The sequence below is a fragment of the Balaenoptera acutorostrata genome, chromosome 18, assembly GCF_949987535.1.
Source record: "Balaenoptera acutorostrata chromosome 18, mBalAcu1.1, whole genome shotgun sequence".
Lineage (NCBI taxonomy): Eukaryota > Metazoa > Chordata > Mammalia > Artiodactyla > Balaenopteridae > Balaenoptera > Balaenoptera acutorostrata.
Window position 1 is genome coordinate 34358520 of NC_080081.1, and position 72089 is coordinate 34430608.

The window sequence follows — 72089 nt, forward strand, 5'->3', positions numbered from 1 at the left end:
TACTTGCAAAAGGCAGCCCTGTTGTTTGGATTTAAGCAATTCCAGAAGGCTCCTCCCACCCCACCCCCCTCCACACACACATTATAGCCCCTGCTTTCCACTTTGGTTCACCAGATCCTTCCAGAAGCTGGCTCTGGTTTCCATTAGGTTCAGCCCAAAGATTGTGGCATGCGAAAGTTGATGAAATAATAACATGTCGTAGAGAAGAAATATTCCCCCTTCTTCTTTATGATCCCAAATTTTTCTGGGAGAAACTCCTATTCAAATAATGAAGCCATTATTATCTATTTGTTACCCTTGCAAAAGAGAGCTCATTTAGAGATCTATAATCTGCAATATGAACAGATATACAGGGTCTGTTTGCTTTTTTGTGGAGAGAAGGGCAAGCCAATTACAGGGAGCAACACAGAGACAAGGGCAGGAGCACAGCCTGTGGAAATCCACCTTTGAGTCATTTCTTAGCACGTTAGCGCTCCAAACAATGAAGTTACCATTTTTTCTCTCCTCAGAGCAAATCAGCAAGGAGAGATGTGGGCTCAAAAATAAAACAATGAGATATCTTTTACTTCTCCATGGTTTTATGAATCACTCTATGGCAATTTCCCTCCCAATGTTTCCTAACTGGGAAATGTGGAAACATCTACCTTTCTAGATTGCTTCTTTTACAGTTGGATAAATAAGGACTCAACATAACGTAAATGTTGGCTTCCTTAATTCAAATAGCGAAGTAACGTGGCCTGATGCAAGACCACAGTATTTGCTTTTAGAAGAGTGTGGTTATGTTTTCTGGTTCCTTTAAATACTAGATAAATAATAGAAACATCATCGAATGTCTCTAAGATTCTATTTCCCATTTATAAATTGAACACATTAGTAATACCTGAATCACAAGGTAAAATGTTATGGATATCCTTATAATAAAATTGATCATGGAGGATAAAATTAAACCATTTATATGATAGTGCTAATTACAGATATTTTTTATTATTTTTTATTTCTCTGTTTTTCAGGTTTTGTTATGTCACAGTAAACTGAGGTATATACAGACATAGAGCTAACACGAAATGAGCATCTTTTTTAAAGGGCACTGCTTACTTGGTTTGGCCAGCGAAAGCACCACAATTTTGATTACAGTTTTCAGGTAGAATGACTTTTCTAGATATCCTTTCAACCATTTTTTCTCCACCTACCCTGGGAACTCCAATAGAGAAAAAACCATGCCTGTACTGTTCTCTTTCATATCTTCAGCCTCTAGAACAGAACTTTCTAAAAATACACACATTCCTAGTATTCTGTTCTAGATACATTCCTCATCACACTAACTAATTTTATCCACTCTCAAGATTTCAAACCATTTTTATGCTGAAGAATCTCAAGTATGTATCTCCTGATCTCTTGATGTCCTGATATATATACATACACCCTTTCCCACACTCAACCGTCTGTGTACATAACCTATTGAATTTTCTGCAGATATATTTTTTTAATTTTTTATTTTTATACAATTTTTAAGGGTACTTTCCATTTACAGTTACTGTAAAATATTGGCTATCGCCCCCGTGTTGTACAATACATCCTTGAACCTATCTTACACTCAATAGTTTGTGCTTCCCATTTCCCCCACTATATTGCCCCCCCAACTGGTAACCACTAGTTTGTTCTCTATATGCATCTGCTTCTTTTTTGTTATATTTACTAGTTTGTTGTATATTTTTATTATTTTTAAAATAAATTTATTTTATTTATTTATTTATTTTTGGCTGCGTTGGGTCTTCGTTGCTGTATGCGGGCTTTCTCTAGTTGTGGCGAGCCGGGGCTACTCTTCATTTTGGTGTGTGGGCTTCTCATTGCAGTGGCTTCTCTTGTTGCAGGGCATGGGCTCTAGGCGTGCAAGCTCAGTAGTTGTGGTGTGCAGGCTCAGTAGTTGTGGCGCACGGGCTTAGTTGCTCTGCAGCATGTGGGATCTTCCCAGCCCAGGGCTCGAACCTGTGTCCCCTGCATTGGCAGGCAGATTCTTAACCACTGCACCACCAGGGAAGTCTTGTTGTATTTTTTAGATTCTGCTTATGTGATATCATACAGTATTTGTCTTTCTCTGTCTGACTTATTTCACTTAGCATAATGCCCTTCAAGTCCATCCATGTTCTGCAGATATTCTTAAACTCAACATCCAACAGGGATCTCTAGACCTTCTCCCAAATTCTTACTTTTTCTCCTTTTCTTTCACCAAATGATGACACCATTCTTCGTCTAAGACAGGAGTCAGCAAACTACAGCCAGAGGGTTAAATTTGGCCCACTGTGAATTTGGCCTGCTGGAAAATAAAGTTGTATTGGGGCACTGCCATCCCATACATTCACACACTGTTTCTGGCTGCTTTTGCACTTACAACCACAGAGTTGAGTAGTTGCAACAGAGATCTTATGACCTACAACCTTAAAATATTATCTGGTCCTACACAGAAAGAGTTTGCCAATCCCTGATCTAGGGCAACCAAGGAAGAAATCCAGGACAGATCATTGATGTCACCCCAAGCCCTGTCCCTCATTCCCTCATCCAATTAATTTCCATATCCATTCATTTTTACCTCCTAACTAGTTCCTCAGTTCTCTCTCTGTCTCTGTTTTTACTATCATTGAGGCCTAGTTCGGGCCCTGACCAATTTTATCCAGACTATTACAGTATCCTAACTGCCCTTCCTGCCATTATTCTTGATCATCCTATAGCCATCCTCCACACTTTAGTCAGAATCACTAATTAAAAAATAAATTTGATTCTATCCTCCATTCCAGAAATTCCCTTTTGGCTCTCTAACAACCAAAGGATTAACTGTCATTGCCATGACATAGGCTACACGAATCTGGCACTTTTAAATATCTGCGGCTTCATTATCCACCACTCCTTGCTCTATTTCAGTCTTTAGCGTCATGAAACTACTTACCGTTCTCCTGCAGGCAATTTGCTATTCCTCACTTGAGTTTATGTCTTTGTTCATGCTGCCCTTTCTTCCTGGAATGCCCTCTCATTCCCCACCTCACCACACCTGACCAATATGCACACATTTTTTCATTCTCACCTGTTATAGCCAAGGATGGATCCCACCTGAGAAAACAGTCCTCAACTCCTCCATCTTAGTGACATGGATTTATTTAATCCAGAATCCCTTTGTTTAAGCTAGTTTGGGTCTGTGATTGTGTTTTGCTTTTTCACTTATAACCAAAAGAATTATACTACTAAATATCCTCAATAGCCTAAGAGTACCTTGAAGAGAGGAACTGTGCTTTACACATCTTTGTTTCTTCAGTGTTTCATGGAGTGCCTAACACATAAGAGAATCTGAAAAAATATTTCCTTAATTAATAAATATATTTGTAGCAAAGCCTTGAAATTATTCTATGATGTAAAGCCTATCTAAATCAATAAATTTACTCTAATTTAAAATGACTGAACTTACACTAGGGATTGACTAGGAATTGAAAGCCATATAAATTCACCAATATATAACCAGTTTACACAGCCAACGATAAATAATATTCAGTAGGATTTTGACAGCCACTTCTAATCTAGTCTCACTAGGAAATTATCATAATCTTGTACCTATGGAAAATGTCCCTCCCTGTTTTTATCCAGTTGTTTAATTTGTTTTCACTGGGTCTGTGCCATCTTCTCATCTCCTGCATCTTACATTGTTCTAGATTTTATTGAGATTTCTAGACAATACTGGTTTTCAGCATGTTTAGCTTAAAACATTTGAAATATTTTTATTCTCCCCAAAATTCCATTTTAAGTCAGACTATTCATTCAGTGTATTTACTGAATTACTAATGCAATACTTCACAAGTCTGGGTAACCCTATTAATTCCAATGCTTACTTTGAACAATGTCTCCTGCCTGTTACCCCAAGAAGAAATTCTCTTTTGGTAAACCTGTACGGGAAGAACGTCATTCTATTGCACTGCGGCTTTCTTTCTTTTTCTCATGGAAATGAGAAAAATTTTACAGTCACTTCCAATTTTCTTTTTTTTTCCCATCAAAGTCACCATATGCGTTTCTACCAATTTATGGCTCTGGCAGCTTCTGCTCCAGATCAGCAGATCTTAGTTGCTGTATCTTTCTGGACACACCTGTCTCTCTGTTTGCTCTGAAACCTCAGCTCCCTGAAGAGTCAATGAACAGTCCTTGATTTTCTGTTTGTCCAGTTTCTTCTTGCAAGGATAGAAGTGATGACTTCCAAGCTCTTTACATGTTGAGTCACAAGTCAGACCATGCTTTTTAAAGGGTAAGAGAATTGTATCTGGGATTGAAGATAAACTTTCCCAATTCATATAAACTGATAATCCAATTATATTTCAGATGTCACTAAACATATATGTCAGCTTTCAGAAATCGTGATTTTAACACTTAAGTTTCATGCCCACTTTAAGAGATCTAAATCACAATAGTATTCAAAAAAAAAAAAAAAAAAAACTGGTCTTCCAGTAGTTTTACCACTCATGTGCTAGTCATGATATCTGCCCGATCAAAACTTGATCTAAGGGAAATGGCTCTGACCATATGGTCACCTATTATGGATGACAGTACCCAGAAAGAAATGGAGATTCTGACTTAAGAGATAGGAATTTGGAAAGACAAAGGAAATTAATCACTAGTGGTGGGAGAAGTAGCTAAAAGAATATACCACCAGAAACCATTATGCAGAGAAGAAACAAAGAGGGGTGAAGGTCACAAGTGAGTCAAATATATAAGGAAGCAGGATATGAGTAGACAGATGCTTTGAGGGAAGAGCAGAAGGTGTGGTGGTGAGAAAAAGCAGCACAAACCCAGAAGAGAGCGGACTGAAGGGAGTGCCAAATCCCACCAGCAGTACGTACTTAGGGGGAAGGGGGTGTGAGGGGGAGGAGGTGTGGTCATGCTCTCCTACTGTCAGAATTCCAGAGAAGCCTGTGGGGTTTTGAAAGGTACCGTACACCACAAGCAGCACCAATTCTTACAGCAGTGAAGATCAACCCTATTGTGGTTCTAGCTGCCATTGAGTTCTGCTTGGTTACTTTTCCTGGGATTTTTTTGTTTGTTTTTCGTTTTGGGGGTGTGTCTGTTTTTGTTTGTTTGCTTGTTTGTCTTCGGTAAAATCTACTTGGCTAAAGGTCTGAATTCTTTATTCCGAAATGTATCCAGATAATAAACATTTCTATCGCTTAAAATAACTTGATCAACTCTGTTCCATAACCTTAGGGTTTATCCAGGGGAGGAAAATTCAGACCCAATGTCAAATTTTAAGTGAATGAAAAAATTTCCATAGTGTTTATCTTGACACCTTTTCAACATCTTTTTCTATTCATGTGCTTCTTCATAGACACTTTACCATCCTCCAGCTTCCATGATGTTAATTAATAAGAAAGAACAAAATGTTCATGCATACGTGGATGTTAATGGTGGGTTAATGTGTCAGCTTTTCCTAGGTAACATATTTGCTTTTGAAAGTTTTTCCACAGTAGAGATGGAGGCTGGAATCAGATAAAAAATTTTATTATGGTTATGATTAATGTCATTCCATTTTTACCCAGGTGCTGCTTTGGAGCTCATGCTGGTAGCCTTGGAAAAGAAGTTATATTTGTCCCACATTGTTATACAACTGGATGCTCCAGCTGTCAGAATTAAGTAATGTTGATTGAATACATTTCAATCAAATCAATATTTTGATATGAGTCCCTCTATTTTGTGCATTTGTTTCACAATGCTTTTTTTTTTTTTTTTGCTATACAATAGGTTCTTGTTGGTTACCTGTTTTAAATATAGCAGTGTGTACATGTCAATCCCAAACTCCCACAATGTAAATTTATGAGGCCCTTAATATTCTCTTTCACATGACTCTTTCTAGATTTCTTGTATAGGGCACCTTAAACCCATTTACTTTTTGTAAGATTCTACCATTGCATTTTCTACATATCCACAAATCACAATTCATTCTTACACAACATAATAAAACACTTCAAAATTTCTCCTCCCTATTCTCCCCCTCCCTTTTTTCTATTCCCTTGAGATTATCCAATTTCAAAGATTTAAGCTAATCCAAAGAATAAGAGAAAATTCAGGAATTTTTTCAAGATTCATAAATACGATTCAACTTAGAATTTAGAATACTCAACTTTCACTTAATTTTTGGAAGCTACACTAAATTTTTAAAAAAGGATTTCCTTCCATCCTTTTGCAGCAGTGGATTTTTTTTTTTTAAACTATGCTTGGAAAACCACTAGATAATCTGCAGAAAACCTCAAGTGCCTTCTCATGTAATAGGGTGAAGACCAGTAGACAGTGCCAAGACAGAAATCTCTTGAAGAATCTTGCTACTAACAACAAAAAGTCTAAAATAGAATTTAATACAGTAGATACCCATATACTTCCCCTCCTAAGTATATCACACAATCAGTGAACAACTACTACTATTAGAAAATCAATAGAGCTGAATAAATAGTAGTATGATCTTATAATTCAAAAACTAAAAATAAATGCCACTATTTTTTGTTTAACCAGTTTTAATGCTCTACGACCTAATGATGTAGAACACTTATTTTCCAAAGGAATTTAGGATCATTGTTATGCGGCAAGTAATTTCATGAGAAGGTTCGACCTCCACTCAGAGAGCTGATCAAACTTCCATAGTGCCAGACTATTAAGTCATTTTTGTTTCCTCCCTCAGTACCTGCCCTCCAAAGTGCATACTCTGCAGGTTAATCCACAGGACATAGTGAAAATGCCCAAATGTTCTCTGGAGTAATCCAACCCTGCATACTTATCAATCAGAGAATACATTGTCTTGCATACTGATCAGCCTTGAAAAATAATGTTCACTAGCAGTAAAATGGAGAATGAAAGCAATCATCCACTTAAAGTTGGATGTAAACATGATTTACCTCAAATACCCAGACAACTGCATAAAAGTAAGAGTTGTTAATTTTGGTTTTGTTTTAATTTTAATTTTCTGGGTAATTGCTTTGGATCTTTTCCTATTGCTCACGTAGACCTTGGGAAGGTCATATTAGTCTTATAAACCTGTAAAGGAGTAATTTGAAATACCATAAATAACAGAATATATGGGCACATATTTATTTGGGTTCTTTAAAATAAAAATATAAATTATTCACATATTTATATGCTCTCAGGCTATAGGTGATTATCACTGTGCAAAATATTGTACCATGGATTCAATTTCTATTACATTTATTCTAGCACACTATGATTTACATCCTGTGAAGACTCATGTATTGCAAAAACCTTTAGAGAAGTATGTAATGTGTGCCAAATGGAAGAAAAATCTGCTTTTTTAAGGAATATATAAATGCATCCTAAGTGCATGCCATTTGATTCATATACATCAGCTTTCAAATGCTGCATGCAGTTCACAAGCTATTGGTAAGCATGCCTATTTGGAAAGTAGGGATAAATGTGTGATGGAATATGGGAACATTTGATAAAGCATAATAGGTATCAGAAGTCAATAGTTATAAAAATTATTTATTGCTTACTTAGCCAAGCTTCTATAACTCCATTTTTGCTAACATTTAAAGAGACAAAATAAGAGCTAAGACTAATTTTAAATTTCTTTTATGTTTTCTATTATATTTCTAACTTGTATTCTAATTAGGAACTCCCAAAGATCAAGAATCTCCAGCTTCCTTGAGCAGCTGGGCTCCCAGCTGGGCATGTTGTATGTGTAACAGCTTCAGTAATTTCCTTTCTTTTCATGTGTCTTTTCTCTAGGTTAGCTGCATTGTTTAGAATGAGATTTCCTTTGCAGTCAGTACTGTGTCTATTGTTTTGTTAACCAACCAGCTTTATAAACTCACATTTTACTTATTTGAATCATTACTAAAAATTATTTGGATCAAACTCTTCTTGCAAAAGCCCTTTATTCTTACATAACAGAATCCTGTTTCATAACAGAATACAGAAGACATATTGAGTAATGATAATTAAAGAATATTCATTTTAGAGCTTAGAGACCCTCCCATTTAAAGAAAATCATAGATGATTGAAGGGTTAAAATATAATCTGAATGAACAGAATTGGGATTTTTACTCTGGAGTAGAAGTGGTTAAAGTTTGACTTTATAACAGTGGAAAATAAGTCAATCACCCAGTGCACTGATACAAAATTTCAGTCTAAGCTTAAACAAGAAGATGCCACTTCAAATTTGTCTCCTCTCACTGCCCTTCCCTGGAGTTTTTCCTCCTTGGTATAGGCCATTCTAACCTAGGTATACAGATACAGCTGCATGATCACAAGAGGAATTCATAGAGAATACTGACTAACACAGCCATGCCGTGTTCCATATTTGTATGACACAATCATATATAGTACCTAACTCTGAACAATAAATGCTATGTATCAGTCCCTCACGATATTCAAAGAACTTAGAATCATAGGCAAAAAGGCCTGAGTTTTAGGATTTTTTTTCTGCCTTAGAATAACATCTGTTGTTCAAAGTCTCATAACCCATTAAACATATCTCAGTCACTTAAAGAAAAATTTCCTAATTCATTCCCTAAATCAAATTGTTTGAGAACCTAGAAGAGTGAAAGAGGGGACGATGTTTTATAAGATAAGAGCTGATTTCATATCTTTTCATATCTAGAATTAAATAGTTCATATAAGGAGGGATCATAGAGATCATTAGATTCAGAACATTCTTTTCACCTGCTAATTTGCTAATTGGCTTTGGATAACTAAAAGATATGGCTTATGGCAGTGCCTTAAAAAAAAAAAAACTCAAAAAAATTACATCCCTCCCTCCAACCCCTGGAAACTGGTGATCTTTTATTGTCTTCACAGATTTGCCTTTTCTAGAATATCATATACTTGGAATGATGCAGTATGTAGCCTTTTCAGATTGGCTTCTTTCATGCAATAATATGCATTTATGGCTCCTCCTTGTTATTTCTTTTTATCATTGAATCATATTCCATTGTCTGGATGTACCACAGTTTATTTATCCATTCACCTACTGAAGGACATCTTTGTTGCTTCCAGATTTTGGCAATTATGAATAAATCTGCTATAAACATCTGTGTGCAGGTTTTTTTGTGGAGATAAGTTTTCAACTCTTTTGGGTGAATACCAAAGAGTATGATTATTGCATCATACAGTAAGAGTATGTTGAGTTTTGTAAGAAATCACCAAACTGTCTTCCCAAGTGGCTGTACTATTTTGCATTCCCAACAGCAATGAATGAGAGTTCCTGTTGCTACACATCTTCACCACACTTGGTGTTTTCCCGACATTAGCCATTCTAGCAGATATGTAATGGTATCTCATTGTTTTAATTTGCATTTCCTTAAACGACGTATGATGCGGAGCATCTTTTCATATGCTTATTTTCCATCTATATATCTTCTTTGACAAGTTGTTTATTAAGGTCACTAGCCCATTTTAAAATCTGGTTGTTTGTTTTCTCATTGTTGAATTGTAAGTGTTTTTTGTATATTTTTGGATAACAGTTCTTTATTAGGTGTGTCCTTTGGAATATTTCATTCTTTTTATGGCTTCTTTTCTCATTCTCTTGACATTGTCTTTTGTGGAGCAGAAGTTTTTAATTTTAATGAAGTCCATCTTATCAATTATATTTTTCAGGCACTATGTCTTTGGTGTTGTACTTAAAAAGTCATTGCCATACCCAAGGCCATCTAGGTATTTTCCTATGTTATCTTCTAGGAATTTTATAGGATTTTTTTTTTGCACTTTACATTTAAGACTATAACTCATTTTGAGTTAAGTCTGAGAATGGTAGAAGGTCTGTTCTAGATTCATTTTTTTACATTGGATGTCCAATTGTTCCAGCACCGTTTGTTGAAAGACAATCTTTGCTTCATTGTATTGGCTTTGCTTCTTTGTCAAAGGTCAGTTGATTATAATTATATGGATCTATTTCTGTAATCTCTATTCTCTTCCATGGATCTATTTGTCTATTCTTTCACCAATACCACACTGTCTTAATTACTGTAGCTTTATAGTAAGTCTTGAAGTTGGGTAATGTGAGCCCTCTAACTTTGTTCTCTTTCAGTATTATGTCAGTTATTCTGTGTCTTTTGCCTCTCTATATACACTTTAGAATCAGTTTGTTGATATCCATAAAATAACTTATTAAGATTTTGACTGAGACTGCACAGAATCTATAGATCAAATTGGGAAGAACTGACATCTTGACCATACTGGGTCTTCCCTTCCATAAACATGAAATTTCTCTTCATTTATTTGGTTCTTCTTTGATTTTGTTCATCAGAGTTTTAGAGTTTTCTTCATATAGATCTTGTAAGTATTTTGTTAGATTTATACTTAAGTATTCAATTTTTTGGATGCTAATGTAGACGGTATTGTGTTTATAATTTCGAATTCCACTTTGTTGTTGGTATAGGAAAGCAATTGATTTTTGATATAAACCTTGTTATAATTGCTCATTAGTTCCAGTTTTTCTATTGATCCTTTCTAATTTTCTTCATAGATGTGGTTTTTTTTAACTTGTTTTAATAATTTTATTAAGAGAGAGACTTCTTGTATGCTACAAAAATGTAATAAAAATTGAGAAATGAAAATTTTAATATAATTCTCAGACAGTTAAAATTTTCTAATTTTAGGGAGTTTGTAGAGTTCTTCCCATATAGTAGAAATTCTCTCTTTCACTCAGGAGCCATATTTAGTAATATAATAGTAAAAAAAAAAAAAAAAAAAAAAGTAGGGGTATTAGGGCAAAGAGTTAAGTTAATGCAAAAACAACAAAAAGTCCAACTGAAGTTGCTTAAAGGGTTGTTTTCTTTTTTCATGTGGCGAGGCTTCCTTGCTTCATATGATTATTCAGAAACCTTTGCTTCCTCCATTTTCTGCTATTCTCTAGGATGTATTTCTAATTTCTGTGAAAGCTGTGTCTCATCTGCGTTCTTACACTTGTGAGGGGTATAAGTATGAAGAAGCAAGAACAGACACAAGTTGTGACACAGCTTTGACCCTGCAATGTTTTAAGAACTAGGTCTGGAACTGGCAGCCACCATTTATGGTCACATGCCATTGCCAAGAATGTAGTCACATGGTCACAACTAACTGCATGCCGTGGGGTGAATAGGAAATGTACTCCTAGAGAGACATGCCAGCTACCACTCTATTACTATGCAAGAAGGTGACAATTTATTTGGCTAGACAATTAGCAATCTTTGCCAGAGTAAGTTAAAGCAGAGAATGATGATGATGATGATGATGATAAACATACCAATCTTGACCATTTTATTTTAACTTAAAACCAAGTCTATATTTATTTATAAATATTCCAATATAGGGCAAATACTTTTCCTTTGAAAATGGACCTATCCCAATAAAACCCAACATAATCTTTCTTCCATAAATTATATTCATAATGCATTTCTATGATATTATGTATTGATTTTCTTACAGTGAATTAAACTCAAGAAGCAATATGATTACAAAAAAAAAACTTTTAGATTTATATTTTCTGCATGTTTTTGCAGCTCTCTTGTCCCCACCTGAATTGACACCATTTTAATGACATTTTTAAATTTTATGTTTTACTTATATGAAAAATCTTTATGCAATATACTATTAAATTATATTATTACAATAATAAGAACAATTGCCAAAACAGATTCAAGAACAAGCAACTGACCCTGCATAAGTACTCAGCTCACCTGGCAGGAGCAGAAAGGGGCTGCAAGTTCTAGAAATTCACCAACGGTTGTGAGCATCCCCTGTGCCAGTAGCAGTTCCTGCATTGTATCAAGGGAATACTCAATGTCAGTTAATCTAAGGAGTTGTTTATAATACATGTTTTTTTTTTAAAGGGAACTTTATTATTTTGATTTATAAAATCAAAATTTTATATTTTTGCTGCATTGGGTCTTCGTTGCTGCACGTTGGCTTTCTCTAGTTGTGGCGAGCGGGGGTTACTCTTTGTTGCAGTGCGCGGGCTTCTCATTGTGGTGGCTTCTCTTGTTGCAGAGTATGGGCTCTAGGCACGCAGGCTTCAGTAGTTGTGGCACATGGGCTCAGTAGTTGCGGCTCGCAGGCTCAGTTGCTGTGGCACACGGGCTTAGTTGCTCCATGGCATGTGGAATCTTCCCGGATCAGGGCTCGAACCCGTGTCTCCTGCATTGGCGGGCAGATTCTTAACCACTGCGTTATCAGGGAAGCTCCTAAGGAGTTGTTTAAATGGAGATAAATTCACAGAGGTTTTTTTTGTTTTTTGTTTTTTGTGTATTTTTTACTGCAATTAGAGATGTTTGTCTATGGTGGCATATGGTCCTACAAATAATTGGAGAATAAAGTATTTTCTTGTTGACTGTTGATAAGAGTGTACAAATCTAAGGCTGAACTAAAAATATGCTTACATTCATACACTTGCATGATTTATCTAATTTGCATGTAAGAACTGCTGTATTATGTCTATTTCAATTTCGTGTAACTATAGGCTTGCCATGTAGAAGTATAAATATCCTGAGAATTTTTGCACGTGGTAGGTTATATCTAGTGATTGTATTCTCCTTTAAATGTGATATATAGCTTCAAGAACAGGAAAACATTCACATTACAGTAACATGACTGTTCTTATTAACAGCCACAGATAAAGGAGTTCCCCATCTGATAAGGGTGAAAATATTGTCATATATACCAAACCTATTCAAAATACTATTGTATATACCAAACCCATTCTTTAATTCAGTAGTTCTCAAACTGTGTGTCTTCAACAGCAACATTAGCAATACCAGAGAACTTGCTAGAAAGGAAGATTCTTACATGCACTCCAGGCTCACAGAATTAGCAACCCTCAGATAAGGGGCCGTAATCAATTACACCAAATCCTCAAAGACCTCTCAGAGGAGAGTTGAGTCTGTTCCCCACAGCACTCTGCACCTACGTCTGCATCTACAGCACCCATGAGTGTGTGCTTCTGCGTCTGTCTATGCAGATTTGCTTCTGCAGTCTTCCCCCCCTCACTTCTGTTTTTCGAATTTACCAACACATTGACAGCAACACCAAAGTCTAGCCCAAAGTGATTCTAGTAGAGCAGTATGGCTTCTGTATCGGTTGCCTGTCTGGGTTCTAGAAACTCATCACTTTAGTAACAAGTCCCTTTATTTTCTATTATTTGTTCCAGCAAAATTAACATTAGGAAAATTATTTTTTGACAAAGGAAGAAAACACGTATTCCTAAAGAACAATAAAAGGTTTGTCTGTTATTTGCATTTTAGTATTCAATTTATAAAGTGTTTACTGAACATTCAACATGCATCTGGCACGGTGACATACGTTAGGGGTAACAGAACATTTCCAACGTGTATTCAATATTTTTTATCTTACACTTGTGATGGACACAAAGGTTATACAATTCTGCCAATCTTACACAAAGCAGCACTTACTAAGGCAGTTCCAAGATTTTGTAATAATGTAGGTTCTTCTATAAAATTTACCCAGTGTGATGCTATTACTTTTAGCTGACAAATTTTGAATGGGTTTCAAAGATTGGTAACATTTTCATATTTATTATCAAATCATTAATTTCTAGAATTATCTTTTAATAATATATTATTATATTAATTAACATTTAGATTAAAGATATCTAATTATATGTCTCATCTTAATTTTTTCTTCAATATGGACCAGCAGTATTATTAGAGTTGTTCTTTATATAATAATTTTCTGACATTCCCAAAGGTATTGTTGGACCAACCAAACTTATTATCATTTATACTAGTCTATGCTCCAGATTTTTCTCCATTAGCTTAAAAATGTTTGCCAGCGTCCCATAAAGCTACTAAATCTGGATATATGTTTTTTAAATGATATTATTTTCCAGGTGGGTTTTCCTGGTTATTGTCAAATCAAGTAATCATGACTCAGTTACTTTAAAAATTGAAACAAAACAGTTTATAATTCATTATTTCACAAAGGTATGCCTATTTCATGACAACTACACCTTTATTATTGGCATAACAGAAAAAAGGCTCTTGTGGTGAAAAATGAGAAGAAATTAAGTTGGCAGTTTAGAATGGGGAATGACACTTAAAGTGAGCTCTGTGATTCATGTCGAATAATCTATCCTTCTAACATATTCAGCAGCTAATTATAATGCTCCTCTAAATCAATCTGTTTTATAACCATATTTTTTAAAAGACTACTCTTCAAAAGCTAAATATAGCCCCAGACTCCTCAAAATTAGAGTGTTTCCAGGAAAATGGTAACTTTAAAAGAAATGTTCTAAATGTCAAATTTGGACAGTTGAAACCCTAGAAGTGATAGCGCTCAATGAGTCAAGAATTTATTCTACAATAAATTTACATTTAAGGTTCTGAGCAAAATCGCAACTACTTGTCCTAATTTTGGAGATCTCATTGCCTTTTTCTGCAGTGCTGGCTTACTGGTTGTGCTAATCGTTATGCATTTTAACTATAGTTCATCTCTGTGATGAAATGGCACCCATATGTTTCTCTTAAAAATACCTTTTCACCTAGATAATTGAGAGCTGCACTCTAAATTTCTATAAAAAAGCAGTTTACCTCATTGACCCTTTACCTGTTAAGGTAAAACAAAGTAGAATAACTAGGACTAAGTATTTTCAATATACTGGCCTGAATTGCCTCTAAAATCTAGGGTTTTCTGAAGGTTGGAACTATATAGTAATAAATATAGAAATAATAATCCTACATAATATATCCTCAAACCAAACTTATTACCTTACTGAAGTCTTTTTTTAAATGAAGTATAGTTGATTTACAATGTTGTGTTAGCTTCAGGTGTACAGCAAAGTGATTCAGTAATACATGTACATATATCCATTCTTTTCCAGATTCTTTTCCCATATAGGTTATTATAGAGTATTGAATAGAGTTCACTGTGCAATCCAGTAGGTCCTTGTTGATCATCTATTTTATCTATAGTAGTGTGTATATGCTAACCCCAAACTCCTAATTTATCTCTCACCTCCCACTTCCCCTTTGGTAACCATAAGTTTGTTTTCTATGTCTCTAACTATCACTTCCATCTTAAAAACATATTAATTGTATTTGTTTTTTTAAACTGGCAATGGGAAGGTGACAAGAACCCAAAGAAAAATATTGTAAGTATTCAAGAACCTACCAAATTAACATAACTTAACATTCTACCAACTATTATAAATTGAGAATACTAAATTCTCTGAAATATCTCTAAACTCCAACTTTAGGTTTGGATATGTAGGATACAGCATCATTCACTATTCGGTGTTAAAACATGCATTGAGTTGTTTCCATTTATACCGCATCAAAGCAGTTGAAATCCAATTGAAAAGTTTCTTTAGACAGTCATTGTGTGGGAACATGATGTCAATATTAATAAAGGCTGAATTTCCCCTTGGCTCACTTCTTACAGATAAGCTTTTCAATAATACACTGCTTGCACCAAAGGCCTGATGGGACTGGGAATAGTAAAAAACACTAATAAAAGAATGTTGAATGTTTTTATATTAAATTTCCCCACAGGCAAACTGAAAAGCCTACTTAGAGAACACCAATCAACATGGCACTTATTAAATGTAACAAGAGTCCTGTTACAACAGATCTTTAAAGTCCTAAAAATGAATTGGGAAATAGAGACAAAAGACAAACGCGCATTCATTTTTAAGTGCAAGCCCTGGACATCTCACTTGATGTGCACTAAATTGGCCCTGGCTTATTTGATCTTCAAAAACTACCCATTTATGAGAGCTCACAACTTTTAAAATTCTTTTACTTAAACGAAGTAGTAGACTCTTTTACCTAAAATGAATTCTAGATATTTGTCTTACTAACCTATCCAGCAGAAATAAAAGATTTATACAGAAATTGTCATATTCTACTTATTTTAAAAGAAATAAAACACCAAGACAGTGACTAAAGTAATAACTGGATAAGCTGGAGATAAAGAAGCAGTTGTTTAAATTATTCAATGTGAACCCAGCAGATGTAGTGCAACTTAGAGCAAAAATAAACACTTGGGGTTCTTGAATATTGTTTCAAAATAACAACTCAGGGTTTGTCGACTATTCACGGACTCACCAACCATCACTTTAATCTAAAGTTAAGCAATATTAAGGTGGTGACAAATATATTAAATCTGCCCATCTCTGAGAACTAGAACCCCAGGCTGAGGCTAACTTGGGTTCAGCAGTGGAAAAAAAAAAAAAAAAAAAAAAAACCCTCAGTTGCTAAACATTAGTTATTTTTCAAAGATAGAAGAGAAAATGGGAGACTTCAGGATAAAAAGTAATGGCTTAGGACCATTTTTTTTTTTTTATTATGGATTCTAGAATTCTGTTAAATATCATGATGTTCTTATTTCCTTGGAAAACAAAGAACTTTCCACAAAGGAACTTCCCATAAAATCAAATTAAATTTCCCAATATCCAGGAAAATAAGATTTTTAAAAACTTTTTAAGTGGGCATTATTATGATAAATTCCAGAATGGCATAAATGACATACATCTCCTACCATTCTTCAACAAAAATGTATTGATTGTATACAATGTATTTGACACTATATGTTTGTATATGTATATATGTATACAAAGCATTTATACTTTTAAAAAAATTGAATAAGTCTTTCAAATACAGTCTTTCAACTTACTTGGATTTCTCTATAAAAATTAAGTAAAATTTTAGTTAAAACTTATAGAAGATGATAGAATCTTTGAATTTCAATTTATGGCTTCAGAGATAAAGCTACTTGCCTTTATGGAATACCTGAATAATTTATCAGCATGACTTTCACTGAATTTTATATTACAAGTGAAGTTTGCCAAGATGCAAAAAATTGGTCAGGATATATAATATTTTTATTTAGAGTATTATGTATTTCTTTTCAAATTCAATTTGAATCCTCAGTGTGGAGAGAATTTTAAGAGAGAGCTCAACTTTTGGACACTTTCATAGCCATGGCAAGTTCTGGATTTTTATTGATGCTTCGATCAGAATACAATTTATCCATTTTGAAATACAGTAAGGTTATTTTTTCACAAACATCATACACTCACTCTATTTTTTTTACTGGCACTGTTTTATGTCAATTCATACAGTTTTGTAACTTTATGTTGATCACTAATAAGAATCTGTTGTGAATATAGAGCTTTTTCTCTGATCTACCGTTTGGATTTATTTTTGCTTTGGGTTGTGGAATTTATTACAACTAACGTGTAATTCTGTTATTTGTAAGCTCCTATAAGAAAAGATTCATATCTGAGCCCTCTTGGTATCTTACCTGGTGCCTACCATCAGACCTTACAGTTTGTAGATACTGAATTAAAATATTTTCTTAGTAATAATAACAATGTGATCTTTTCCTAAGGAAGATACTGAAACATAGTCTAAAAGTATCATGAACTGAATTTGTTTAAAGTCTATACTTTTAAAATCATTTACATAATATTACAACCGTAATGTTCCAGTTTTGAATTCTGTCATTTTTGGTACAATTAAAATTACAATTAAGATAGGTTAAGTCTAGTTCAATAAGCCTTTCTCTTTTTGTAAACACCAAAATTTCATTCAACTACACATAAATACATTTTATTCTTTACTTGAAAACAATGGTGACAAAGTGGCACCTCATTCTTACTCCTTTTTTTTTTTTAAGGAATTCCTTTGTTTTTATTATCATTTTTTATCTATTTATTTTATTTTTTATTTTTGGCTGTGTTGGGTCTTCGTTTCTGTGCGAGGGCTTTCTCTAGTTGTGGCAAGCGGGGGCCACTCTTCATCGCGGTGCGCAGGCCTCTCACTGTCGCGGCCTCTCTTGTTGCGGAGCACAGGCTCCAGACGCGCAGGCTCAGTAGTTGTGGCTCACGGGCCCAGTTGCTCCGTGGCATGTGGGATCTTCCCAGACCAGGGCTCGAACCCGTGTCCCCTGCATTGGCAGGCAGATTCTCAATCACTGCGCCACCAGGGAAGCCCCTATTTCCTCTTAAGTATGAAAGATGAAACTAAATATTTAAAAGTAAATAGCTTAAATTTTTCTATTGTTTTTCTACTGGATTATCTTTTTTTTTTTTTTAATTCCTCAGTTTCCACAGATTCTAACAACTAAAATTTTGGAAATCTAAGTCCAGACCTGATCTTGTACAGCTATAATATTGCTTTGTGTCCCTTGTATATAATACAACTTCCACTCCAGTTATATATATTTATATTTTACAAATCCTGCCATTGGTAACTTCTGATGCAATGTTGCAATAATATTTGGATTATGCGCCAAAGTGTGAACGCTAACTTTTAAGAATATTCAAAATTTTAAAAAGGGAAAACATAACATTATTGTTGATGTTGAAAATATACTGTTCTTTTATTTAAACTCGGTTCAGTACATGGACAGAAATGTATGGAGACAAAAGTTTTATGTAAATACTTAATATGAGGTAAAGATTTTAAAAATCTAAGCATTGCAGTTAATTGTTTGTGATGGTTTCATGTAGTTCTTTATAAATAAGAAGTAATATTTAAAAATGAATACCAGAACATGTCAAAGTGATCTATATATAATCAAATAAAAATCAGACAATTTGAAGGCAAATTATTCTAAAGTGCTTCTAAGTTTCACCCACTCATGTCTCTGACATTTCTTTTCCTGTTACTAAATTTGACAAAAAGATCCTTGGAAAAGGGAAGAAAAAAGATTTTTTTTTTTGACATTAAACTTCTGAGCCTCAGTATCTTCTGTCTGTAATTTGAGAAGAGATATCCATCTTACCTGGTTATCATAGAAAATCAGATGATTAAAAACTAAGTAAAAACTGTGAAGACATAAATATGATGTTATAGGGCTTCCCTGGTGGCGCAGTGGTTGAGAGTCTGCCTGCTAATGCAGGGGACACGGGTTCGAGCCCTGGTCTGGGAAGATCCCACATGCCGCGGAGCAACCAGGCCCGTGAGCCACAACTACTGAGCCTGCGCGTCTGGAGCCTGTGCTCCGCAACAAGAGAGGCCGCGATAGAGAAAGGCCCGCGCACCGCGATGAAGAGTGGCCCCCGCTTGCCACAACTGGAGAAAGCCCTCGCACGAACCGAAGACCCAACACAGCCAAAAATAATAAATAAATTAATTAATTAATTAAAAAAAATTAAGGTATGTATCAGAAACATTCCTTAATAAAAAAAAAAATATGATGTTATATTGGAAGGAGAAATTTATTTGATCTTATATAAAACTAGTTATCAGTAAAAACATAACAGGGCTAACCTAGAAAACAATGTTCAATGCATTTACCTAGCCCGACAATGAGGTTTAATTGGGGTATTTTACATATATGCTCAAATCTTCATTTGTATGGTAACATGGTCTAGTGATTAGTACACTGATTACAAGTGAAAAATTCAAGTCCGTTTTCAGTACCAATATTCACCATTTATACTCCGTGGGGGACTTTTTAAAACTGCATGTCCATATTTTTCTAACTACAAAATACTTGTCACAAAATTAAAGGATGTCTGAGAGTGAATAATGTTTGCTCTTACCTCTGTGGAGAGAAGCACCATAGAAATATAGTTCAAAATTTAAAACATCACCAATGTGATGTTCAAGTTGAAAGTTTCACGAAGTAAAGAGACAAAGATGACATGCATTTCAGCTTTTTCTCTTTCCTTGAATTTCTGATTTATATGACTCAAAAGGTTAATCTTAGTAAAGCACAGGGAAAAGATAGTTATCCAAGTGATATTTTTAGCCATTTCTACAGGTATGATATATTAAAGGGTGCATTTAGGAGGCCAAGAAATTTAGGAAAATACCACACATCACAGTTTTAACATTGCTGACTTCTTGTCCTAGATACAAAAATAATCAACTTGGAAAGCCATCATTATAGTCAGAATTTGACTAGAAGAGACAATAAGAAGACCATAATTTCAATTCAGTTCTTTTTAACCCAAAGTTATTGGGCACCCATTCTGTAACTGGTAACCATTTTCCAAATCATAAGTAAGTACACAGGGCTGGAAGAAATCCAGTGAGCTGAGGAGGAAAAAAAGTTGATTAAGATGTCTTCAAGGAGCCTAAAGTCTTGTGAGGCAGACATATTTAAGCATGTAAATAGTGCAAGGCAGAATAAAGTAATTGCCATTTAGAGGTTCAAAGTGCTTTGAGAGCCCATAGGAAGAAGTAATTAATTCTGACTTGTACTGTGGGGAAAGCTCCACGGAAAAGAGCTTTTGAAAAGGGCCTTGAAAGAGATGTAGTAATTTGGTGGGTCGAGAAGGAGAGGACATTCCATGCTGAGTCAGGAACATCAGCAAAGAGGTACAAGGTCTCTCTCAGGCCTCTACGAGCCAGACAGAAAAGCTTATATATTTTAATTGGAAATTTCTCTAACAGTAAAGCAGCAATGCAAAGACTGATTTTTCTATTTTCTTTTTCTTTATATATTCTTATCAAACAATTTATCTAGGATTTTTGGCATTCTGACAAAACTCTTTACAACACTTAGTGCAAAATAGTTTCCCTTGCACTTTAACGCTTGTGCGTTTCAAATTTAAACAGTATTTATAGCAAGTTAATTTCTAATCAATAATTATATGTATTTGAAGAATATGCATAACTTCATTTCCTATAAACAGATATTTTCTAGTTTAATTTATTAGATGAAACACATTTATGTAAAGCAGGCCTTGTTTTCCTATGAAATTTGAGATGCATTTTACCAGATTGTTTGAATTGAAATATTTGGTAAGGAAGCAGTAAAATAAATATAAACATCATTGCATGCTGGATATTTAAATGAGCTATAAAATTAAACTTGAAGCCAAACTTCCAGCATCTTGCAACATTGTTCCTAACCACATGAAGTCCAGAACTTTAACCCTTTTACTTACCTTGCAGTAGGAGAAAGAGAAAGTTTTTTTCTTTTTTAATCTTTAGAATCATTTTAAAGAATGTTTATACCAAATAAAAATTGGAATCATTATTTTAAATATTACATGAATGTTTGGGAAACAAGGAGACAATGCTTCACTAATTTACTTTATTAATAGTTATTTTAAATGGAAAACATTGTGTTAAAACATAGTTGGTAACAATAATAGATTTGTCTAAGGGAATGAAGGACCTCATTATTTAAAAATGTTTCTTCTTATAGCTACCACTAAAGCTACTTCTGCCTACATTTTACTGGTCATTATTTTTAAAGAGAAATCCTAAAGTAAATTCATCTCTTTTTATTTTTCTTGTTTTACCTACAAATTTTCAGTGTATATTCCTAATATGACAATAAGCAAGGTTAATGTGATTACCAAGAACCATGAAAACATACCTATTATCCTTTATGCCTGCACAGTCCAAAGCACATCTCTGGACCCAGGTTGGAGTTGTAACAATGGATTGTTACATGTGCTGGCAATGGATTGGATCCTGTGGTTGATGAGCTGACCGAAAACCGAGAAAACAGCTTTCTGGGCCAGTTGGGACTGAAAGACAAACAGACAGGAAGCTAAAGGCTCTGCTGTGATGCATCATCGTATCCGGCAGCCCAGGATGGAAACTGGGAACTCCCAAACAAGAGCAAAGAGTTGATGGCCATCAGGAGACAGCTGTTCCCTAACTGTAACCCAAGAAGCACACGTATTCGATTAAGAAAGTATTCTTTAACCAAATATGTGTGGAAAATTCTGCATAATGTGACCCTTTCCAGAGTAGTTGTGAAGTACATTATCAAACAAAACACATAAATAAATACTTCAGTAAAGCAATCTGATTAATTTTCTTGAACCTGTGTTTCCTCACACTTAAGCATGGAACAATTTCTTGGAACACACTTCTTGTTATTCAGACCACCAACTGGAAAATGTTGCCTTATGACATTCAATTTGTACAATATTAACTCACTTTTTAAAATAAGATTCAAAAATAGAGTTTAATTTTATAGTAAAAAAAGATTATTTACAGACAAATTTCTTTGATTTATACTTTAGCTCCACCCCTAAGGTTAGGTTAGGAGTATACTATGTAGAAAAACTTCTGACTTTGTTTTTATATTTTTCACAACATACATGGTTGAAGAAATGAAATCTATCAGAGATAGAACCATATGAACTGCTAACGATCAATTGATCTTCAAAAATTGGCAGTTTTTTTTTTTTACTATTCAATGTAAATATGAGAATCCACACTTATTCAATGATATTTCAACTGTTTTACCCAACTTCCTCCCATTCATTTGATTTCCTCATTATATACTATAAAATTCAAGAAGACCCTGAGTATCCATATTAGTTCTGACTAAGAAGTTATCTCTGCATGTACTTTAGAAATGATGCTCCTGAAAGAACATCATTCTAATTTACTGCAATTCTTGATGCAACCAATAGAGCTTCTGCCACTCTACTGTTGATCTACTATGGACAACCTTAAACAGAGTTTTGAAAGTGCACACATTTCCCTTTTATATATCAAAAGGGACTCCATCTAATACAATTTTTAGATGTATTATTTATTTTAATTTATTACATTATATTAGTTTGTTATTATTTAATATTTATTCAATAACTATCCTGAAAAAATTATTGCAGTCAAAAATGCTTTGTAAATAAAGATTGCTTATATTTGCAATGTAATTATGAATGATCTTTCAGGAGGACTTTGACTCATTTTGTTTCTTAGAATTACAGTGAAATTTGAGCCTCATTTTAAATCAGGTTGCCAAATGCTATATAATTAAATCATTTTCTCTGTTCCTTCACAGAATTCTAGTTTACCATTATGTTCTTGTCTCCTGTTAAGGTCAAATAAAGGAAATAAGTCACGTAATGGACATCATTTCAGTTTCTGTAAAGACTTCCATTTTGAGCATTGGATGATATTATATTCAATGGTCTTTATTTTAAAAGATAAAAAGCAAAAACTTGGACATTATACGTTCAGAACCATGGAACAAGAAAAATCTGGTCTCTTCTAATCTACTGATATACTTGTTTCAAGAAAAAAAAAAAGATTTGTATTCTGTGATATTTTCATTTTACTCGGGCTACTTGGAATCAGAGTTACATTTGTTCTTAATTACAATACCTTAGCATGATTTATAAAATACTTTTTTGTCCTCTTGCTTTGACGCTTGATTTTATGCAATGTTAGGATCCTTGGTGTTATTTCTGTAAAAAGCCACTAAGTCCAGTTTATACATTTTTGAGTAGGTTGAATATAAATAAATACAAAAAAAATACCAGATGAAGTTAGTATGCAAAATCATCATTATATTTATAGACAGACTGAGAAAAATAATAAAGCTTATATGGGCAAATGGATTTCAAAATATCATATAACTTTCTAGTAGTTTGGCAGAAAAATAAATGATGGAAATGAAAACATTTTGAGAGGTTGTTCATACTATAAGTTCTCATAAACAACTACTAGAAACCAGTAAGAGTCTACGTAGTTTCTAGTATTCCCAGTTGAGGTTTTTATCAAAAGGTCTGTTTCTAAGATTCAGTAAATAATATGTCACCACAGTGGATAGACAGATTCTACCAAATATTAACCCTGTTAGCATCGTGTCTTCAGGGTTCAGCGCTGACCATCACTTCAGGTTATGCAAAGTGTTCAAATGCCAAATCGCGTAATGCCCATTTTCGCTGATAACCAACCATTGCAAACATCCCAGCCTTTTGTCAACACAGCTGGTTTGGAGCCATCCATCAGTGCTGGGAGTTCTGTCATACGCATTTAACTTCAGCATCAGCCAGCAGCTCAAAGTCTTTTTACTGCACACTGTCATTGCCACTGTGAGGGTGGGGGAAAAGACAAAGCTAAAGTGGTTTTTTTGGTTTTGCTTTGTTTTTTAACTCGTCATTATGAGCTGCTATTACGATGATTTTTTTCTTTGTTGAATCACTGACCCTGGTGTGGAAGGCAGAAAACCTTTATAGGTAATCTGCCATACTGCTTCCTGAAATTTTATAAAGTCTTGATTGGGAAGTAAGGGTCTGAGTTAGTTCATAACAATTGCTGCATTGCTTGTTTTAAATTCCAAAGTGGAACAATGTGCCTTCCCCAGGACAATATTCATACCATATGCTTCTTAATGTTTTGATTCTCTAGGGTACGGTTGAGCAATCTGAACATCAGATAATGTGTTCTATCCTCCCCAGCACCCAGGTCATATTCTGGGAATAAATTAGGCTTAAAGAAGTTCATTGACTCTTTTAGGCCACTGGGGTACTATTTAAGGAATCACATGTCGAGGACAAAGGGTGTTGCTGTCTTTCCAATATCTGGAATAAAGATTTATTTCAAGCCTTGGCAGAGGAATGGACCAGCTAATTGTCCACAGTTTAGTCTTTGGTTACAATATGCATAGACATACTTTTGGAGAAGGTGATCATATATATCCAGTGCATATTGAGATATGGTGAAGGGCAAAGGGGGATGTTTCAAGACATCATGAATCAATAATGAGATCAATTCATATATTAGCATATCATGCACTTGACGTGTTCAAACTTCTTGCTTTTATTATTTGTTTGAAGAGATAAGGTTTTAACAAAGAGGTTATCACTTCAGATGGACTCTAGCATATTCAAGGAGATGAAGTCAACCTAAGTGAAAACACATTTGACAGTTTAGGTCTATTTGAAAGAGAATCTCTTTTATGAGACAGAAAACTGCAAAGACAGAAAGAATGCCTTGAACATATAACTAATAAAAATATCTTTCCTTCAAAGGGCTCAAAGCATTTTAATAAGTTAACTTGCCCTTATAACTTCTTTGTCAGAATTTTGAAACCATAAAACAAACAGAAACTAGACCATCTTTATGTTTATTGTCTGATGAGAGGGGAAAATGTCTTTGCTAAAAGGAAGGATCATCTTTGAAAGATTTGCTGCTATGCAACTTGCCTTTTCAGTCCCTGACTCTGACTTTTCACATATGAAAAAATAAATAAATGTACACATCTCTTTACTGCCTAAGCTCATCTTACAGAACATTTTTTTTTCTCTTCTCTGCCCATTTAGCATGAGTTTCTGAGACCCATTGTGCACAAAGATTACTGTGTCATTGATTAAACCTGTGACTAAGGATGAGAAAATAATTTATCATTTTAGTTCTCTCTTAAAAGTTGATAATTAGGATGATATCTGTTTTTTCCCTTGATGATATCCTAATTATCCTAGAGGTTGTAAAAGTATTTTCCAATTGCTTGCATGGTATGGAGAACCAAACTGGAAAAACAAATGAAGCAACTGTCACAGGAGCAAAGTAACAAACTCAAAATAACATGAAACAAATTGGATATATAATTACTGAAGAAATGAGTGCTGGGAGGGTGAAATATAACAGGCTTCACAGGGAAGGGAAATTGGAAGTCTTACTAGAAGGAAAGGATAGTGAAATGCCAAAAAACACTGAGTATTAACTGAGCTTTCAATGAAAAAAAAAATTGACTGTAAAAAATAATGGGATTTTATTTATTAAAAAGCGGCAAAAAGAATAGAACAAAAGTGCAAAAGCAGAGTCTAATTTAATGTATTGGCATCAATCCATCAAACATAGACCAGTCCGGTTTCCCAATTCTGATCTAAAATCCCATGGATCAGTAAAGAACTCAGACTTCTTTATACCACAACCAATGCTACCTTAGTCTAAACCACCATTATTTCTCCCATGATATTCTTCCATCTGGTCTTTCTGCCCTCACTCTGGACTCCTTTATAACGTATTCTCAACATAGCAGCTAAAGTGCTATTTTTAACTGTTAAGATTCATGTCACTTGCAGTTCCAAAACCTTCAATGCTTTTCTATCCCACTGAGAGTAACAGCCAAATTCCTAACAAGTCCATGTGAACTGCCCTTTTTATGCTCCCATTACCTTTGTTTTGGGTTTTTTGTTTTGTTTTGTTTTGTTTTTTGAATTTAATTTTCATTTTATATTGAAGTATAGTTGATTTACAATGACAAGGTGATTACATGACCTAATCACCTCCCAAAGGCCCCAACCATCCAATAACATGACCTTGGAGTTTAGCTTTTAACACATGAATTTCAGGATGACACAGACATTCAGTCTATAGCACACACCAACCATATTCCCACCTTAGGGCCTTTGCACTGGCTGATCCCTCCACCTGCAACACTCTTCCCCCAGGAAATGAAGACCATCTCTTTTTCACCTCTTTCAAGTGTTTGCTTGAATGCTAATTTCTTGATGGCTCCTATCTTCACCAACCCATTTAAATTTATAATCCACTTACCACACCCACCTTCATCTGTGTATTCTTGATTTCTCCCACCATGGTCCTTATTTTCCATTTCAGAGATCCCTTTCTAGAATTCCAACATATTTTAAAATTTATTTAATTATGTCTATTTTATGCACACCACCCTGCATCATTAGAATGTAAGTTGCAGAAGGGCAGATTTTTTTTTTTTTCTGTTGGTATAGGAGGTTGGTTATGAACACTGATATATTTCAATTACCTTGAAACATTCCAGGCTTTCAGTCTTATATTGCTTGAAGACAGGTAGTATAAGAGAAACAAGTATTATAAGAAAGAAAAAGGTTGTATTCTAGTCATTTTTGTAATCTCTCACTTTAATTCAGCATTTAGTTCATAATATTTATTCAATATAAGTTTGCTGAACTGAACTACATCTCTAAGAATTTTCTAGAGAAAAAAAATTTCTAAGTTGATTTTTTAAGAAAATGTAACTAGTATTCCAGGGATGAATGGCAGTTGAAATTTTTGCCAGACACTGTGGGGAGTTTTATTGCCTTTGGTCTTTTAAACACTGTTATTCTCAGATTTTTCGTTTGCTTGTTTTTTTCTATGATCAAACTAGTACTCAAACTTATAAGCAAATGTTATATTTGATTTATATTTGATTATATTTAATCTATGCTGCAAGCCTAGATTTTTTTAAAGAATGTATGTTTGTTCCATTTGGTTGTTTGTGTTATTTTTTGTCCCTTGTGGAACTGAACTCTTCAGAATTTTATCTGTGATTCTATTTGCCGTTGTTTTGTCCGATCTGGAATTTGGTCACAAATAATTTCTTTTTGAGTCATCTTTTAAATAGTAGAATTCATGTAAGAAAATTCTTCTCTCTGCATTGTACTAAGAGTTACAATAGAATATGTCAATCCTGAAGAAAATATACTACAAGCATCTGTGGAATTGAGAAAAATACTATGGCATACCTGTATTTTATGGAATTAGAATTACCAGTTGATAATAAGAATACAGATCATAATTAGTTTGGGAATCCTTTGGGTTTTGTGGACGTGTGTGTCTGTGTATATGTGTTTGCATGTGTGTGTGTGTGCATGTGTATATATGTGTGTATGGGGGGGCACACACACTTGTTTCTGATGGTGGTAGTGGTGGCAGCCATTGTGATGTCCTTATTTTTGTTTTTCAGAAAGAGACAAAGGGTTGGTAACGTAAAGAAAGTAAAGGCAGTAAGTAATCACAAATTGGACTTCAAGCAGGAGGAGTCCTGAAGTGCTTTAGAAATTGAAAGGAAAGGTTGAAATAAGTTGAATTTATAGAATGCTCCTTTAAATAGCATTTCTTATAAATTATATTAAATGCCAAATTTAAGTCTGGTTTTCTATTTTGTGTTTGAATTCTCATTGCTACACCCTTTTAGAAGAAAAGCAAAACATATTTTTATGAACACATCAATAAGTTGTCTAGTTGCACTCTATTTTCTGGGTGGAAAATTCACTTTCTCTGGCTAGTCTAAGACCCTTCACTGACATTTTCTATTAATTTCATTGGATTTTAAAAACCTTCTGTTCCACGGGGAATAATTTTTGACACATTCAGGGAAGAAACCAACTGAGAAAAATGTTATACTGCATTAGGATCTAGGCATCTTGTGAAACTGAAGTGGTTTTGAGTGTGTAAAAGAATTGTGTACCCTAACGTTCTGTATTTGGGAAACCAGATGTAAAACCGAGAAGAAACCAAATCTAAACTGCTAATAAAAATGTATTATGTAACAAAGAGTAATATGAGTTTCAGATTCTGATCCTAACTTTTGGAATCTTGCTATATCAATTTCCATGGGATTTCAAGTCAGCTGAAATATTACCTAATATGTGTGTGCTATGTGCTTCACACTTTTTAAATCTCATTTAAAGAGATGAAAATTAACCATTTGGAATGTCTACTGAATATATGTGTGAATTTTTAGAAGACAAAACAATAGTTTTGGAAGGTAGCATAATCTGTATCTTTCCCTGATGTTATGTCATAGGTATGAAGAAATAGGTTTTAACCAGCCTCATAAGCAGCAAGTTCAAATCAGAGTAATAGATCATTTTCTCCTCTTAATCATTTGATATTTTGGAATTTAGTAATAGTATCCTACAGTAATGCTTTTGAAGACAGACTGTTGATTTATAGCAATATGTTACAGAAATCATATTCTACAGTTTACAAAAAGAAATTTTCCGTTAATATATAATGGATATTAAATTATTAAGCAGAAATAATTTTCTTATTTACTAATCTACTTGAACGTCCATATCCATCTCTTCCCCTCAAAAAATTTAAAAAACTCTGTCAGAATGGAAAATTTTGTTTTGAAAAATCTTTTAATTTTTTTAATATCATTTGCCAATAAAAACTAAAAGCAATCTTTTGTTTTAGCAATAATTTCCTAATTATTTAGGTAACAATTCATAGTTGTTTTAAATTTGTCTTCTTATTTATATTTATTGGTTGATATAATTTTTCATGCAAAATCCTTCTTTTCATATTTCCAAGTGTCCTTGTTTGATCACTTTTCTCATGGCAGTATTTTTTTTTTTTATTTAATCTGAACTCACAAAGGTTGGTTCTGAAAATTGGAAAAGCTCTAGTGATTCTATGATGGGGTTCATAGATGCCACAGTTTGATATATGAATTATGCTATAACTCTAAAAATCATAACATTTACAATTCTGAAAGAGTTACCAAGTCCATGATTTATTCCAAAATATAATGCTGCTTTAACGTCTTGCTTTCCTGATCTTCTGATTGTGATGGGTTGATGGGGTAGTCTTGTGATTCATGAGGATGGCTCATTCATTATTTTTGAGTGGGATAAAGATAGTAGAGCTTATTTATAACTCCCTTAATTGTCTGAAGCTAGAGATAGAGGTATAAAATTCTACAACTTAGTTTGCCCTATTCTTGCTTATGTTGTATCACAAGGACAAAGATTCATTAAAGAGACCTTTAAAATGTGTTAATCCAGGTACTTTAATGAAATTTGTTTGCAAGGCAACCTGTCCCACTTATTTATGCTTAGTAGTATTCATACATAATGGTAATGTGACTGCTCATCTCTAAACCATTAAGGAAAGAAATATGAGAAAAGGGGCCATGATGATTAATTTGGGGTGGATGGCTTAGAAGTTTTTTGCCTTTTAAAGCAAACTATGCTTATCTTACTTAGCCTTTTTAAAAAAACATTAAAAATTTGAATTAAAATATGCAGTAGACCAGGAACACTGTAAAATTGAGAATGTACGTAGTATTTATCACCATGAATAAAGTATGTGAAATAAAATTAACGCATAGTTTCTAAGAAGTTAAAGGTTTCAGTATTTCATAAACATTATATCTGAAAAATAAATGTCTTTTAAGAATATTTTTCCTATAGTTTAACTATCTTTATATTGTCAACCCTCTTTCTCTCCTTTCTCAGGGAAAGAAATGTCCTAGATCTTTTATGATTGATCACCCCACTGTGCTTTAGATCTCATATTGTCCTTTGAATTATCATTTTTTTCCCTTCTTTTGTCTTTACTCATTCCTCTATTCTAGCTAGTTCCCCAAATACTAAATATATGCAACAAACCACGGCCCAATATGGCTATGAATCGAACCACCCCAAAACGTAGTGGCTTAAAATCCATGAAGATGTAGATTTTGCTCATTAATCTGAAATTTGGACAAGGACCAGCATGACTAGCTCTCTTGTAATCCTCTCAGTATCAGTGGTGATGGTTCAAAGGTTGAAGACTAGAATCATCTGAAACTTGCTGTCTCACAGGTTGGGAGGTTGATGTGGGCTGAAATGTAGCTCAAGTTGTCAGCCTGAACACCTCTCCATGTGGCCTGAGTTTCTTCACAACATCGTGGCTGGATTAAGGGACAGCATCTCAGGAGAGAGGAATCCAGACAGAAACCAAATCACTTTAATGACCTTGCTTCCAAAATCACGGAGCATCACTTCCATGGCATTGTATTCATAGAGGCATCCAAGAAGACCTGCCCAATTTTCATTTCATTTAATTTTTACTTTATATTTGGGTATAGTTGATTTACAATGTTGCGTTAGTTTCAGGTGTACAGCAAAGTGGTTCAGTTATATGTATACGTATATCCATTCTTTTTCAGATTCTTTTCCTGTATATGTTATTACAGAATATTGAGTAGAGTTCCCTGTGCTATACAGTAGGTCCTTGTGGATTATCTATTTTATATATAGTAGTGTGTATATGTTAATCCCAAATTTCTAATTTATCCCTCCCCCACTATCTTTCCTCTTTGGTAACTGTAAGTTTGTTTTCAAAGCCTGTGAGTCTGTTTCTGATTTCCAAATAAGTTCATTTGTATTGTCTTTTTATATTTCACATATAAGTAATATCATGTGATATTTATCTTTCTCTGTCTGACTTACTTCACTTAGGATGATAATCTCTAGGTCCATCCATATTGCTGCAAATGGCATTATTTCATTCTTTTTTATGGATGAGTAATATTCCATTATATATATGTACCACATCTTCCTTACCCATTCTTCTGCCAGTGGACATTTAGGTTTCTTCCATGGCTATTGTAAATAGTGCTGCAATGAACATTGGGGTACATGTATTTTTTCGAATTATGGTTTCCTCTGGATATATGCCCAGGAGTGGGGTTGCTGGGTCATATGGTAGCTCTATTTTTAGTTTTTTAAAGAACCTCCATACTGTTCTCCGTGGTTGTACCAATTTATATTCCCACCAACAGTGTAGGAGGGTTCCCTTTTCTCCACACCCTTTCTAGCATTTATTGTTTGCAGATTTTTTGATGATGGCCATTCTGACCAGTGTGAGCTGATGCCTCATTGTAGTTTTGATTTGAATTTCTCTAATAATTAGCGATGTTGAGCATTTTTCAAGTGCCTCTTGGCCATCTCTGTGTCTTCTTTGGAGAAATGTCTATTTAGATCTTCTGCCCATTTTTTGATTGGGTTGTTTATTTTTTTGATATTGAGCTGCATGAGCTGTTTGTATATTTTGTAGATTAATCCCTTGTTGGTTGCATTGTTTGCAAATATTTTCTCCCATTCTGTGGGTTGTCTTTTTGTTTTGTTATGGTTTCCTTTGCTGTGCAAAAGCTTTTAAGTTTAATTAGGTCTCATTTGTTTATTTTTGTTTTTATTTTCATTACTCTAGGAGGGGGTCCAAAAAGATATTGCTGCAATTTATGTCAAAGCATATTCTGTCTAGGTTTTCCTCTAAGAGTTTTATAGTATCCAGTCTTACATTTAGGTCTTTCATCCATTTTGAGTTTATTTTTGTGTATGGTGTTAGAGAATGTTCTAATTTCATTCTTTTACATGTAGCTGTCCAGTTTTCCCAGCACCACTTATTGAAGGGACTGTCTTTTCTCCACTGTATATTCTTGCCTCCTTTGTTGTAGATTAATTGACCATAGGTGTGTGGGTTTATTTCTGGCCTTTCTATCCTGTTCCATTGATCTATATTTCTGTTTCTGTGTCAGTACCATACTGTTTTGATTACTGTGGCTTGGTAGTATAGTTTGAAGTCAGGGAGCCTGATTCCTCCAGCTTTGTTTTTCTTTCTCAGGATTGCTTTGGCTATTTGGGATCTTTTGTGTTTCCATACAAACATTAAAATTTTTTGTTCCAGTTCTGTGAAAACTGCCATTGGTAATTTAGTAGGGATTGCATTGAATCTGTAGATTGCCTTCAGTTGCATAGTCACTTTGGTAATATTGATTCTTCCAAACCAAGAACATGGTTTATCTTCCCATCTGTTTGTGTCATCTTCGATTTCTTTCATCAGTGTCTTATAGTTTTCAGAATACAGGTCTTTTGCCTCCTTAGGTAGGTTTATTCCTAGGTATTTATTTTTTTGATGTGATGGTAAGTGGGATTAGTTCTTAATTTCTCTTTCTGCTCTTTCCTTGTTAGTGTATAGAAATGAAAGAGATTACTGTGTATTAATTTTATATCCTGCAACTTTACAGAGCTCATAAATGAATTCAGTAAAGTTGCAAGACCTGCCCAGTTGTAATAGAAGGTTAAATAGATCTACCTCTTGATGGAGTACTGGCAATGTACTGAAAGAGCTTGAGAGAGAAGTACTGCTGTGGCCATATCTGCAAAATGCAGTCTTTCAGTCTGCCCATAAGAATTCACATTCCCCACATGTAATATGGGGAATGTGAATTCTCACTCTCCTCCAAGAACCCCCTAAAATCCCATTTTAGAATCAGACTCATGCTCAGATATCAGGATCTCTTCATCTAAATCAAGTATGGGTACTGATGAGGCCCCTCTGGTACATTTCTTCAAGTAAAGTCCCTTCAGTACAGTTCTCAATCTGAAGACCTGAGAACTAAAGAGCTATCTCTTCTTCTCCACTCCCAACATATAATTGTGAGACAGACCTTGATAACCACTATAGACACTTCCATCAGAAAAGGGGAAATGGGGCCTACAGTAGTCACTAATCCACAGAAATTCTGAAATCCAGCTGGATAACCCATTGCTAGTTCCTGGATTGGGCTCAGTACTACTGCCTGGAGATCCATCATAGCTCTTTGCTCTTTGGACTCTTGGGTCTGCTTTCTGGGACACCCTTCATTAATCCATAAAAAGTGGCTGGGATTTACCACTGAGTACTTTTCTCAATCTCCTTCTTGCCCATAGTAGTATGGGGATCCAAAGATCTCCTTTCATCTCCTTATCTGTCTTTGTTAGTTCAAGTCAGCAGTATTTCTAGTAGTAAAGCTCTCTTTAAACTTTGTGAATTTCCTATGACTGCTACTGGATTTTGGTCCACTAAACAAAAGGCACACCCACAAATCTAATCTAGATAAGTCGTTTTCTAACTTAGGCTTCCTGTAAGGTTGTTGATTGACATTAGCCCTAAGATTCTTAGATTCTTAGAGTCACCTTTGATTTGATCTCTGTTCTGAAACTCTTTCTATATTTGAGAATCATGTTGTGGTTCAGTCTTGTATTTTTAACTCAGTAAGTCTGGGCTCCTTCATATATTTTCTAAATTTTGTTAGAAAATAGAATTATTCCTTTTTAATCTATGTTTCTCTTCTCTCATTTTATAATATCAACAAGAAGCCAAGTGGACTTTCAGTATTTTTCCTGAAAACCTCCATATCATCTAATTTATCATCTATCTACAAATCATCTAATTTATCAGGAATTTTACTGTTTTCCATGTCATCACAAGCAATAGGGCTGCTAAATTTTCTGTTACTACATAACAAGAATTCCCTTACTTCCAGATACCCACAACATTTTTGTCACTTTTGTTTAAACCCTTACTAACAGCCTCCTCGGGGGCAATTAGGGTTTTTTTTAACAAATGTCCTTTAACAAAATGCTCTTCTCAAAGTTTTTCCAGCTTCTACCTACTGCTTGATCCCAAAGCAAGTTTTAGGTTTTGTTATAGCAGCATACCACCTCAAGTACCAAAATCTGTTCCTATAATTATGGTTGCATAACAAACCATCACCAAAACTTAGTTTTTTTATATATACATATGTAATATGTATATATAAATATTGCATAATATTGCCAAATCTGCAATTTGGGCAAGCTCAACAGAGATAGCTCATGTCTCTACTACTCAAAGGCTGGGAGCTGGAATCATCTATAAGGTATTCAACGACATGTTCAGAAGTTGATACTGGTTGTCACCCAAGATTTTTTAGTGGAGGCTATGTACATCTGACCACATCATATGGCTTGCATAGCCTCACACATGGTTGTTGCTTTGAAAGGCAAGCATTCCAAAATAGGTAGCCAAGCAGAAGCTAGATCTCCTTTATGACCTAGCCTTCAGAGATACTCATTGTCATTTCCTCCACATTCCACACATCATGCATCACAAAGGCCACATCAGTTTCAATGGCAGGAGAAATAGAGTCTGCTTCTTGATGGAAGAGTAGCAAAGTTTTGCAAGAGAATGTGGAACCAGAATTATTGCTCTCTATTATTCAAAAATACAGTCTTACAGTCTGCCACATATTATTACTATTTCCTTACCTTAAATTCCTATTTCAACTAACTGTAATCTTGCTTCTTATTCTTATCTTTAAAACAAAGAAACAAACTTGCACTCAGCTAAGAGGACCAATGATCTTCAGCCTTTCATAGAACTTAATGATTTTCAGTCTTCAAATTGTTTGATTTATATGCTTTATTTGACAATATTGGTAATCACCCAATTCATGAAATATATTCTCTATTGTCCTCTGCCTCTATACTGAGTATCATCTTTGATCATTTTCCTCGAACATTCTTTGTCAATAACTGATGCCTTTTTTTTTTTTTTTTTTTTTGGCCTGCTCCTTAAAAGTAGTTTTCTCCAAAAGTTGGACTTCAGTTCATTTCTCTTCTTATTCTGCATTTTCCTCTAAGCAAGCTTCTAAAAGTGAGTCTCCAGTATGTATTTCCACTTGCTCCTTCTTTCTTAAATTTGAGATTCCAATTTCCAACAATTTATAGGACATTTCAACATGAGAATTTCACAGCTACTTTATATTCAACATTTATAAAACCCAGGCTCCTTATCTTTACTCATAGAATGTAATCCTCTTCTCATATTTCCTAACTTGGCTAAAGCCTTTACTCTTCGCCAAATCCCAACATAAAAAACCTAGTCTTCTAACTTCTGCCTTCAACGGTACAAAGTGAAACACAGATTCATTTCTGTCCTATGGCTCACACACCCAGCTTGAGGACAGGGCCCTGTAGCATCTCGTTCAACCTATATCCAGGTAAATTTGCCACCTAGGTTGCACTAATCATCCAAACTATATCAGAGCCTAAAAATGCACTTTACACTCACATACCTTTGCTCACATTTTTACTCCTATTTTAAATTGTTCCCACTCATCATCAGTCTGGGAAGCATGAGTACTTCCTCCATTATTCCACAGATATCCCCTCTCTAACAAAACCCATTTGACTTCTCAATAACTTCTTAACAAAAATAACAACTTGCTCCTTTGTGGTCATACACTATTTTTGTGTCAGTCTCCACAAAACTGTGAGCTTCCTGTGGACAGGAACCATTTATTATTAATCTCTCACTCCTTTACATGTATAATTACAAGTCATCAATTTTCATCTAATTGACTTTTAAACAATCTACACTGTTACCTTAACTTTGACTTCTACAAATTACCTTGCTACACTTAACCCAGACTTTGGAATATTTTCTATTGAACAAAGTTTGAAGTAAATGTAATGGAAATATTTGACAACTGCCATAAGTGTTTTGGTAGCATTTCCATCTCTGTATGTTTAGCAGTGTTTGTGCAAAGATATGAGTATTTTATTGTGGTGGTTTTAAAACTGTGCTCCATGGAACCCCTCCATGGAAGAGTCTCAGTAGTTTCTCTGAGCAGGGTCTTGATTATGCAGAATCTAAGCACAGCCTTTCTTACCTGCCAACCCACCAGAACAATTTTACAGATTAGACTTTTGGACACATCTTTATTTTAGAAAGGTTTCTATTACTGAAATATTTGAAAGCACTGTTTATTGATTTTTGCCTTTATTCTTTTTGTTTTCTTAAAGAGCTAAACTGGACAAAAAGGACTAATAGTACTGAAAGGAATGGTTAGCCTCATAATTTACAGATAATTTGTTAGACATTAAAACATCTCAGTTGGCTGTCCCAGAACTTAAAGCTGTTGAATATATGTACAACTATGACAAAAGAGAACAGAATTTAAGAATATAAAATAAATTGCAGAGATTTTTCTGAAAAGCAAACTATATCAATAATTAGAGATTTTATAACATTTTATCACTGTGGAAAAGAAATCTGCACTTATAAATATCATATACTGTTTGATTTTCACATCTCTGACTTTAACTTTTCGGGAATATATTTTTGTATAAGTATGGAAGACGTCCTCCATTCATAAGTGATTGATTAGTTGAATTGAAACGATGAAAGTTCTGTTTCAAGATTATGTGTCCTCTATGATAACACATTAATATCACTTGTAAAATCCATGGACTTTTAGGAATCTTATGAGAGGGTCTACATTTCATTGTGCCTTAACCGACCCACCCATCTTCTATACTTTATTTCCCCAGGCATGGGAATGGGACTTTGCAGACCAAATTTCTCTTTTGCCAACTGGCCCTCCCTTAGGCTGCTAATCATGAGTGCCTGAGGGAACCTACAGGAGAAAAAGAGAGAGTGGGGCATCATTCTCTCCTGTTTGCTTTCAGCTACTCTCAACAACACCCAGCAGAGCTTCTTTACCCTGACCGACAATCACAGAGTGCTCCAGTAGCAGTAACTGATTTCAGTTTGCAGTTGTTCCAACACTTCCAGAAATAACCTCATCAAACCCTCCAGAGACGGTGACATCAGTTGCCTGATACCCGCTCCTTGAATTGAATTGGGTACCAGCCTCACACAATCTCTCTTCCCAGCTCAGAGACCCCACACCATCGAAGTAACACAACCTCCTCAAGCAACTGAGTTATGGCTTCTCCAAGACTCAAGTTTCAATAATACTAACCTCTTTCTTTTGTTCACCTAGTCCTAGGGGTGAAAGCTGCTTCTTATGGTTACCTCTTACCTCTTTGTTTTCTAGAAAGCAAGGAGGTAATGTTACTTTATTTTTCCTTTGTATATTATAGGCATTAATAGGAATATGTTGGATAAAACAAAATAGTATACTGTTTTTATATTATTTATATTTTCCTCCAAAGTTATCTACAGTAGTTTTGTTTAACACATTTATATATTCATACATTTTAACCTTGCCAATGTTAAAATTCCTAAAATTTTAACTCTAGTTCATAAAACTAACTTATTGTCCTCAAATAACCTCATTTTCTATGCTAATTCTTTCCTCTGTCTCTTTTGCCTAAGGAGAGTCAAACTCTCCCTGGGGCGATAGGGCATTTGTCCAGTGATGTGTAGAGTAAACTGTACCTTCCAATGTCTTAGAGACATTCCTGAGAAGAAGAGAGAATGATGACCTCCATTTTGTATAATGTTTCCAGAAACTTTGCTCATTTATTTCCATCTGTTTGTCAGAGCTAGGTCAACACTAAAGACACTCCCTCTCACCCTTTTTTTTTTTTTTTTCTTTTTTTGTAAAAAGGAAGAAAGGGAAACAAATATTTAGTGAAACACAGACTGGGACATTCAAGAAAAAGTGATCCTATTGATAATAGGAACCTTAGCAGCCATAGCTGTTTCACTATCAAATACATAGCAGTCACTCAAATCACAATTATATAAATGTTTTAAGTTTTCCTTGTAGAATGAACTTTTAATGTTGGCAGGCGCTTGAATCAGGCATGAATTTCCAAGGAAAATATTTAGAGTACCTTTGGATGCACTTGAATACAGAAAGAAAGGCTGTTTTATCAACATATACACACTACTATATATAAAATAGATAACCAACAAGGACCTACTGTATAGCACAGGGAAGTATACTCAATATTTTATAATAACCCATAAGAGAAAAGAATCTGAAAAAGAATATATATATTATATACATATATATATATATACTATGTATGTATGTATAACCAATCACTGTGCTGTACCCCTGAAACTAACACAAAATTTGAAAAAAATTTGAAACAAGTTGTAGAAACTTCACTCTGTTTGAAATTACATAGAAATTGTAAGAAAAGAAAGATAAGGTGGATATTGAAAAGTGGAAAAAGTAGAATTTGAACATAAAATTATAGTCTGAAAAGTTGGAAGGGTATAAGGCAGCAGGTAAGTTTTAACTTATCTATTGTAAATTTAACACGTGAATCTTATCTTTTTAGGAGGATACATTGCAAGAGAGTATAGACAGCATTTCTGAAACATGACAGTGAGTTACAGCCCAGGATGGTGAGGTAGCAGACAGGAAGAAGTAGAAGCAGATTTTCTGGTATGTTCCTCATGGTTTGGTAATATGAGTGACAGTGGAGTAGAGAAAAGATGAACAGAGTAGAGGTCTCACGTCTTTTATTTCTATAACATTTTCAGTATATATGCTTCTGATTTTTTAAAATACAAACCATCAAACACAGCTAGTGCCATGTACTCCAAATTTACTTTGGCTATGACTTAAGGTTAACAATAGCAAAGAATGGAGTTTGAGTGACTATTCTTTTGCATGTGATTTTAAGGTTATGAAAAATATGAGGTCAAAAAGTCCTTATCCATTAGTTCTGAAAATGCCCTCATTTGACCGTGATTGACAATTTTTGACAATGATTGACGGACTCTGATAAGCCGTGATAAAAAATGACAGCCTTGAGTATTTTGAACAAGTTACATTTTAAAGGAATTAAGTTGCTAATGGATTAACGGTGGTCAATGAAGAAGGAGCGGGCCATTACTTTTTATGGATTACAGGATTATCATTCCTTATAGAACATTGACAGTCATTCTCACAAGTCCTTCCTGAGATTCCAATGCAACAGAATTCTCTTTCAGATAAGATTTTCCTTTATATGAAGCCCAAGTTAACCTGTTAGTTCACTCACTGTGATTTAGGATGTTGATAATTCACTGCAGAACACTGAGGTCCTCTTTTCATAGTCTAATATCATCTTTCTGAATACACACATAGTACTTTTTCTCAAATTCATGAAAAATGACAGGACAATTAAAACAAAAATCATATCCAGATATCACACTCCCTCTGGACTCAGATTCACATTATTATTATAATTCTGACTAGTTTTCTAATGAGTTAACAAATTCTTTGGTGTTGTAGCATAAAGTTAATGTACCCATTTTTAGTTCTTAAAGAAAATCAAGCTTCTACTATGAGCTTCATTCATCTAGGCTCTTATCTAGGAAAAAAGGATGATTTTTGAGGTATCTAATGCACGTAAGAGTCAAGCCAAGTATCCTTTCAACAAATCTCTCAGTAAAATTTTGTCCCCTAAGAAAATGCTTTTTCTTAAAATTCTCCATTTTTGTCAATAGTATTAATATACTTTAAATAAATAATTATCAGCATTTATTCATCTTGTTTTTTCACTCTCTACACCCAGTTCCAGTTTGTTTCTAAATATTGCTAATTTTCTTTCTATAACATTATTCTTCATTTTCTTCTAATTTCCACAGTCATCACCTTTTCTGCTGTTCATATCATCAAGACTAGATAATACAATGGCCTCCACTAGGTCCAAAACCAAATTGTCACCAATGCAAAATAAGGAAATCATGCTTAACAGCAGTAACATATATGGAAAAGCACAGGAGTAGTGGTTGACAATACATTTAATGTTGAGCAAAAAGCTTATTATCCCGGGTTGCATATTAGAAAGACAAGCATTAAGATTTGAGTTTAGGACAATATGATATAACGGGCTTTGGGATTTCATGATCTAGATTTGAATCTTGATTGTGTGATCTTAACTCACAGTTAGATTTCTCATCTGCAGAATGGAGATAATAATAATAACTATCATTTATTGTGTGTTTATCATGAGCCAGGCAATAAGTGCTTTATATGTCTCACTTCATTTAACCTTCATAGTAACCCTGCTAAATAAATAGCATTATTATCCTCACATTACAGGGGAAAATATTAAGTCCCAAGATGGCAAATTAATTTTTTCCAGTATCACAAAAGTAATATGTGACAGAACATGAATTCTAAGCTCTGGTCCCTGATATCAGAGCCTGTGGTTTCATCACTGAGACTTGAGTGAGATTATGTATGTTCACAACTGACATGGGTCAGGTACATGGTAATTGTTTAGCAAATGTTGGCTTCATTTCCTTGTAATTTTGTGACAGGGGAGAACGTTTTGTGTTCTATTACAAGTTAATCACTAAAGGAATGTTGCCTATAAGCTTAAATTATACATAATGGCCCGTCTCTGGGAACCCTGCTTCCCAGGTAATGAGCATTAAGTTAAAATACCTTTGGAAGGTAGAATACCTTTGGAAGGAAGAAATTAACACATCCCCTCCAGAGGCTGATGGGAACCAGGAAGTGTTTGACTTTCCTCCCTCCCCTTTTAGTATAAAAGGAGCCTGAATTCTAACTCAGGCAAGATGGTTCCTTGGGGCACGAGCCCACCATCTTCTTGGTTATCTGGCTTTCTGAATAAAGTCGTTATTCCTCACCCCAACAACTCGTCTCTTGATTATTGGCCTGTCATGTGGCAAGCTTAGACTCGGTAACAATTTCATTATATAGTGTGCTTGTTGGAACATACTTTAGCTACTAGGTTCATTTCAAGCTTCCACATTAAGAATGCGTTGTCAACTGAAGTGAGTTAAACCCTTTGAAGAATGAGTAGGAAATTGAAATGCATCATACGTAGCCCCAGTAAAGTGTTGGGCATGTTCAGTCTGAAGGAAAAAGGACACTGAAAGCACATGATACCTTACTTCAAGGTAAAAAGAAAGAGAGACGAAGAGACAGAGAGAGAGAGAGAGAGAGAGAGAGAGAGTGTGTGTGTGTGTGTGTGTGTGTGTTGTATATGACCCCAACAGAATAGAACTTGATGGATGAATAAAATATTTATCTTAAATCAATTTTAAATAAATGGGAAAGTTCTTTCTAGTAAACAGAATTGCCCAAGGGTGGATGGACTGCCTCAGGAAAAAATAATCCGATTGTTTTCTGAAACACAAAAAGCATACTACACCTGGCCTTGGTTACATTCAGAGTCTTTGGCTAGTATCATCTTTTTATGAGATTGCTGGTTGAATACTTGAGCTCAATTATATCACCATGCTTTCCATGCTTTGTCAAGCTCTACCCAGGGCCCAAACGTGACAGCCCTCAGCCACTTGTCTTACGGGTACCCTATCATCCTCTCATCTTCACAGTTTTGGTGTCCCATCACTCTCCTAATTGTTTCCCCACTGCTACATCTTTTGTCAACACTTTCCATTTGTTTACCAGAAACTCTGATCCATTATTAACAAACTACTGTATACCATCATTCTCTTCACCCAGTGCCCTATTTGCCTACTTGTCTACAAAAGTCTGACATTCCCATGAATCAAACCTTCCCCCTGTTTCACGCCCCTGTGTCAGCAGCCCATTCTCCCCCATCCTTGTACCACAGGGTCAAGACATGGGTTTAGCTTCTTGATCTTCGGGGCCATTCCAAACAATTACCCTTTAATTCCCCACAAGCATGTCTTCAAGGCTCCTGTCATGTAGCCATGTAGCCCTCTGTCTATCCTTGGTGTTTTCTTAAAATCTCCACATTTTTTGAGAATTTTGCTATTTTTCTCACTAGTTGACTAGACAGATTGTAATATATACATTATTGAGTAATCCATGCTTTGTGGACTAGCCCTTCAGTTCCTTGATCTTCATAGCTCCAGGTTCCTTTTCTTCTGCTGTCTTTCAGAAATGTATTTCCAAGATTACACTCTAGATAATTCTCACAGCTGTCATTGAGCCTGACATATACCAAAAAATGTATCTGGTTAATACATTATCCCTTTGTGTTACCCTACCCAGATTCACTGTTGGAATTGAAACTTGAACATCTCACTTCAAACATCTCAATTTATCTGATTCAAATCTCCTATGTTTTTCTCTTACTCTTTTTTTTTATAATTATTTTATCCATGTATTGTTGGTATATCAATAATTTTTTAAAAATTTATTTATTCATATTCACCCTTGGCTGTGTTGGGTCCTCGTTTCCGTGAGAGGACTTTCTCTAGTTGCAGCAAGCGGGGGCCACTCTTCATCGCGGTGCGCGGGCCTCTCACTGTCATGGCCTCTCACTGTCATGGCCTCTCCCGCCAGGCTCCAGACGCGCAGGCTCAGTAGTCGTGGCTCACGGGCTCAGTCGCTCCGCGGCATGTGGGATCCTCCCAGACCAGGGCTCGAACCCGTGTCCCCTGCACTGGCAGGCAGATTCTCAACCACTGCGCCACCAGGGAAGCCCTCTCTTACTCTTTACAACCTCTTTCTCTGATCCTCCTGGACAACTTCTGTCTCCCATCTGAACTTTACCTCCTTCCCTAGGTGCTTTAGATTCCATGACCCATCTTTTCAGTTGCTTAGTTGCTTTTATTCTTTTGTTTCTTACTCTCATTCTTTCATCTTATGCTGAAAAAATTCAGCTTCTGGAAAGACTCAAGCCCTTCCCATCTTAAAACAATGTCACCCTTGAACAAACATTCTCCTCTAGCCACCATTACTGGTTCCCTTTGTAGGTAAAAGTCTTGAAACTTCTTGAAAAAACCCTACAGTTGGTATTTCCACTTCCTTTCCTGGCTCCCGCCCCCGCTTCACTGAATCTACTTGCACTGATATCTACATTGCCCTCAGTGTTACCAGATACAGTGAAGTATTTGCTGTGTTCATCTCACTTCATCTCTCTATGGCAATTATTATGTTGAACACACATTCCTTCCTGAAATCCTCGTCCCTCTGAGCTTCTGTGACCCTTCTCTCCTAGAGTCCCTCCTTTCTCTCTGTTTTTCTTCTTCTATCATCTTCCGGTACTCTTGTTTCTCCACCTAGATTTAATATATTATATACTGTCCCTAAAAGACCTTAGGCAAATTCAAAACATTCAGCTACCACACATGCACTGGTAATTCTCAATTTCCAGGCAAGGAATAGCAGAATCAGAGCGCCACCCTTCTGGATCAGACTGCCTTGTAAACATCTCCACATGTCAGAACCTCACGCCGCTGCCTAAACTCAACTTTTCATCCTCTACTGGAAACTTCTTCTCCTCCTTTACTGCCCAGCTCAGGGTCTGGCACCATGTTGTCCCGGTCAGAAACGTGAGTCATTTTGCATTTCTCTCTTTCTTCTCCCCGCATCTACTCTGTCACAAGGTATTATTTCATTTATTCAAAAACATTTTATCAAGCACTTGTTGTATACTATGACAGAAGAAAGATGCATAGAAAGGGAATTAGACAATAATGCACATGCGATGTTATGAAAAGGCATGTAAGCTCAGAGAGTCAGATTGAGCAGGCTTGCTTCATATCTCCAAGCCCATCTTTGTCCTCTCCTTTCCTTTTCCACAGTCACTCCTGCTTTTCTTCTACTTCGCTGCAGTTCTATGCAGTCTGGACCCTTTCATCTGTCTTCTTCACTGTTGTCAGAGTGACCTTTACAAAATGCCATTTGATCATGTCACTGGCTGACTTTCAAACCTTAAGTGGTTCTCAAGGCTGTCATGCTGTAGTTCACAGTTCACGGCTGAACATCCGTGGAGTTCAGCCCTTCACATTTAGGTCCCAGACTTGTTTCCAACCTCATCTTGGGCCATTGCTTCACTTGTTTTCAGGTCTTCCTCACATGGTGTCTTTCACCTGGAGCGTGTGAGGTTGTTTCATATCTCTGCACCTTTCACTTATTATTGCCTTTTCCTAGAATACACTTTCCCTTATTATACTCATCCAGCTAATTTCCAGGATGTCTTTCCTGATGAACACTACCTCAAGCCTTATCTATCCTTCCTTTGCTTCCATATCTCCTTTTGCATACAACTCTGATGGCAATTATCAATTCATTCACCAAGTATTTATTGAGCACCATATATCATGCTTTAATTTACCTGTCTTTTTTCTACACCACACTGTAAGTTCCCTGAGTGGAAAGATTATATCTTATTTTAGGGTGGAGTCCCAGAACCTAGTATAGGTATATAAAGAGATGGCATGCAATAAATATATGTTAAATGAGGGGGTTCCCATCACAAGAGTCACTGAAAGAAGTATATTGTATTAATGGAATTTATTGGGAGACCCGTCACTAGTTACTAGGATCTCTGGTCCTAGAACCAGGCTGTTTATATGAATCACAGGTTTAACACATTAGCTCTGTGTCCTTGGAGAGTTTAATCTCCACTCCTATAAATGTAGATAATAGTAGTCTCTACCTTACAGAATTGTTAGACGATGACATTAATTCATACACATATATATAATGCACTTAAAACAGGGTCTGGCCATAGTAAGAATTCAATAAATATCAGAAATAGTTGTAACCAGAGGTCCAACACCCACAAAGTTTCTACTTCATTATTAGACATCAGGCTTCAGAACCAGACATCTTGTTGATTTAGCTGATCTTCAACATTCCTTCAAACTCTAAGGTTCTAGGTATGCATGATAACCATCATGCATTTCATGTAGTATTTGAATAATGTCATACAGAGTGAAGTAAGTCAGAAAGAGAAAAACAAATACCGAATGCTAATGCACATGTATGGAATTTTAAAAAGCGGTACTGATGAACATAGTGGCAGGGCAGGAATAAAGACGCAGACGTAGAGAACGGACTTGAGGCCATGGGGGGGAGGGGAAGCTGGGATGAAGTGAGGGAGTAGCATTGACATATATACACTACCAAATGTCAAATGGATGGCTAGTGGGAAGCTGCTGCATAGCACAGGGAGATCAACTCGGTGCTTTGTGCTGGCCTAGAGGGGTGGGTTAGGGAGGATGGAGGGAGGCTCAAGAGGGAGGGGATAAGGGGATACAAGTATACATATAGCTGATTCACTTTGTTGTACAGCAGAAACTAACACAACATTGTAAAGCATTTATACTCTAATAAAGATGTGAAAAATAAATAAATTAAAAACTATAACGTTCATTGTAAATAATACCAAATTCTTTTTGGTGGAACAGTGGGAGAACTGAAAGTAAGCTAGAGCTGATACATGCCAATTACAATTAATTACAGAAATTAATTTAATAGTTAGTCTGACCTCATTCCCTACTGACTTATCTCCTCATTCCCTATTGAGTTTATGATTTATAGGAAAATTATAAATCAATTTTTTCAAAGCCTGATAGCATGTGGAAAATTCAGGTATGATCCAGGTAGGTCTCTATGACCTAGGTATGACTCTAGAAGCAGGAAGAATCTTAAGACAGTGTTATAACTTGATGCCTGATGAATAGTTGAACAAGTATTCCTAATATTCTTTCTGCATTTCAAGAGTACTAAATAAATAATCATTAAAATTTGTGTTATCCCTTCATCTTTGCTTTCTCTTTCTCTCATCTTTGCTTTCTCTCAAGAATTTAGTTTGTTCCCTTTACTACATTGACTGTTTGTGCTAAGCTTACCATCCCAAAACATTCTACCAGCTCCAATAAACCAACTCAAATGCACCACAAAAATACCTAAAAACTTGCAATATCTTGATTGATGATGAGTAGGCCTTGAATAGAGATGCGGAGCGTGGAAATTCAACAGTTAAATATTATATATATTAGTATAAAATTTGAATATTCAGGACTTCCCTGGTGGCACAGCGGTTAGGAATCCACCTGCCAATGCAGGGGACACAGGTTCGAGCCCTGGTCCAGGAATCCCACATGCCATGGAGCAACTAAGCCCGTGCGCCACAACTACTGAGCCTGCATTAGAGCCCGTGAACCACAACTACTGAGCCTGCGTGCCACCACTACTGAAGCCCGTGCGCCTAGAGCCCATGCTCCACAACAAAGAGAAGCCACTGCAATGAGAAGCATGTGCACTGAAACGAAGAGTAGCCCCGCTCACTGAAACTAGAGAAAGCCCGTGTGCAGCAACAAAGACCCATGCAGCCAAAAATACATGATTTTTTTAAATTTGAATATTCAAATATCCTAACCATCTACAAAAGGTTTTATCATTATTCTGGTTATAGAATTTTCTGTTTTTAGATTTATTAATTCATTCAATAATGGTTTTTGGGTTTTCAGTTACTACCTGATATATGCCAGACACCATTTTACTACTGGGGATACAACATGGTACGACAGAGGCAACAATTCTTACCTTCATGGTGCTTAAATACATAAGTATACAAACATATAAATATATAAATATATGTTCTTTATATATCCTATAATATATGACAAATTAGTAAGAGAAAAGATGAGCTAATAAAATATAGCATCAGGATTTAAACTGACAATTCACACAAAAACATAATAAGCATGTGAGAAATATTTCAGTAATCAAATGGAAATTTTAAAAAATGAAATACAAATTTCCACTTTCAAATCAGCAAAACATATATGCATATATACATACATATATATGCTTTGCTGTAGTTTGTGAAAAAATATTGACAATATATAGAAAGACTTAAAAACATGCATATTCCTTGATTCAGAAATTCTTGAACTGAGAATAAGACATAAGAATTTTTTATATTAAATTTGTTATTTTTATTTATTTATTTGCTTGTGCTGGGTCTTTGTTGTTGCGTGTGGACTCCTTAGCTGTGGCATGCGAACTCTTAGTTGCAGCATGCATGTGGGATCTAATTCCCTGGCCGGGGATCAAACCCAGGCCCCCTGCACTGGGAGCGTGGAGTCTTAGCCACTGTGCCACCAGGGAAGTCCTGAATTTGTTATTTTTAAATTTGTTTGTTACTACCTTTTTTATTTTTTCTTCCAGTTTTATTGAGATATAGCTGGCATACAACACTGTATAAGTTTAAGGTGCACAGCATAATGATTACATACATCATGAAATGTTTATCACAGTAAGTTTGGTGAACATCCATCATCTCACATAGATATAAAATTAAGCAAATAAAAAATTTTTTCTTGTAGTGAGAACTCTTGGCTTTACTCTCAACAATTTTCATACATAACGTACAGCAGTGATAGTTATATTTATCACATTGTACATTACATCTCTTGTACTTATTTAGCTTATAACTGAAAGTACATACATTTTGACTGCCTTCAGCCAATTCCCCCTACCCTCACGCCCCAACTCTGGTAACCACAAATCCGATCTCTTTTCTGTGAGTTTGTTTGTTTGTTTGTCAAGTATTAATATAATTGACCTATAACACTATGATAGCTCCTGTTATACAACATAGTGATTTACTATTTCTATATATTTCAAAATGATCACCACTGTAAGTCTAGTTATATGTCACCATACAAAGATATTACATAGTTATTGATTATATTACCCACTCTGTATTTTTCATACCCACGATTCACTGATTTTGCAACTGGAAGTATGTACCTCTTAATCTCCCTCAACTATTTCTTTCCTCCCCTCATGCCTCTCCCCTTTGGCAATCACCTGTTTATTCTCTGGGCCTTGCAGTCTGTCTGTCACTAGATCCAACACTCTTAACTAGCCATTGTCCTAAGTTGCCTCTCCATGAAAGAATACAAGAATGTTCCTTGAAACATTGTAACAGCAAAAGAAAGCAGAAAGGAAATTGTATACTCAACAGTAGCAGGTGAGTTAAATAAATTATGACTTATCCATACACAATGGAAGACTAGTCAGCTTTTAAAATGTTTTGTATTATACTTGTTGACAGGATATATTGTTGTATTTTTTTTAAGTGTACTCAAAAATATGCTTTCAGTGGGATTCCATTATGAGGATAGTGAGATTTTAACCTTTTTGTTTTGTTTTATTTGCTTTTACTTATTTTTCCTCAACGAAAATAACTTGCTTTCATAATAATAATAATAATATATTATTATATACTTATAACGTGTAGTCCATGCCTGGCTTTTACAGTTAAGATTCTGGTGCCAAAACTGGGCAATAATACTATGTTATATACAGAAGTCTGTCTTATTAAAGCTTTCAGACTGGAGGTGTTACATTTTTAACATGAATTAATAATGTAAATATCTTATATATATTTTAAAGGGTCTGAAAGAGAAGTACCTTTCTAAACATACCTACGTAGTTTGCTGGCAAAAATTCCTAAAATATCTTTTACCCATTAAAATCTTAAGAGGACTACACAAATTAAATTAGTGCCTGGACTGCAAAAAGCCATAATGAACTTAATATTATTGCTTTCCAAAATATAGACCAATTCTTTTTTTTTTTTTTTTTTTTTTTTTTTTTTTTTTAAAATAGAGCAGTATTTTTTTTTTTTTTAAAGGATTTTCTTATTTATTTATTTATTTATTTATTTATTTATTTATTTTTGGCTGTGTTGGGTCTTCGGTTCGTGCGAGGGCTTTCTCCAGTTGCGGCAAGCGGGGGCCACTCTTCATCGCGGTGCGGGGACCGCTCTTCATCGCGGTGCGCGGGCCTTTCTCTATCGCGGCCCCTCCCGTCGCGGGGCACAGGCTCCAGACGCGCAGGCTCAGCAATTGTGGCTCACGGGCCCAGCTGCTCCGTGGCATGTGGGATCTTCCCAGACCAGGGCTCGAACCCGTGTCCCCTGCATTAGCAGGCAGATTCTCAACCACTGCGCCACCAGGGAAGCCCTAGACCAATTCTTAATAGACTATTTTACAATAGGAAGTGCCTTTGGGGGTCAGTATAACAAAATTAAGATCAGTTTATAAAGCCTTACAAAAGGTCTGGTGGCAGCATTAAAATGTCCAGTGTAATTATTTGTAAGTTCTTTTACTGACACATCATTTTCCTTCCCAGGCATGGTTTGTAATGAAGTGGACTGACAGATCTCTGACTTTTCTTCCAGAAATTGCATTTGTATTGTGCTATTTTCCTAATATATAAAGGCTACTTAGATTTATCTTAGTCAAAGTCAAACTTAAAGTTGTTAGAGCTGAGATGGGAGACTGTTCAAAGTTTGTCTTCAGTTATTTAATCTGAAATTAGTTATTGAGGCAAATTCAAAGATAGCCATCATGCTGTCGGCTCCAATGGGCAGGAGACCCTTCAGTGGCTTATTCTTCTTTATTTTTATTTATTTATTTACTTATGGCTGTGTTGGGTCTTCGTTTCTGTGCGAGGGCTTCCTCCCGCCACGGCAAGCGGGGGCCACCCTTCATCGCGGTGCGCGGGCCCCCCACCATCGCGGCCTCTCCCGTTGCGGAGCACAGGCTCCAGACGCGCAGGCTCAGCAATTGTGGCTCAGGGGCCCAGCCGCTCCGCGGCACGCGGGATCCTCCCGGACCAGGGCCCGAACCCGCGTGCCCTGCATCGGCAGGCAGACTCCCAACCGCTGCGCCACCAGGGAAGCCCAATATTCTTCTTAATAGTCTTCTCTACACAGTCCAGATTGAGACCCCTGCTACCCAAGGTGGAGTTTGCCAGTCCATCTCTTTACATCTTCAGGAGTTTGGTTTCTGGTTGGTCTCAGTTCTCAAATCTAGTGTCCTTCTTACCTTCCCCTTAATGTTCAAGGCTGGCTAAAGCAGATGCTACTTTTATCACATGGTGTAGTCTAATGCAGAGATTGGTCAAACAATTTTGAACATGTAAGGGCATATGTATAGCATCAAAAAATTGAAAATAAAATGACATTGAGATTTAATAACCAGGTCCTTTAGAAATACACCTCTGTGACTTCCCTGGTGGCACAGTGGTTAAGAATCTGCCTGCCAATGCAGGGCACACGGGTTCGAGCCCTGGTCCGGGAAGATCCCACATGCCATGGAGCAACTAAGCCCCGTGGGCCACAACTACTGAGCCTGCACTCTAGAGCCCGCAAGCCACAACTACTGAGCCTGCGTGCCACAACTACTGAAGCCCGCGAGCCTAGAGCCCATGCTCTGCAACAAGAGAAGCCACCGCAATGAGAAGCCGGTGCACTGCAACAAAGAGTAGGCCCCCGCTCGCTGCAACTAGAGAAAGCCTATGCGCAGCAACGAAGACCCAACGCAGCCAAAAATAAATAAATAAATTTATTTTTAAAAAAAGAAAAGAAATACACCTTGGGTTTTTTCTACAGTGAATTTTATTAAAGACAATAAACACCCTCTTCAGTGCTTTGTTTTTTTTTTTTTTTTTTTTTTTTTTCAGTGCTTTGTTTTTAAAAATAAGTCATATTACTATGCCTCAGAATGATTTGTATCAGTAAATATAATGTTTATAATTAAATACAGAAATATTTATGAAAATGCTTTTTTTAAAAAAATTATTTATTTATTTATTTTTGGCTGTGTTGGGTCTTCGTTTCTGTGCAAGGGCTTTCTCTGGTTGCGGCAAGCAGGGGCCACTCTTCATCGCGGTGCGCGGGCGTCTCACTATCGCGGCCTCTCTTGTTGCGGAGCACAGGCTCCAGACGCGCAGGCTCAGTAATTGTGGCTCACGGGCCTAGTCGCTCCGCGGCATGTGGGATCCTCCCAGACCAGGGCTCGAACCCGTGTCCCCTGCATTGGCAGGCAGATTCTCAACCGCTGCGCCCCCAGGGAAGCCCGAAAATGCATTTTATATTCTGAGTTGTTTCATATTTGTAAGCAAAATATCTTGAGGATGTCTGGGTAGTTCCATATTCATTGTCATAGCAGTGCTCACCAAGATTTGGAATTGATTTCTTGTTAAGACAAGACTTTCTAAGAGAAAGTCTAAAAGAAAATTTATTCCTAAAGTAGGATAAGAAAGACCTCTGATTTATAGGGAAACTACTGGAAGAGTTGACCTGAGTTATGAGAAGGTCTGAGGATGTGTGGAGGCTATTGATCAGAACTGATATCAGTTTTCAATATTAGACATCTTTTCTGCTGGCCCTCGAAGTGAAAACTTTTCCCTGGTCTTGAGATCTGCCTGTTGCTATGCTTGGGTAGAAGAAATAATTACTTTTGAGAACAGCTCTTTTACAACTTCTGACCAAATTTTTTGTTCCTTCTATGACTTCTATGTTGATTACTCTATTTTCCAACTCTTAAAAATAAAAGATCAATGATAATATTTCTCTTCTCTCCATTGGTATGTGGCTAGCCTTCCAAAGAAAAAACTGTCTCCCATTAGTAAAAGGTATATTTAGAGAGAAGTTGGATTCTTTTTTATTTTTACTTGAAAAAACTGTGTATCAAAAGAGTAAAAGTTATGGTCAACTTTCAGTGCTAAAACAGATATCGCTAGAAAAGAAAAGCATACATTTTAATATAATCACAAGAACCCAGTCTGTCAAAAAAATTCCTAAATTTCATCATGGGCTGTTTCTCACACGTCAATTCATGGATGAAGGGTACATTGTACATAAATAGTCCATGCTGAGTGAAGCAGTTAATTAACAATAGTAACCCACTTAATATTAGTCAAAGGAGTAGCTTCCCACAGGAAGGATTGTACTGGACTTGAAGTCATCACTCGAGTTATTTAAATTGACATTGGGTAAAGCATCAGAGGACAGACAGTAGAGAATACACCTTCACTGGCAGAAAGAAGGAGTGGAGAGAAGGCATAAGAAAAATAAAGACAGATTAAACTTACTGAGAGGTTTATGGTATGAAATTTATTTTTCTGATTCTTTGAAAAGAAAATTTAAATGATATATAATTTTATGCTTCTGTACTTTTATTGTTGCCTAGTATTACCTAATTTTTATTTAAATGAAATACATGAGGCAAATAACTTGTGGGAGAAATTTGTTATGGTCTGGCAGCTCAATCTGCTTGAATGTTTTGAGATCTTCTACCTGAGATGTGTACATAAAACTTAACTGTACATGTAAATATTATAAATAATGTTTTATCCAATTTACTGTTATTAAAGATTCCCTTAAGATTTAAGAGTTTAATCACTGTACTTCTCCTCCACCATTATGGTGTGCCTCACATCAATTACTTAATTCTAGGCATAGATTTCTATTCTTAGAAGCTTTATTGAAGTCCCCTAGTCAAAAAAAAAATCCATATTGGAATGTTAGTGGTAAACCTCAGTTGCATAAATAATGGTGATCCTGTGCAATGAATAATTTAGTCACACTTTAAAAATAATTCATCAGCAACATTTGAATAGGAAACAGGATGAAGTACTAGCATATGACTGCTATCCAGATATTACTACGTGCAGAATGTTGCATTTTATGACATCACTTTGTTAAACTATGCTTCCTTGTCCTTATGGGCTCCATCAAAAATCAATAGTTTTAGAAAGCCATAGTACTGTCATCCCACTCAAGCTTGAACAGGTGAAATTTGAATAAATGTAGTTCAATCAGTGATCTGTTACCAGCAGCTAAATCTAGAACCTGGGTACAGTGAGTGACAAGATTATAGCCAGTTCCCAATCTGCTAGTTAACCATTATCTTTCTAGTATAAATCCGGCACCACCTTTGAGTTTATGCATCTGTCCTCCTCTAGTTTGATATCTAACTCAGTGGTTCTCAATTAGGGGTGACTGTGCACACACACACACACACACACACCCCACCTCCCACCTCATCCCTGGGTTACATTTGGCAATGCCTGGAGGCATTTTTAGTTGTCACTTTGGGTGGGAGAGTATCTAGCGGCTAGAGGTCACAGATGTTGCTATATAGTCTACAAAGCACAGGACAACCCTCACAGTGAACATCTTCTGACCCAAAATGCACATAAGTGCCTACGATGAGAGGCCCTTGTGACTTACTCAAGGGTCCTCATCCCTCATTAGAGACAAAACCCTGGATGGTTTTAGGGTTCCATCCGACTTGTTTTAAGCTATGAGAAAATATTTAGGGAACAAAAGTTTTGCAAAAACCCTTCCATTCTAGATTAGTCCGTATAAACTCGGAGCCTAAGAAGGACGTGGCAGGTAATACATACGAGTTAGGCAGTCAGGGTCCTGTGTGCCACGTGCTGCCGGTTTTAAGGGAGCAGCCCCTGTCCAGCTCCAGGAACTTGAAGCCAGGAAGGAGCAAAGGTTTACTGGTATCAGAGCTGCTAATAAAAATTAATTCTCTTTTAAAAAGAGAAGCCAGAAATCTAGTTTTTTTAAAATGTGAAGTCCCCTATATTTTAAATGTTTTTGGTTCTATTTTTAACAGACCAGGAAGGCCAAACAAAATACACCTGGGGATCAAATTTAGTCTTCTCACCTTCAGTTTTTTTACCTCTCTTCCCAGTTCTGATTTTCATGGGTGTATTCATTCATTCATTCCGTTCACTTAACAGACACTAACTGAGAATCTATTATGTTGATGGTGGGAAAATAACAGGGATTATACAGGAGCACACAGAATTCTTCACTTTTCTGAAGTGGTGAGTTTATTGTTCACTGTCTATCCTTCACTGAGGATCAAGCTGACTCTTTTATGATTCTTAGTAATGTGTTTTGAATTAATTGATCAATTGATTGATTGACCTCATTTCATTCCCTTAGCAACTCTTCCTATTACAATGGAAATATATACCTGGATCTCTTATTCCCCAATTAGCAACTCAGAGCAACTCAGGGACAGTGCTTTGAAAATTAAAAGTACTAAATTTAATGGCTTAGAGACATTTTACTCAACAATTCATATCTTCCATCTCTTCTTCATTTTCTTCAACTCATTTTTTTTATTTTTAACTTATGCCCATCTCTATTTTATCACAACTAAATGACTTATGGGCTTAGGACTAAATATTTTAAAACTACTTTACTTTGGCCCCATTCCAGGCACAGCGCTCTTAAAACCCTTAGAAATCCCTAAACAATAAGAGTGATAAAGTGTCCTGATGTTCATAACAAACCCCTTTCCACCACACTTGAGTTTATGTTAATGAGGTGAATTTTGGAAAGAATCTAAGGAAGGGGTTTGGTTGCCAGGGGAACCAACCATGTGATTAGTGGGTTGGAACTTTCAGTCCCACCCCCTTGTCCTCCAGGGAGGAGAGAAAGGCTGAAGTTTGAATTAATCGCCAATGGCCAAAGATTTAATCAATCATGCTTACATAATGAAACCTCCATAAAAACCCAAAAGGATGAGGGTAGGCAAGCTTCCGAGTGAGTGAACACATGGAGATGGGGGGAGTACAGAGAAAGCACAGAAGCTCTGAGCCCCTACCCACATACCTTGACCTCTTCATCTCAACGTTCATCTGTATCTTTTATAATACTCTTTAAAATAAACTGGTAAACATAAAAAAAAAATTAAAAAATGAAAGTACTTTAAAGAGTACAAACAGATTCTGGTAGAATGAGAATTTTGTCTCTAAAATCAATGTCATTTGCATAGACCCTGTTATACTGATTTGTGTGTTTTGGGCTATATACTAAGAACCTCGTACCTAATAACTCATCTGATTCTTTCAACAATCCTGGGAGATTATTTTCATTTTGTAGATGAGGAAGCTGAGTTATAGATAAGTTAAGGGACTTGATCATTATCACACAGCTGGTAAGTTTTGAAGCCAGAATCTGAATCCTGGCCATCCGTAAAAGCCGTTGCTCTTCACCATTATGCCGTAAAGATCAACAGAATAAACATGTGGACATAAAGTTGGGATAGGAGGGCAAAACTAGAAGAAAGAACAAGTTCTGCACTTCACACTTCCCAGCGAGTCTCTGTAGAGTTTAATTCTTGCTCTGTCTTCAGGCTCTGGCACACACACACGCACACGCACACGCACACGCACACGCACACAACATTCATATGGAGTCAGACGTCAGACCTCTAAAAAGCTTACATTCTGGATGACCCAGAGCCACAGTGCTGAGTCTGAGTCACATTTCTCCTTTCTGGGAGGCTGTGTTAACACTGGCTGACTATCCTCACTCCATGATGGTGAGAATTAGGTTAAGTAATTTTTGTCTTCCACACTCTCTTCCAAGTAATTAACCCAATTTATACACAGTTTTATCTTTTAAAACTAACACCGTCATCAACGGCAATTGTTATTTAGCTCAAATCCAGACTACTGAATCTCTTGTATATTTGCAGATTTTTAACAATTAAATTTCTCTACTTGCAAGTTTCAATTTTAGATAAGAAAAATATAAACTCGAAAAGAGGTTAAGAGTAAGATTCTTGTGTAAGATTTATTTTTTACCTAATTTAGAAAACCCACTTAAATAAGTATGCATTCTAAAAATAGGAAAGAAACAAGACATTTTTGTTTTTGCTTTTTTTATAGTAGTGTGTATATGTTAATTCCAAACTCTTAATTTGTTCCGTCCCCCCCCCCCCCAAGACTTATTTTTGAATTAAGGCTTATTCTCAGGCGATTCAAGGAAACAATTTTCTTAAAAAAAAAAAACCCTGTTTCTATACAGTAAAGGGGACTCATTGCATTAGTCGTCTACAGTATTAAGAAACTAATAATTGTTTTTTATGCTTTTCAAGCCTCTTAATTTAGTAAACATACAATTGAAAAGCAAAATTTCTCAATAAAATAATATAATTTAGTTCATGTTGCTATGGGAAAGTAAAGGGTTTCCTCCTACTTTAGTTTATTAATTTTCAAATAATGTTTAAGGGCTTCTAATGATAGTTCTTTACAAGGTAGTAAATATACAGTTATCCAGACTGTCTGGGTTGAAAACTAATTACCCTTAGAAACTGAAGCATTTAGGCTTGTTATTTCTTCAAATCAAACGACTCCAAATACAATTTTCATTTTAAATCCAATGTCCAATGATCCAGGGATAACCTCTCAATGCAAACCATAATCTAAAACATCTTTCTTTCTTATTATTGTTGGTAAGCAGGCCAACTGGAACTTTAAAATGTGGCTTGGAAAACAGAAGTTGGGGAGACAGGTAGTGAAAGCAACAATTTGAAAGAACAAAAGAAAAAAATGAAGCTATTCAAAAAATTAAAAGTTTCTTTCAATGCAAATTTGCAGAAAGGGGGACAGGAAGAAAATACATTATCTAAAGGAAAATATCAAACACTATACAAATTAGGAGGTATGTCCAAGACTAAGTGAACAGGGTTTTCTATAATTCTCATTGACACTGCTTGCTGTAAATCCTTTTCCAATGATTTTTTTAACACAGCCACACATTTTAAAATTAGTGTTAACATAAGATAAAGTAGTAAGAGTAGGAAAGGGGAGTTATACTATTCAAAAGGAAAGTGAAAGTATGAGAACATAAGATATCCCATATTTTTATTCATATTTTTAAATGATCATATCATGTTAGATTTTCAAAGTTATTTCTAGACAAGCCCTTTAAAAAGACAAATGAGGGTTTTATTGCCACTGAATAGTTTCAAGACTTAGAAATTAAAAAGTTAAAAAACATTGCAGATATAAAAATAAAAACACTGCAAATGTATAGTAAAATTGTGTTGATGTTTATTACTGTTTTTTAAATGAATTAGGTGACTACCAGGGTACATATGTCAAGTGAAAGTGAAGAAATTATTGAAAATGTTTGTGCTTGTGGGTTTGAGTCAGGATATGGGGAGATCAAAGGGGGAAAAATTAACTTTGAAAAATTAAAATATTTGATGTAATAGCAAGCTGACTGTGTTATCTTAGAAACATAAAAAAGTGACAATTGATGTATATTGTGTAATATCAAAAACAATTACAATTGCATATGCACTGACCTCATGACTGTAGACAGAAAGGGATTCAAAGTCAACAGCAATCCTATGAAACAGTCTTTAAAAGTTTACATAAGATGATAATTTATGCAATCGGCATGTTCTTGAAAAGTTATGGGCAAACATAATTTTTACACTAAAGCTTTTTGTCATGCTAGGAGAGAAAACATTTTAAAAGAAATTCCCTTTAAGAAGGATTAAAATTTCTATTTTAATCCTTCTGTAAAATAATCTTATTTTAGTATTTATCATTTATTTAGTAAACTGGTTCACATGGAGATACACTTTTTGGTAATGAATTCTTATTTGTCAAAAAGTAAATTCCTTTAGGGCTAACTCCAATTTGTGTTTGTTTATTTTTGTCCCATGTTTTAAACACCTTCTTTATTTTTGAATACTACTCAATGATGGCAGTTACTAGTGAGCAGGAAATAAAGTAGAAGAATAAGAAATGTGGCTGGATGGATGAAAGTGGAATGAAATGTTCATTCCCTTGGGCAACTTCTTGACATTGTTGACATAAAGTGGTAGAGGAAAGAGACTGATTCCCCCACTATAATATGTATCTTTTCATTCCCAACTTTATCCCAACTCTCCATTATAATACTTAAGAAAGTGACATCATTGCTTAAGAGACAAGAAATTTGAATCTGACATCTTTCCATTCTCCATTCAATAACAATAGCAGAAAACTACGATAATGATAACACTAATATTTATTGAACAATTACTGTGTCACTATGAAAAGCTGAACATACACCTCCACTCTCTCTCTCCCATCATTTTTCTCCATGAGACTATTACTATTTTGTATTATATTTATTTTACACACGTATTGTTTTTCTCTCTCCACTAAAAGGTACATTCCAAGAATACCCTTAATGAGAAAGTTAAATAAGCAACACAAAATCCACCCTTTCAATTTGTTTCTTTTTATGTGAGATAATTATTTTCCTGAAACATTTTAGTAGAAATATTTTGTTTCCTACAAACCTGGGGAAAAGGCAGGGGAATAGCTAACGTAAAGAACCTAATATAAGAGTAAATGTGGAATGTAAGAATAACAGAGAGAGAGTCTGTGTGGTTGAATTTTAGAGAATGAGATGTTAGGAAAGGTAGGAGGGGCCAGACTGCCTTCAGTGGTGCATCATGATGGAAAGGCTACATATAATGAGGGCCCATCATCGATTTCAAGCATGGAAGAACCTGACTCAAGTTTTCAGCAGCTCTTTCTGGGTACATTGAGAATAGTAGACTTTGGCCAGAGTATGGCTACAAAATAGAAGCCTGAAGACAAGTTAGGAGAGGACTGCAGTAAGCCAGACAGAAGATGGTGATGCAGCAGAAATAAAAAGGTAGACAGAGTGGACACACACACATAATGATGGTAGAACCAACATGATTTTCTTTTTTTTTTAATTTTTTTGTAGTACAGTTGATTTACAATGTTGTGTTAGGTTCAGGTGTACAGCAAAGTGAATCTGTTATACATACACATATATTCACTCTATTTTTTTTTTAATTCTTTTCCCATATAGGCCATTACAGAGTATTGAGTAGAGTTCCCTGTGCTACACAGTAGGTTCTTGTTAGTTATCTATTTAATATATAGTATTGTGTATATGTCAATCCCAATCTCCCAATTTATCCCTTCCCCCCCCCCTTATCCCCTGGTAATCATAAGTTTGTTTTCTACATCTGTGGCTGTACTTCTGTTTTGTAAATAAGTTCATTTGTACCCTTTTTTTTTAGATTCCACATATAAGCGATATCATATGATATTTGTCTTTCTGTGTCTGACTTACTTCACTCAGTATGGTAATCTCTAGGCCCATCCCTGTTGCTGCAAATGGCATTGTTTTATTCTTTTTTATGGCTGAGTAATATTCCATTGTGAATATGTACCACGTCTTCTTTATCCATTCCTCTGTTGATAGACATTTAGATTGCTTCCATGTCCTGGCTATTGTAAATAGTGCTGCAATGAACATCAGGGTGCATGTATCTTTCTGAATTATAGAACCAACATGATTTTCTAATTGATCGCACTAAAAGTAAGCTCCATGAAGGCAGGAATTTTCTCTCTCTTGTTCATTGTGAATCCCTGGTATCTGCAAAAGAGCCTGGCACATAAAGATGGTCTATTTGTAAATAGTGTAATATAATAGAATATTTAATTTTTGTGTTTTTTTTTTGGTTTTTAGTGGCTTTAGTCAGCAAAATTAAAAGATGGCAGCCTGATATTAGTCCACAGAGTGTATACATATAGGGGAGGGAGGGGGAAGAGGGATACTTTACTGAAAACAAAATGCCTGGGAACCATTGTTCTAAAATACACCCTTTTAAAAATCATCTCTTAGCATCCTAATTAAAGCTGAAAATAGTAGATGGAGGGCTCAGGAATTTTCACTGTATATAGATATAGATATAGATATAGATATAGATATAGATATAGATATAAATATAGATATAGATATAGATGTATATGAAGGGGTGCATATGTGGATAACTGGTACCACCTATATTCAAATTAACTCTGTTCTATCTTTCCTAAGCAAGAGTAAGGTAAGCATATGCCTTTTCAAGCACTGAAAAAACTAATCTCCTTTTTAATGAGGAAAGTAATATAACTCTAATATCCATACCGATGAGAGATCCTTTGCAATGAAAAAATACTTTGCTTTTTAACTTTTAGTTATTGCTTTTAGAAACACAAAAGTTTTTCAGCCTTTATCTATAATTTCTCCTAAATTTGGCTAAGTTTGATTACTTTCCATAATAAACCTTCTAACTGTGAGACTGGTTTCTGAGTCACTACTGTAGTCACAGCAATGACCTCAATAATCAGAGTATCTCTCTTGTGGATATTTCTAAATAGAACTGATGCAATTTTCCAGTCTAATTTATATAAAAGGAACTGATCTAGGCCAAATAATATTCTTCGGTGTTTGTATTGGAAGAAAATATGGAAACCTTCTTAACATTCAGGAGCAGTTCTTACTCTATAGATTATGACATTCTATTTATATTGTATTGGAAATTCATAACATATTTTCTTTAACTATTGACTTGCAAAATAAGGTCATATAATGTGAAATGGATTTTTTTACATAATCAAGTAGGTGAATGTTATATATCCTCACAGATTATTCCTTTAGAATCAATTATATTCAAACATTGTATAACAAGATTTTAAATCTTTATAGGAATGTGAAGTAATTATTGTTATGTGGACGGCTAAACTGGAAATTGCACAACTCACTTCACAACACATGTGGTTGTCTTGTCAAGGCTAAACTTGGGCTACTCCAGTGTCTAACAGAAATGTGCACAAATATTGTGGAATAAAGCATGACAGTGTTACTTGACCTATTCAGATTTGTTTCCTTTAGCTAAATAGACTCATTTTTTCAAGGGCTTTGACATTATTCATTCATTTGTATTGCAGACATGAACCTCAAGTGACTGCTGCTCTTTGTGAATATCTAAAGACACCATGTCTCTCTGATAACGGCAAGTTAAGAAAGGAAACCTGTAAGTATGGATGTATTATTATTTTGAATTATTTCAAATGGAACTCAGCTGATTTCCCTAAAAAATTAAAGCAACATGGTAGCATGTCCTCTTTCTTGATCAAAATATATTGCTTCTTAGATATAAAGTATAATATTTATGCAAAGTTGAAGATAGTATATGAAAAGTTTTCAAAAATCGAAATTATGCAATGCAAAACTTAAACTCCTTTAAGTTGTCAAGTCAGAGTCTGTAATTGCTCCTTTAAGGACTGTTAATTGTTAACATTCTATTTTTATCCTCTTAGTTTTTAAACAAAAGCCTGTGGTCCATGTCCTTAAGAAGTAAATAAACAGTCAATAAAGCTGAAAGAAAAAAAAGAAAAAGAGCAAAACTCATACAGGCAGTGATGGAGCAGTGCTGAGCAGCGCTGTCTCTACCTTAGACTTCCAGCACTTGAGTTCTGGCTCAGCTATTTACAGAAATGTGGTGGTGACTTTGGGCAAGTGGCTTAACCTATTTTTGCCCATGTCTTTTCACCTGTAGAATGGGAATAGTAATAGTATCTATCCCACAGTGTTGTAAAACCTAAATGAGTTAATATTTACAAAGTTCTTACTAAGTGCCCAGCAAATTCTAAAAATGTTTATTGTCTAACATAGATAACATTCTTTTATCAAAATAAAACTTTATCACACAAAGTATAATAATAGTAACTCTGATTTCCATTTACCGAGAAGGGAGTTTTGAAATAATGAGAAACCGCTGAAACATGGCAATGGTAATCCAATAAAAAGAGAGTTACCAAAACAAACAAACAAAAACAAGGTATGATACAAATTATCTTTAGTCTCTTCCTTATCATGAAAATTAGCATCAGGGGCTTTGCTGAAGCACTTTAATTATCATTATGTCAAAACACAGATAAAACCTATAAAATATTGGTTTTCTGTATTTTACTGAAAATCATGATTTGAGTTGAGGTATAACAAATATATTTTCTTCTTGGTATAAAATATTACTGACAGTTATCAAAAAAATTAAGGAACTCTTTAATAATTAGTTTTAATAAAGACCAAAAATCTTCTGGAAAATAACTTTTTGAATAGCAGGCCAGCCCCTAACAATTGTGGGCCTGTACAAGAGTATAACTGAAGACTCACAGAACATATGTTTAAATAGGTGAAGGCTGTAAAACAGGTTGACAAACTATTAAGTAAAATACATCTTCCCACCTTGACAAATATACTTCATAACAACCGGAATGGCCAGATACAAATTTAATAGACTCCTCAGATCCCTTGGAGATCCACAGCTGACTTCGATCTCTAGCACCTCTCCCTGATCACCTGCCCCTTCTCCTCCTACCCAGCCAGCACCACAGGTTGCCTTGGCATGTGTTTGGAAGCCCCAGGACTCATACCAATACTCAATCCTCACCTTCCTCAAATATTTGCCCTCTGGTCAACTTTCAGACCTAAAAGTGGCCCAGTTAGTCCTCAGAAATTCAGATCCCAAGAATAGGCATGTGCCAGCTTCAAGAAACTTGAGTTGGCTTATCTGGGTAGGGATTTCCACATTTTCTCGTGTACTTGGTCCCCACGATCCCAAGAATTTCTCACCTTTTTGGAGGGATACACAGGACTAAGGCAGGGACTTCTCCCACCTGGGGGTACTGATGAAGAGAATAAATCTAAGATTATTTTCACAAACCACACATTAAATCAGCCTTATTACAGTCATACCTGGCAAGTAGGTGATTTAAGGACATAATAAATATTTTTCTACTAAAATACACTGTTTAGACTGAGTGACTTACTGCTCCTGGATTATTTAGAATGATATGGTTTGTTTTGAACAACATTGGTCTGGCCCATTTTCCTTAGATCTTCTTTATTCCCACAAGCTTCATCTAAAGCAGTGACCTCATCGACTTACTTATACAAGTTCAGTGTGGTCACTGATTCAGTTCGTCAACCATTCAATAAATATTTACAAAACATCTAGTATGTGTCAGGAACAAACACCAGCACTGGAACACAGTGTTCCAAAAATAGACACCATTTCTTCCTTCCCCAAACTTAAAGTCTAAGGGAAGAAAATCACACAAACAAGAATAATAATGATACTGTGTAATAAGTGATACCCAGTGAGTTCTGAGAGCACATAGATGGCTGCTTGAAAAACAAGGCAAAACTTTGTTAGGGAAAGTGACTTTGGAGCTAACCCCTGGGGAAAAGGTAGAACTTAACTAAGCAAAGAGTGCTTGCTTAGTGGGGGAGGTGTAAAAGAACCAGAGTGAAAGAATATATATATTCTTATGAAAGAACACATTAGAGAGAGAAAGAGAAAGCTATCTCACTCAATATCATTATGGTTAGTAAAATTTGAAAAGAGAAATAGCAAGTGATGATCATGATGTGGTCTTCAGGGGTCAGATCATAAAGGACCTTGAAACTCATGGCAAAGGTAGGACTTGACTCTAATAGTGATTAGGCAGGTAGGGGGGCATGGAAGGGCTTTATGCAGGGTAGGCGTGATCAGCTTATTGTCTTACGAAAGTCACCCTGACATCAGACCAGAGAATTTTCGAAGTCCTGTATCATCATATAGGCAGCAGATAATGGTGGTTATTCCAAGGACATGGTAAGAGTATTAAGAGGAATCAAGCGATTGAAGAAATTGGAAATAGAATCTTACTTAGCAAGCAGGACTTGCTAGGTGTTTGAGTGTAGAAGGTGAGGGAAATGAAGAAACAGAGGATGAGTTCTGGGTTTCTGTTGGGCATCTAGATGGTTAGTAATGACTACTAAGATGAGTAAGAAGAAAAAGGTTTAGGTTGCAGGAGAGAGAGGGTGAATGAGTTTAAGATAATGGTGGGACATCCAAGTAGAGTGATGTCTATGGCCAGTAGAGACACTTAGGGAAGAGAGTCAAGTGTAGGAATAGATGTGGGTACTATTATTGCATAGAGAGTCAATGAATCCATGGTAAGGAGCAGAAGATTACCAGAGGGAGTATGTGGTGTGGGAATAAAAGTTAGAGCATGGAACTCTGAGCATGGATTGGCAGAGAAAGAAGAAATTATGGAGAAATGGGAGAGAGACTAGAAAAGAACATGAAGGATGGTGAAGGGAATTCCAGAAATTTTAAATGCAGGTGAGAATTTTTTTAATTAGAAAGAAAAAAAAAACTTGAGTGTCTACACAATGCACAACTTTATATTTATTCAGACACACTCTCATATGCACAAGTTTTTCCCACAGACTACATATACTTATAGGCATACCTACTCACACACTATATATACACCCACACACATTCACAGACACCATGCATAGCTCCATAAACCCACAGGCACGGCAATACCACCTATAGAAATTTTCATTCATTAAATTTAACCTCAGGTCTCTGCTAGCATATTAATTATTAAGGAAGTCTACCAATTTAAAATGAGAAAGCTTTGGTTTGTGATTTCAACAAGAACATGGTTCACATTTTCAGCCGTTAAATGGGCACAGTAATACTAGCATAGGAAAGTTTTGAGATTTAATTGATGTTTACCAAGTGATTTGACAGCCTAAGATGTAAGATGTTAGGTAATGCTGTTACTGTTGCTGGGCTTGACGGTGGTGACCTACCATAGCATTTGAGTATTGCAATATCCTAAACCACAATGTAATCCAGGATGATAAAACACAAGATATCATTAGATGACTTAGAAGTGGTAAGGCTATCACTAAAATGTCCTGCTGGTTATTTATGTTCCTTTTTTTTTTTTTTTTAATGTCTGCTCAGTTTTAGCCCTTATTTGTCATGTAGCTCTCTCATTCTCTACTTTGTCCTAACATTCTAGAACAGTTTGGCTGAGCTGAAAGGGACCTTGGGGATCTTCCAATTCAATTTTGAATTCAACTGAAGAAACCGAGTCCCAAGCTTATATTATTTATCCCCAGATTGCCTAGCTAGAATTTTAAATTGTCTCCTGCCTTCTGTGTTTTTCCACTAGAGAATATTTCACAAACAAAAAAATAATTCTGAAATTAGGATACCATACCAGATAAGAGATCTAAGAAAATGTCACCAGTTATAACAAATAAACAGATTAACAATAGCTATGAGAAAGATGAAATAGCACTTCTTTTTAAAAATTTTTACAACCGATACTTTACATTTAATATTGCAAACAGAATGCCCATTACTGAAGAAAACCAATACACAATAGAGACATAAGAGCAAGAAGAAAGTAATTAAAATTCATGAATTACAATTGAGTTATATAGGTTCATCTATTGTTAGTCTTGGTGAAAGGAACAAATTTGTTTTCTCTGGATATCACAAGATATGATTTTTTTTTAATTAAAAAAAATTTTTAACATCTTTATTGGCGTATGATTGCTTTACAATGGTGTGTTAGTTTCTGCTGTATAACAAAGTGAATCAGCTATATGTATACATATATCCCCATATCCCCTCCCTCTTATGCATCCCTCCTACCCTCCCTATCCCACCTCTCTAGGTGGTCAAAAAGCACTGAGCTGATCTCCCTGTGCCATGCAGCTGCTTCCCCCTAGCTATCTATTTTACCTTTGGTAATGTATAAATGTCAATGCTACTCTCTCACTTCATCCCAGCTTACTCTTCCCCTCCCCATGTCCTCAAGTCCATTCTCTCTGTCTGCCCCTATGTTCATCAGACCTTTTTCTTTTTTTTTAGATTCCATATATAAGTGTTAGCATACGGTATTTGTTTTTCTCTTTCTGACTTACTTCACTCTGTATGACAGACTCTAGGTCCATCCACCTCACTACAGATAACTCAATTTCGTTTCTTTTTATGGCTGAGTAATATTCCATTGTATATATGTGCCACATCTTCTTTATCTGTTCATCTGTCAGTGGACACTTAGGTTGCTTCCATGTCCTGGCTATTGTAAATAGTGCTGCAATGAACATTGTGGTACATGTCTCTTTTTGAATTATGGTTTTCTCAGGGTATATGCCCAGTAGTGGGATTGCTGGGTCATGATTTATTTTTTTGAACAAATGATTTTTTAACACAACCCATGTCCCAAGTACTCTGCTAAGTTCTCAGGATTAAGAGGAAAAAGAAGAAGAAAAAACACAGTTAAGATCTTTGTTTTCCTTTAGTTTTTTGTAAGAAGACAATAAACAAAAGAATTTCATATTTTAATCAGTGCTATAATGAAAATAAAAATGGTTGCTTATTTGAGCTTCTAATTAAGATTGAAATGGGAGAGAGACTAGAAAAGAACTTCTAGAGAGACTAGAAAACTTCTAGAGACTAAACTTCTAGTCTAGTGTAGAAAACTTCTAGAGACTAGAACTTCTAGAGACTAGAAAAGAACTAGAAAGAGCTTCTAATTAAGATTGAATGGTCTAGGAACAAGGTGATATTAGGTTAGAAATCTGTAAGATGATAAGGAATGAGACAAGTAAAGAATATGAGGAAGACTATTCCAGGCAGAGAGAATGACATGACTAGAGGAAACTTGGTTTTAAAGAAACAGAAAGAAACCCAGTGTGAGTTGTAAGCAGTGAATAAGGGAGAGAATCGGGTGAGGATAAAGTTGTCATCACATTGCAATGCTGTAGAAATGAGGTTAGGGAATTTGGACCTTTAGTGTTAGAGGAAACCATAGAAATGTTTTAATTATAGTAGTAAATGGTTAAATATATATTTTCAATAGATTGTTTTGATTATTTTACTAGAATGGGTTGTGGAAGAAGCAAAGAATGAAATGAGGGAGAATTGGGCTTCCCTGGTGGAGCAGTGGTTGAGAATCTGCCTGCCAATGCAGGGGACATGGGTTCGAGCCCTGGTCTGGGAAGATCCCACATGCCGCGGAGCAGCTAGGCCCGTGAGCCACAACTACTGAGCCTGCGCGTCTGGAGCCTGTGCTCCGCAACAAGAGAGGCCGCGATAGCGAGAGGCCCGTGCACCGTGACGAAGAGTGGCCCCCACTTGCCGCAACTAGAGAAAGCCCTCGCACAGAAACGAAGACCCAACACAGCCATAAATAAATAAATAAATTTTTTTTTAAAAAATGTGGGAGAATTGCTAAGAAACGCTGTGGTGGTCCAGGTGAGAACTGATGGTCAACCTGGGATGAGGGAGTGACAATGGAGATGGAGAGAAGGGGCAAGGGTAGACTGTTGACGAGGTGGTTGTGATGGAGAAGAGGGGGAGAGGGATTAATATGACTCTGGGTGTGTGTTGGGGGGGCTTGAACATAGGTGCATAGTAGCGCCATTAACGGCCACTCTTCTCTGAGCTTTTCTGGCTACGAACCACTCAAAGTCTGGTTACACCTAAAGTCTCACTTCTTCGGAGAACCCTTCCCTGACACGTCCATCTGTGGTATAAGTCCCTATAGGTATTGTCTCGTAACATCCATCATGATACTTACTATGTTTAGTCATTGTTTTTTTGTGATTTTTTTTCTAATTATTTTTACCCAGTGGACTTGTCTATTTGTCTATTTATTCATTGCATTATCCCTAACATTTAGCAAAAGTCTGGTACATGGTAAATGCTCAATAATTATGTACTGAATAAATAACTGAATAAATAAATTCCTAATTCTTTCTCACTTCTTACTCCACCATATATTTCCCATCTAGAATCTGCAAATTAGAGAGAGAGAGAGGTACTGAACAGTACCAACAGTCCAAACAATTAAAATGCTAGAACATTTTAGGGTAGTATCTATACGATACTGTAATGGTGGAGAAATGACATTCTACATTTGTCAAAACCCATAGAACTATACAACACAAAAACTGAACCCTAATGTAAACTCTAGACTTCAGTTAATAGCAATGTATTAATATTCATTCTTCAATTATAACGAATGTACCACAGTAATTCGAGATGTTAATAATAGAAGAAACAAAAGGGGGCATAGGGGTATACATGGGAGCCCTTTGTACTTTCTGTTTAATTTTTCTGTAAAACTAAAACTACTCCTAAAAATAGTGCCTATTAATTTTTAAAATGTTAGAGAAGGGAAATGTGTCCTAAAAGAGTTGTTTATGGCTCAGTTACAGGGGAAAATTCTTCCTCCTTCCTATGCCCAATACTCACCAAGGGTCTCATCTCATTTCCAGTTGTTTTCCCTATCCACTTACTTGTGAGTGATAAATGCAATGAAACAGTAGGTGTCTTGAAATTCATGCACAGGCAATTTCTAGTAAAATGGATTGTGTTTCCACCAATTATTTCAAATTCAGTTGTAAGGAACTCTGATATACCTGCTTTTCAATATAGGCAGTGTTATCACGTGGGGCTTGGGTGCCAGGTTGGGCTGGTTTATTCCAAGAAGGAGAAAAAAAGAGAAAAGGAGAAGAAAAGCCACTGAATATTTCTAACCACTTGCTATGTGTCAATAACATATACGCCCATGTATTTTTAAATCTACTCAGCACATTTGGAGCTAGTTATTATTATTGGTATTTTATAGTTGAGAAAACAAAGATTTAAAGACGTTGAAAACTTGTCCTGAGGCACAAAATGTGCAAATGGCAAACTAATCTTTCAGTGAAGGGAGTGGAGGCAATTAGATTGCGATAGGAAATAAAAGCAAACTACATGTATGTGCCCGGGATATTTGAATGTTAAATTCTAATAATTTCAGTAATATTTATATTCATATTACTGGTTTTTAAATTCCCAGAGAAGATATTTTGTATAATTACTTGATATGATATATTTAAAGACTGAAATTTAAAAATAATCACTAAAGATTTTCTACCTCAGCTGAGATGTCTTTTCTGTCTACTCTCTTCCTTTTGATAGTTAATAACAATCACTTCCTATCACACACAGAGTAATTCTCCATGTGCATAAATGCCTACCCTAGTGCCTCTTCCACGGGCTAAATATTTAGCCCAGTCTTACAAAAAAAATCTAGTCCTGAATATTGTGAAGTTTGCTCTATGAGAAGATAAACCAGAGATCATTGATATGCCAGTGTGTAAAACAAAACTCTTACCAAAAAATCATCCTTTCATTGGATCATTTTGGATGGACTTGTGTAATGATATGTAGTGTGAATTATGTTTTTGAAATATTGGGATATGCATTCTGTTTTAATTTCCTTGTACTGTCCTCTGTGCAATCTTCCCACAGGTCTCCATGTAGATATGGAGGTAGGGGTGGGATGAGGGGGCAGGGAGGAGAGCAGGATTAGAATTGTCAGAGCAGGGGTGCAAAAATAAAGAGTCACTACTCAGTTTCTGAAGTTCATAATAGGAAGTTGCAGCAAGACGTTAATTTTGAGAGAGAAATTTTGTTTGGAGGAAATGAATTCTCTATATTCTTTAATGCTCATCAATACATTAGGATGAAGTCAAGAGGAATAACGTTGCATTTCTTCCAGAGTGAAGAGAGGATATCTCTTCTTGCTATAATCGAAATGCAGAGACCCATTGTCCTACAGAGAATGTGGTTATGATATAGGACAGTGACTTTAACATATTTTGACTAAAGCCCTCAGAAAAAATGCATTGTATCTCATGATTCAGTATACAAGAAGAGATTAAAATGAATATATAACCACAGCTAAATAAATGTCTTAAAATGGAAATGAAAACTTCTTGAAATAATAATTTAAATTTATTTTGTCCTGATATTTTCTATTTTTTTTTTTTTATTAAATAAGCTGGAGGGCACAATTTGCTAAGGTGTTTCAACCTGAAGTTTGAGAGACACTGACAGGTAGAGGTATGTCTTTAGAAACATCCACATGAAGGGAATTCTAATAGCAGAGAAGCTTCTGAGTTTCTTGTTCTTTTCCCCCCCATTTGATGTTCCTAATGAAGGGCACTTGCCCGGCTGTCCAGCCCCATCCTGGTGGTATAGACATCATGGCAAGCCCAGTGGTCCAGCATGGTTAGGAAAAGGGAATGCCTGGATTTTGTTCTCCAAAGCTGTCCTTGGACCACATGCGGCATGAACAAGGCCTAAGCTTTTTCATGCACACCCAGCAGGGACACATAGTATCAGAGATAAACTAGTGGGTGTGAGCAGCATAGGTGGGGCTGAAGGGGGCCTCTGAGGTAGGACTACAGAGAGGATTGCTAAGGTTGCTGTCATATGGCTTCTGAGCCAGCATAGGTCATGGTGGCCAAGGCCTTCACCAGATCAAGGGAGAGCCCAGACCATGAGTTGTACCAACAGCAGACATTAACATAACAGCAAAGGACAGAATTCATCATACCTCAGAGGTCACACCAACCTTGTTTTTTAATAGAAATGGCCAAAATAGGCAGATAGTAGGGTCTGTTTCATACACACCTTCCAAGACTGCCATGGGTGCATCCCTTTAGGGAACCTAATTGACATCCAGAATGCTCGCTGGGAGAGAATCTGGGTAGTGTAGTTTTTAGCTTTCCATTACAGAAAGTGAGTGAAATGAAAGTCCTGCACTTCTAGAATGCAGTTAAGAAATTAACTATACTAATAATATTAATAATGATAATAAAAACTCAGAAGTGTAAGAGATTAAATGTCCCTCAAAAGAGAAGTTATTGGATCAATCATAGTATTACTGTCTAATAAAATAAAGTTATTGAAAAATAATGGTGATTTATGGGTACAAGAATCATTCAATTCTTTCATCCAACAAATGTTTATTAAGTTTCACTCTATAAGATGCATTATTAAATGGAAAAGGCTTAAAGTCATGTTATATGACCCCATATGCAATTAAAAATCGGAATATATGTATGTATATGTCAGGCCAGGCTTTCCACGGATTATCTCATTTAATTATCCAGACAACTTATTATCCCCACTTCACGGATGAGATAGATGAGGCATAAAGATATCAAGTAATTAGTCCAGTGTGAATTAACTTGTCCCATGGGAAATAAAGCCAAGATTTAAACCCAGACACTCTAACCACAGAATGGGAAGTTATAATAATTTAGCCTAAAGTTATAGGTAATCTGTACTGTTTTGAGTTATTCAAAGACCATCTCACAGACATTAATTTGGATTTTCAATATTCTGGTATAATTCTGTAGATAACCATTTTGGAGTTCTGGCTTTGTTCTCTTCATTAATAAGGACATATTTTTCAGTATTTTCTAATTAGCAATTTCAAAGACAGTATTAAAGCTGGATGCAAGAAGTGAATTGTCAATTTGCAGGTAACTTTACTCACATCTTCCCTATTTAATCATTTGCTCAAAAAAATGGTGCTAATGTGATCTATGTATAAATATACTCTTTCCATCACAGTGTTAGCTACACAACTCTCACATATCACAAAACCACTTACATAGTTAACATATACTTTTTTTTTTTTTTTTTTTTTTTTTTTACTTTTTCCAAGTAATATATTTTGATGTAGCTTTTTGGTACAGAAATTGCTGGGGGGGGGGGTTTGGTTTTTTGTTTGTTTGTTTGTTTTTTAGTTACATAGTTACCATATACTTTTTAACAGCTTTATTGAGTTATAACTGATATAAATATTTTACTTTAACTGTGGTTTTGAAAAAAGAGATAAAATTATTTCAGATCAGTTTAATGTAGTTGCTTTTTAAAAAATTTAATAATTAATTATTATGAGACTTCTTATAGTACCCTGAAATCAAATGTTTAGTTTTTCAGATCTAATTGTATATGTTCTTTGGCTGTATCTATTACTTATTAACAATTATTACCCAAATTACTACTTTTATTTAGACACCTGTAAAAATGTTATGAAAAAAGCAACCTGTATCCCTAACCATGGGCACTAGTTATGTCTTGGTCATCTTGTCCTTTTATACACTTTTTCCGGAAGCTCTTCTGTTTTCATGACAGTAACTGGTTTGATGCCTTGATTTCTCCCCAACCCATACATTTCTAACTTGTTTTTCACACGAGCTACATTCCTGTATCTGTAGCTGCCATGTAGGATCCAGAAGACAGAGAGCTTCTTCTGTATTATTTTTTGATGCATCCCCACTGTCATTATGTGTGTCTAATGCACAGCAAGAACTTAAATATTTGTTAAATAAAATGAATAAATGAATGCAGCTTCTGAGTAAATAATGCCTCTTTATTCATTAAGGTAAAAACTATATTCAGTACCTGCTTTGTACCAGGTTTTATGCTAGACTCTAAAAACACAAATATGAGCAATACACAGCCTTTTCATAGAGGAGTTCAAGATCGATTTGAAGTACTAAATATGTAAACAAAAATCTAATATGCTATTTTATATGCTAGGAAAATAATTTGGTTGAATATAACTTAAACAATTAATTGTGTCAAATATGACTTCATCAATCTAAAATGTGTGTCAAGAGTTTTCTTAAAACCTCCTTCGTATAGAATAAGCCTTGAGGTCTTTCTTTATTATTTGTCTCACATGAACGATATATACAGATCTGAAAGACTAAGCCAAATTCAGTTATCAGAGGCCCATGGGGAGTAGATGGAGGAGAAATGAGTCTCCCCAAGCAGGGCATAGACGATAGAGGGAAGATAGAGGGTAGAGGGGTAGCACTTTGAAACTGACAGGGATGGTTGGTTGCCCATCTTGTTAGGGAGGGGGGTGGACTTGAAGAGGTGGCAAACAGCTTAGGAGAGCTGGATCAAGGAGATGTTGGGAACAAAGGAACCAAGATCAGAGGAAATGAAGAAAAGGGTCATATTTATCCTTGGCGTGTTTCTCCTTTCTTCAGGTCTCCATTTCCACATATTTGTTCTCTCCTTTCCTGAGCCTAAATCAACCTCTATTTCTCCCTCCTGCAATTCTTAGTCTCATCTCAAATTCGACAATATCTGAACTTAAGTACGCTTATATTTGTTTGAAGGAAATATATAGCTATATTTCTACGGTATTTTTGTTATTTGAGTGAAATGTACTATATATTTGTCCTTAACAAAACTTGTCATTTTCTTTTTACTTCTATGTAGCTCTTAAATATTTTTCCTTAAACATTTACTTCCATTTAGCTCTAGATTTAAAACAAAAAGTTTTTCACTCCTGATACTCATGAACCTTAAATTATGTGATATCTAGTCAACTGTGAGGTAACTTTCTTTTCAAATATGAATATTTTAGCTCTTGAGACTTTGCTTCCTGGAGTATATCATATTCCACCAAAGAGAGCACTTTAAACTAGCATTTCAGGTAAGCTTTCAGCAGAACCAAAGTTTTCTCTG